Genomic DNA, 72,089 nt, shown 5'->3' with positions numbered 1-72,089 from the left:
AATGGCTAAGATCAAAATCATTGAAGACTGCTTATGCTGGAGAGGATGTGGAGCAAGGGGAACTCTCCTCCACTGTTGGTGGGAATGCAAGCTTGTATTTTTCCACTTTGGAAATCAATATGACGATTTCTTAGAAAATTGAGAATCAACCTCCACTAAGACACAGCTATACCACTCTTGGGCATACACCCAAGGAATGCTCAATCATACCCCGAGGGCACATGCTCAGCTATGTTCATAAGAGTATTGTTTGTAATAGCCAGAACCTGGAAACAACCTAGATGTCCTTCAACTGAAGAATGAATAAATAAAATGTGGTACACATACACAGTGGAGTACTATACAGCAGAGAAAAACAATGACATCATGATGTTTGCACACAAATGGATGGATTTAGAAAAAAATCATCCTGAGTGAGGTAACCCATACTCAGAAAGACAAACATGGTATGTACTCACTCATAGGAGGATAATAGATGTAAAACAAAGGATGACTAGACTGCTACTAACAACTCCAGGAAGGCTACCTAGAAAACAGGACCCTAAAAAAGACACAGGGATCAGCCAACAACAGAGAAATGGATGAGGTCTACATGAGCAAACTGATGGTGAGGAGGGGTAGTGAAGGGCAAGAGTCGGGGGGGGGGGAGAGCTTAGGGGTACAGGAGGTCCCAGTTGGATCAGGACCAGAGAGGGAGAACAAGGAAACAGAGACCATAATAAGTGATGACCTCATGGGAATAGGAAGAAGCAAAGTGGTAGAGAGGTCCCCAGAAATCCTCAAAGATACCTCAACAATAGTCTACTGGCAATGGTCCAGAGAAGCCCAAACTGACTTGCTCTGGTGATAAGATGGCTAAACACCCTAACTGTCATGCTAGAACTCTCCTCCAATCATTGATGGAAGCAGATGCAGAGATCCTTGGCCAGGCCCCAGTTGGAGCTCCAGGAGTCCAATCAGTGAGAGAGAAGAGAGATTGTATGAGTGAGAGATATTAAGACCATGATTGGAAAAAGCACAGGGACAAATAGACAAACTAATGGAAACACATGAGCTATGAACCAATTGCTGAGGAGCCCCGAACTGGATCAGACCCTCTGGATAAGTGAGACAGTTGATTAGCTTGAACTAATTAGGAGGCCCCCAGGCATTGGGACTGGAACCTGTCCTTAGTGCATGAGCTGGTTTTTTTTTAACCTGGGGCCTATGCTGGGACACTTTGCTCAGCCTAGGTGAAGGGAGGAGTGGACTAGACCTGCCTCGACTGAATCTACCAGGAAGAGCTGAATCCCCAGGGGAGTCCTTGCCTTGGAGGAGATGGGAATGGGGAGTTGAGAAGGGGGAGGGCAAAGGGGGACCTGGAGGAAGGAGGACAGGGGAATACACGGCTGATATATAAAATTAAATTAATTATAAAATTAAAAAAATGGAGTGCTTCTCCCATCAAAGTGCTAAAAGAAAAAAATTTATTTTTGCAAGATTTATGGACTCTGACGTCTGCCCCCAGCATGTAACAGGAACCTCTTAAATTCTGATTTTTTTTCAGTGGAAAAACTTTTACAACTCCTAAACATATTCTGTTTCAGAAGTTTATTTAAAAAAAAATTTCCCCCTTTTAAATTGGGGTGGTTCAGTTCCACTCAAACAAACAAATGTTCCAAATAAGAGTAGCAAGACAGAGAAGAACATATTAATAGCTGGACTCAATACATACTACATGAGTTATAGTAAGTCACCAAAATCGTTTATGTGCTTCTATTAAAATACACCAATAGGCACAAGTGGCATTTATTTTTGTTAGATTAGCCAGATAAGGATTAGAATTCTGAGATTGGAACAGGCAAACACAAGTCTATATTTCAGATCAAACATGTTGATTTCTACCTTCCCACTCCATCTTCTTTGATTTTAGCATCTGAAAGTGGTTAATCAATAAAGAATAGGTAGCTGGTGACTCATTCCAAATGGCAAAGGACAAGAGCCACGCACAATATTTGGTAACAGTCATGAAGCGAAGTGTTAATTTTTTTTCAACCAAGTGAAGTGATTCTCTGCTCTAAAGCATCATTTTCAGCACTTTTTATGTTTATGATCTGATTCTTCTGTTCCCAGAAGGAGATGTTCACCAGAAAGAGATGTGCAGCTTAGCTCATACAAATGCTAGCTCATCACCCCATCAAAAAAAATAACAAAAACAAAAAGCAAAAAAAACACATGCAAACAAACAAACAAAGTCCCACTTATGAAGGAAGTGATTTTATAAGTCATGCCTTGTAACAACATCCATCTCCAAGGTGCAACCCAACTTCTCTAGGTAGAAGAAACTGACATGCAGAGAGGCTAAACTGCCAAGACATAAACAATAATTTCCTGTGTGTGCCTGCTCTCCTGCCCTTGTTTTGCACTCTGTTCCACAGACCTGCATTCTAAACCTGTACCTGTGGTTATTTCAGACCTTATTCTCCTTGGGTAGCCTTTGATGTAGCTCAAAAGGGCCTGTTTCATGTCCTATGAGGAAAAGGACAAAAATCAAAGTGACTTTTCACATCTAATAAGGTCTATTTACCTTTGAAGGAGGAAATTCGTCAAAAATCTGTTTACATAAACCTTGATGAAGAAGCACAGAAGTTAGAGGGATACAGAGAAATTTTCACAGGGGTGTATGTACATCAGCCCTGGAGTTAATATCCAACCTAAGGTAACTAGTGGACACACTGCCAGTCATTATTTACACCCACACATACCTGGAATTTAAGGTGCTATTTGCTCTCAGGTTTAAGGAGCCTCTTCTGACCTTCAATGAAGGACATAGCTTAAGATTGAAATTCTAAGACAAGGCTGTGAATTCAGACCCAATTCCCCATATCTGAAAAGTTTAATGGTCAGGAAATTCAAAGAAAAACTCATTCATTAATGTGTAGCTTGTTGTATATAACACAATGGAAGAATTTAGCATTGTACTTGATAGTGCAAGACAATATCAGGGGACATTTGTTGACAGGGTGAAGTGGTTTGTGAGTCTATGGGTGTCTCTGTGTCTTTGTAAAACTTTGACAGGGAAACACAGGTTGGGTTCAGGAGGAAGTAGGATCTCTTCCTTTGAGACACATTAGGTACTGTTGAGCATTTCATGAAATACACATCTCAGTGACTTGTGAAAACCTCTCTGTCATAGAGTGCTTTCTTAACATCTTTATTACACTGAGTTATCAGGCACAGCAACTTAGAATGTTAAGAATTGATCATAACCCACAATTCCAGGTAATAGTTTCACTTTTGGGAAATTGAGGTAGGAACTCAGTTAATCATATCCCATCCACAGCCAAGAGCAGAGATAAACAAATGTACGCATGCTGCCAGTTTGCTTATGCTTATGCTCTAGCTTCTTCATATGTACACAGTACAGGTTGCAGACAATGAAATGATTCTGCCCATTTTAGGGACTATTATCTCAATTAACAATTAATAAAATCTGACAGAGACATGTGCAAAGTAAATCTTATCTATATAATTCCTCATTGAGGGTCCCTCTTCCCAGGTGACTAGTTTGATTCAGTCTGATAATAAAAAGTAAGAATCTCACTGCTCCAGAACCACTGCCAGGATTTGAAGAAATTTCTGCTTGCATTCAGAGCTGTGGTCCTCAACCCGATTGGGGGTTGAATATCAGATATCCAGCAATCAAATATTTGAATTATGATTCATAACAGTAGCAAAATTAAAGTTAAGAAATAATGAAACAATTGTGTTTAGGGATCACCACAACATGAGGAACTACTGTTAGTGCTACTTAAAGGGTCAGAGAGTTGGAAAAATTAAGAAACACTGATCTAAAGTGTCCAGTGGAACCCTGGTGTCTATGTTTCAAAATATGAATGGTCTTGCAAAGCATTTTCTTGAATATCCTTTTCTCTATAGGAAACTCATGTTCTGTGTGGAAGACTCCAGCTATCTGCCCATCTTTACTACCCAGTAATAGCAGACCATTTTGAGCTACTCAACAGAGAGTACAACACCCACTACACACATGCTGATGACACAGATTTTAGTCACACTGGGCTCCATGACCATATCAGGCTTCTATGAGTGCTTGTTCCTAGACTGTATCAGCCTCTTCCTCTAGCATAGCTCTGCCTAGCTGTTTCCTGTAGACTCTTTACCAGAAAGTTGTTCAACAAGTGTCCTCAGTCAGCATTAAGTCTATAATGTCTTGTGGCTAAGGAGATAAGGAGATGTAGGTACTTTTTTTATTTTACATTTTTTGTATTGTTTTGTTTTTTTTTTTTCATTTTTCACTATTAAGAAATTTTCCTCACCACACATACTGTCCACAGAGCCCCCTTCCTCCCTCTACCCACCTCCATCCCTCTCTCCCAAGCCACTGCACATCCCCACATCCCCAAAATCGAGGTCTCCCATGCGCAGTCAGCAGAATCCAGAACACTGAGCCTAGGCAGGTCCAACCCCCTCCACACTAAACCAAGGCTGTTCAAGGTGTCACACCACACACCTCTGGCACTGGGTTCCAGAAGCCTGCCCATTGACCATGGATAGATCCCTATCCCCTGTCTGGGTGCCTCCCAAACAGTTCAAGCCAAACAACCATCTTCTGTTTCCAGAGGACCTAGTCCAGTCTCATGGGGGCTCCACAGCCACCAGTCCACAGTTCATGGGCTTCCACTAGTGTGGCCAGTCACCTCAGTTGCAGGTACTTATGATGAACTTTAGCATATATAAATTTCTATGATATTATTACCTTGTGTACATAAAATTTCAGTAGAAAATAAAGATTCAGTTCTACACAGGGAAAGAACTGAAGGATGTTCAATCAATCAGGGAGAGATCTCTGGCTTTGGATGAAGGGGATGCTGAAGGGCTTCTCTTGTATCCCAGCAGAGGCTCCTGCAAAGGACAACTTGACTTCTAGTGTAAGGAAAGTTCTTAGCAATCTCAGTTCCCATGCCATCTGCAGCTCTTCCCTAGACATTCTAATGTATCCTGGAGAGCCCTGGCATCCTCTGTGATGTCACTATGTTGTGGCAACACCCACTGTCCTTGGGAAGTTTATTCAGTGCCTTCACCATTTACTGATGAACATGATGGCATACTGAAGAGTCTAATTCAGAAAGAGAATGGAGAGGTTAGAGAAACCAGAGAGTGACTGAAGAAAGCTGACCTTCAGCCTCAATGTAAAACGTCCAGAAAGAAATGGTCAAGAGAATCATGTAATGAGTTCTGTGAAAGAAAAGGGAATCTTCCTGGAGGAAGTGGGCTTGTGCTGAATCTTCCAGTAATGGGGAACAGAAAGTGGGAGTCTCTAGGAACCAACAGAACTTCCCTGCTTGTCATGCATCTTGAAATTTAAGGAATCCAAGATATTTATTGTTCTGGCTCAGAAATCGGGAACTGGTAAGGCCAATGCTTTATAATGGGAACTCTTGGCTTTCATTTCTTTTGGTAGATAGGCATTGATGTGTGAACATGAGACCAACATTAAAGCGCGATGGATTAATGATTAATTAATGATTAATGATTAATTAATTAATGGATTAATTAATTCAAGGCAGGACATCAGTCTAGTTCAACCACAGTGGCTAACTTTAGTTACTTCCCAGCTGCTCTGTGTTCCTCAGTTGTCAGTGAGGAGACTTATTGAGTCTGGTGACCATGTTCTGCCCTTATATGTCTTCTCCATCAATAGTTATATGGTTAGAGTGACCTGTCAAGATATTTGGGGTACCTCTAAATGACTGGGGTCATTATGAACTATGGCAATTTTTTCCTGACTTGTAAACCCACAGGCTTGTGGACTCTGCAGCCAAGTTGAATTCTGAGTCTGCAGCTGTGAATGAGCCTGAAGAGGCTATCTCCTTGGTTACTTGGAGCATGTGCTATGAGGGCAGAGAAAACCAGATAGCTAGGATAACCACTTCCCTTCAAATAGAGGAGACAGCTGAGTTCCCCACAGAGGGCATCTGAAACACAGGACAAAATAATTTGCGGTGTCACCAAGTCACTGGTAAACAAGCTTTCTCAAACATTTGATTAGGATTCAGGGTGGTCTGTCCCTTATCTTTGCCTTGTGATACTGCAAGTTTATTTATGTTCATCTACCCACAAGGAGCACCAGAGTGCCACCATCCCACCAAACCTTCCTCACCAAGATGCAGATGAAGCAGAAGGTGCAGACTGACCACTCAGCTACAGGAAATGAACATTGAAAGAAAGCAACAGTGAGATTGCCTGATCTTTATCACAGAAGAGAGCATGAAGAATAGGTATTCATTCTTTCAAACCCTGTGGTTTCAATCTCAGGTCCACTCTGTCATCATTAATTGATTTTATATAAGGTCTGTGTTTCTGGTAGGCTGCATCTTCAGGGTATGCCTTCAGGGTATGCCAAAATCATGTCTCTGAACTCCTCCCAAAGGCAGAACCTCAAATGTGGGCAGGAATGATATGAGGACAAAGACTATTCTGCTTCCTCTAAAAAGAAACAAAAACAGAGCCTGTGGCATGAGTCATAGTACTCATGGACTGAGGCAGTAGTATGTGAGTTCCCAGCATGCATTTGAAAAGATTCTATCAAGTGCTGGCTAGTGTGATAGGATGGTTGCTGTGAGTTTGAGTTGATTGTTGTTACTTGCTTGAAAAGGCCTTGTGTGTCTGATTCTCCAAGCAGCAATTGGAGAGGCCTAGTCATACAACCAAATGTGTGGATATAAGGACTGATACTGATCCCTGCTCCTTTGTTGCTCTCTAAGAGAACATACCTGCACGTATTTGTTCAGCATCCAATTGATAGAGTTCTCCCACTCTCATTCAGTCTCTCTTTCTCTGTCTCTCTAAGTCTCTCTTTCTCTGTCTCTCTGTCTCTCACACACATGTGTATGTGTTGTGTATTTTTGGATGTGTATGTGCATGTATCTCCCCCTAGTCCCTGCAATCAGGTATCTGTGGTTGGGTGTGAGCAGTTCCCTATCTCACAGTTCCCAGGTGATACCTTGGTGAAAATTGGGAGCATCAAATTGAGCATTATAGTTCTGCCAGTGTACTTATTTTAGTGACACATAGATATACCCTTGAGGAGTTTATAAATCTGTCATGATGTTGAGTCCCATCCTCAAAACTGCTCATGACGTTATTTTAGTCTCCATTGTGACAGGTACAGAAATGGAGACTTTCTTTTTGAAGACAGGAGAAACATCTTCACAGATTCTGGAGGGTACACACCTGTGGAGTAGACACTAGGTAAATTCTTAGATAGCTATTTCTGCAAACCTACTGAGAGAGCTGATGTACCTCCTCCTCCCATCATCTAAACAGCCTGCCTCTGCTAGCCTAGGGTCAGAATAGTTGTAAGTAAATTGTGTGCAACTCTGTGGGTTTGGTCCCAGGTTTCGGCACTAACAATGTAAGTAAATTTGTTGCAACAACTCTGGGGAAAGGTGTTCTGAATACCTGGGGAGTCAGGCAACACCTTGATCTGCTTAGGACAGCTCTGATGGCTGGAACTGCAAAGAGACTGTTTAGCCCTGGAGCGCAAGGTATTCCACACATCTTGAAATTCTCAGAACAGCAGCTCTGTCCTGAAGGTGTCCTGGACACCTGGAGCTGCTTAGCAACAGCTCTTTTGGCTGGAACTGCAAGGACACAGTTCAACCATGGAGGGTGAGGTATCCTGGACACCTCATGCTGCTCACAACAGATCTGCCCTGATGATGTAAGATAAACAACTGATTGCCGATTATATTAACAACTGATTGCCGATTATCCTACTTTATAACATTTCTACCAAATACATGAAAATATGGCTTTGAATATACACATAAAGTATTTAATGCTTCTTATAATCTTTTCTATTAAGCATTTTAAAATTAAAATTGTTATGTTATCAAAACAGCCCACACTGGGAGTAGATTATCTACTCTTGGACTTGTACTCTGCAGGTAGAAACATGAGGACCATGAGTTCAAATGCATCCTAGAATCATTACTGAAATCCATGCCAGGCTTAATATAAACAACAAAATCTCAAGATAATTTGTGAAAACATGAAATGAAAACCAAACCCCACAACCCAACACCCTTTCACAGACACACTTACTCAGAAAGTATGATCATACACTGCCTGATATTTAAATAAACCTTAGACTAGTAAGATTTTACAGGAGCAAACATAGTAAAAATGGACATCATAATGTATGAACAGATTTCTGACACTGTCAAATGCTTTTTTACAGAATGACCACCATTGTGTAACTGAATGTAAGTGTTTTGGATAAGGATATTGCCAAAAACATTATAATAATAAGCCCTCGGTGCTTTTTGCAGGTACTCAAAGACTATTGTAATGTGCAAAGGCTAAATGAGATTTACTGCCCACAAAAAGGTTTATTTGTGTGTAAAGAGCAAAACTGTATGACACTGACTATATTTTTAGGGTTTCTCTGCACTTTGTCTTTTTCTAATGATTTCAAAGACTACTGATGCATACAAAGGCTTTATCACACAGATTACATTCACACAATATGTCTTGTTTCATTTATTTGAAGAGTACTGTGTATGAAAAGACCTCCCCATATTGATTAAATTCATGGGGCTTCTCTCTAGTATGTGATCTTTCATGCATTTGAAGATGACTGTGATGACGAAAAGCTTTACCACATTAATTATGGTCATAGGTTTGTGCTCCAGCATGCCTTCTTGTTTGTATTTGAAGAGTAGTGTGATGAGCATAGACTTTACCACATTGATTACATTCATTGGGTTTCTCTCCAGGATGTCTTCTTTTATGTATTTGAAGAGAACTGTGATAAGATTAGGCCTTAACACACTCATTACGTTCATAGAGTTTATATCCAGTATGTTTTCTTTTATGCAATTGAAGAGTTCGGTGTTATGCAAAGGCTTTACCACATTGATTACATTCATAGGGTTTCTCTCCTGTATGTGTTCTTTTATGACATTGAAGATGACCATGTTGTGCAAAGGCTTTACCACACTGATCACATTCATAGGGTTTCTCTCCAGTATGGGTTCTTGTGTGCCTTTGAAGATTGCTGAATCGTGCAAAGGCTTTACCACATTCCCTACGTTCATAGGGTTTCTCTCTTGTATGTGTTCTTTTATGACTTTGAAGATGAGCATGTCATGCAAAGGTTTACCACACTGATTACATTCATAGGGGACATCTCCAGTATGTGTTCTTTTATGTACTTGAGGAGTATTGGGTTGTGCAAAGGCCTTATCACACTGATTACATTGATAGGGTTTCTCTCCAGTATGTGTTCTTTTATGATTTTGGAGGTTATCATGTCATGCAAAGGCTTTACCACATTGATTACATTCATAGTGTTTCTCTCCAGTATGTGTTCTTTTATGCTTTTGAAGATGACTGTTATGGGCAAAGGCTTTAACACACTGATTACATTGAAAGGGTTTTTCTCCCATAGGTGCACTATCATGCCTTTGAAGATTGACTCTCACATACAACAGTTTTACCATATTCAGTTTATATGAAAGGTTTCTTCTCTGCAGTTTGACTTCTTTCATGCCTGCAAGCACATATAAAATCTTCACTATACTCAATACACTGCTGACTCTTTATATCTGTATGAATTAAATTTCAATTTGGTCTAATTATAAAGAGGAATCAGATCCTAAGATTTCATCATTGTTTTTACACCCATGTTTTATTTATGCAGTCCTAGTACTTACAGGGCTTCTCTGTAGTGTGAGTTTGTTAATGTATTAAAAGTAAAACTAAAAAATCAATTATGTGTATACTAGAATTAAATTCAACAAGTATACTCAATGTGGGGACTTCTACACATCTACTCATTGTTATGAGATTGAGGTATGTTATGTCTTTCATATCACTATGCTCATATGGCTTGTATCCAGAGTGATATATGATATACCTAGTAAAGGTAGAATAGCAAATAAAAGATATCCACATTGAATTCCGTTTGACGTTCTGTCCTCATAGACTTGTGCTATATGGATTAAGGTTTCTCCTCAACAACATCCCTTGACTTTTGACTCTAACTGCCCCACTCACTAAACAGCTCAGTCACAAGTATATGAGTTACACTAGCTTTACTATGGACTATTTGCTCAATAGAAAGTTTTGACAATATACTTATCAGCCCTTCACTGTGTATAACTTTTGTAATATGAATGTTATGAAATAAAAAGACTGACAGTTCTACAGAAGAGTTGTAATGGTCCTATGATTTTAATGGTGATCTCTTTGGAGAGACTGTTTCTTTGACATTGTTTTTAAAAGAATGCTTTGCAAATGCCATTCACCAACCTGAAATTGAGGTTTATGGTGTTGCGAGCATTTAATAATCATCAATGCACTTTAAGTGGTACTTATTTACACTGCTGCTTTTGTTTAAAATTTCCAGGGCACAATATAATTTCTTCACAGGCATATTTTTATCAGCTTGTACAAGAAAATTACCTTACATGTCTTCTAGAATTTTGAAAATGTTCCTCAATATGATTTTCCCAACTTTATCCCAAAACAGAGTACTAGAAAATTTATATTATTCAAAGCATTGCAAAATTTGTTACTATCTTCAGTTGATCTTAGAAACATGCCTGATTTATTCACCTCACTCTTCTTTCTCAATCAAATTACACAGGAATATCCAAAACCAAGAAACACTTGCCCCCATTTTTTTTAAATGTGAAGGAAAATACACTGTCTTATGTAAAATAGTGAGGTTCCTGTAGGTCTCAGTCATCACCTCTTTGTAGAAATTCTTCTGGGAAGGATCCAGAAAAGTCCACTCTTCCCAAGTGAAGTTGACATGCACATCATCATAGGCCATTGCATTCTAAAAGATCCCATACATATGTACTGCAGAAACCATGATGCTGAGAACATTATAAATGTGTACTTTTTTGTCAGTATATTCATACAACTCTGGTGTTCCTCATACTTATTTCTTGGCATACATATTATAATGTAACTGCCAAGTCACTTTAGAAGGCTAACCTCTGTCATTTCTATTCCCTTTGAGTAGGATACCACCTTACAAGAGAAATGCCTGTTAACAAACATAGAGACAAGGAAGCTGATGAACAGTACAGAGTACACATGAAAGAAAATGTATGAACAATAACTAACTATGGAGGAGAAAATAAGATGGACAAGCTGGGTGTATCGTCTTATGGCTTTAAACGCAACAATCCAGAGTCAGGCACAGGACTATCTGCCTCTGAGTTGAATGCCAGAATAGTCAAAGCAATCAGGTCCAAGATAGCCAGAACATAGATGAGCAATTATTCTTGTGGTAAGATGGAGGAGTATCACTGGATATATGCACAAGAGAAGTATAGCTGGATCTTGAGGTAGATTGACTCCCAATTTTCTAAGAATTGCATAGTGATTTCCACAGTGCCTGTACAAATTTCAACTTGTGATAGCAATGAATCCCCTTGCTCCATGTCCTTGCTAGCACTAGCTGTCACTTGTGTTGTTGATCTTAATCATCCTTATAAGTGTAAGATGAAAGCTCAAAGTACTTTCCATATGCATTCCCCTGATGGCTAAGCATGTTGAACATTTCTTAAGTCTTTTTCAGCCACTTTAGATACCTCTACTGAGAATTCAGTTTAGAGGTGTACCTCATCTTAACTTCATTGGTTGGTTTGTTGTTGTCTAGTTTCTTGGGTTCTTTATTATCTTGTGTGAGAAGACCCAGAAGCACATAGACAAACAAGTTGTACTCACTTATATGTGGAAATTAGCTGTTAAGTAAAGTACAATCACAGTAAAAGTAGTTAATCACAGTACAACACATAGATGCATAGAGGCTAAGTAACAAGAGCAGCTCTAGGGTACATGCATTAATCTTATTGGGAGAAGGAAATAGAATAGATTTTGTGGGTGCATTGGAGAGAGTTGGGGATGGGAACAGAAATGATCAGGTGAGTAAGGAAGGTACAGATGGGGAAAAGACAGGGAGAAATAACTGTAATAGGGAAGATTTTAGCAGGGGAAATGGAAACAGTGCAATGCAAACTTTATGGAGTCTATAAGGGTGGTCCTAGTGAGTACCCCTAGTAATAAAAAATACAGAGGCTGGCTGGGTCGTGTTAGCATATACCATTAGTACCAGCACTCAAAAAGCAGAGGCAGGCAGATCATTGTGAATTTGAGTTTTCTCTTCAAAATGAGTTCTAGGACAGGCTCCCAAACCTATATGGAGCAACCCTGTATTGAAAAACCAAAAAAAAAAAAGAAAGAAAAAGAATACAGAAGCTGAACCAATGATCTTCTGTAACCACAAAAGGCTCCCAGTGGTGGAATTGGTACACCAAGCTAGACAAAAAACATTCAGCTGACACTTGACACATGGGCTGCCTGAAAGATATGCTGGGGCAATGGTGGCTCAGAGCTTCTGTACTGTCTAACCAATGACTAGTCAAAACTGATACCCAAGCTATGAGTGAATTCCATGCCTGGCACTGCCTAGATGGATAGGAACTGGAATTGAATAGCTCAGTTAACTAGGAAAGAACCAAATACAACTGACCAAGGAAAAAACAATGAGATGGTTTATAACTATATACTGTTACAATAAAATATTGGTGCCTAGTATTATAGTCATTAGAGAGGTTTCTTTCAGTAGATGATGAGAACACATGCGGAGATCCTTACTCAAACATGATGTGGAGCTTTATAAATCCTGTGGAAGGAGAGAATGAATATTGTAAGATCCACGGAGATTGATGTAACAAGGAGAACCTGGCCCAAAAATCAACAAAGCAGGGTACCTAGAGGTTCAGAGAAACTGAAGTGGCAATCATGAAGCCTGCATAGCTCTGTGCCAGGTCCTCTACATTCTTGCGATGGTTGTTTTCTTTGGGGTGTTTGTGGGACTATTAACTGTAAGAGTCTTGGTGTCTGGCTCTTTAATTTTCTCTTGGGGCCCCTTTCCTCCTATTGGGTTACATTGTCCAGCCTTGATATGAGGGTTTGTGCCTAGCCTTATTGCACCTTGTTATGATGTGTTTGGTTGATATCCCTAGGAATCTTACTATTTTCTGAAGGAAAACAGTGTAGCAGTGGATTTGGAGAAATGAGGATTTCAGGGGTTTGACTAGGAGTGGAGGAAGTGGAAGCTGCAGTTAGGATAAATTGTATGAGAGAAGAAGAAATACCAAGAGAAAAGTAAAAATGAAAATATATTTACTCTAAGTTCAATGATTCTCATAATCTGTAACAGCGTCAAACCGCTCAAATGTCAAAACTCTATTGTAACACTCAAGACAATCTCTTGACTGTCAAATCTTGTAAATCAAGAAACAAATAAAGGATTTCCAACATACAATGGCACAGGATATACTCCCATTTAGAAGACAATAAGCCTAAGCAGAAACCCTCATATCAAGGCTAGATGAGGCAAGCTAGTAGGCAGTAAAGGATTTCAAGAGCTGGCAAGAGAGTCAGAGACACCATCCACTTCCACTGTTGGGAGTTGCACAAAAAAAAAGATTTCCAACATACAATGGCACAGGATATACTCCCATTTAGAAGAAGTGACAATAAGCCTAAGCAGAAACCCTCATATCAAGGCCACCAACACAAACAGACAATCCCTGCTCATGTGCGTGTCACACCAGCCAGAAGATCAGGCCACCAGCCCATGAAACTTCCACCATCCCCACATCTCCCAAGACACAGTTGCCCATCAACCCAACAGCTGCCACTCTCAAAGCCATGTCCTCAACCCCAAATCGAATGGATATCTTCTACTCAAATGCAGGCACACAATCCAAAAAAAACTGATAGACAACTTGAGATAAAGACCCCCTGCTGGACCAGAGGCCATGCCAACCACCAGAAATCTTTGTAACCTGCTCACTTTCGGACCTCCTGCCTTCTTTCAATAACCCCCCAACACTATCATCAATCACAGTTCTCTCTTAATCTCTGTGTTGTAGCCTCCATTTTCTGTTGAATACTTTCTCTAACCAAAGGACATACAATCTGCCAGATGTCCATGTAGGCCACCTGCCCAATGACTTCCACTACTTTCTCTGTGCCCTCTCAACCCTATCTCCAAACTTTCGCCTCTCTTGCATTTTGTCATCCACAAACGAGCAGATACTCATTGCTGGAACAAAGGCCACACTGCAAGATTTCAAGGCCCCAACTTGGGATGAGAACCCATGATCAACCATAGAACACACAGAAGAGAAGAACAAAGAGCAAATAGAAACCAAGGAATAAAACACCCTTCCAAAAAAGGCAAACTGAGAAATCAGCACCTAGACACACAATCACCTCAAATCCAGATACCTGGACACCAGCATTAGAACATAATCAATAACAGCTGGAGCAACATGTCACCACCAGATTCCAGCTATTCTACTACAGCAAGCCTTGGACAATCCATTACAGGTGAAGGACAAACAAGTCAAACTTTATAAAGATGATAGGAGTTCTTATAGAGGAAGTGAAAGAATCCCTGTAAAGAAAGCAGAGAATGGATAAATGTAATATTAGAAAAAATTAACATATACCTTAAAGAAAGCCAAAGACAAACAAATGGTTGATAGAAGTAAACAAATCTCTTCAGGACCTGAAAATGGAAATAGAAGCAATTAAAGAAATGCAAACTGAAGGAATTCTAGAAATGAACATCTAGCTAATTGAACAGGAACTACAGAGGCAAGCTTCACCAAAAGAATATAACACATGGAACAGAGAATTCCAGGCTGTGAAGGTATGACAGAAGAGATGGCTATATCAATGAAAGAAAATGTTAAATCAAAGAATTTCCTGAGACATAACATTCAAGAAATCTGGAACACTATTAAAGGATCAAACCTAAAAACAATAGGAATAGAAGGAGAAATATTTCAGATCAATAGCCCAGAAAAGATTAAAAAAAATTTTCCTAACTAAAAGGACAGAAGAACACAGCCCAGAGAATCTACTAAGCAGGGCTCACAGACGTTCACAGAGACTGAAACAGCAATTACTACCTGCATGGGTCTACACCAGTTCCTCTGCATATGTGTTACCAATGTATAGCTAGGTGTTTTTGTGCAACTCCTAATAGTGGAAGTGGATGGTGTCTCTGACTTTGTTGCCAGCTCTTGAAATCCTTTACTGCCTACTAACTTGCCTCATCTGGCCTTGATATGAGGGTTCTTCCTTAGGCTTATTGTCACTTGTTATGCAGGTTTAATTGATAACCAACCCTGGGATACGTGCTCTATTCTGAAGGGAAATGGAGGAAGAGTGGATCTGGTAGAAAGGAGAGAAATGGAGAGGATTCAGAGGAGTGGAGGGAGGAAAATCTGCAGTTGGGATGTATTGTATGACAGAAGAATAAATAAACATAAAAAAGAAGGATTGAAATGTGGACACTGAGGGAAGACAACAAAACCTGTAGCTCTGTTTCAGACAGGTGAGGCTTCATTCTCAAAGAGCTTAAATAGCTCTATCTATGAAGTTTTTCTTGTCTCTCCCTTGTTAATTCTACTTCTTGGGGTAATCAAAAAAAGGAGTGAGAGAGAGAAAGAGAGAGACACAGAGAAGAGAGAGATACAAACAAAGATGAGCTCCCTATAAACTCACTGAAATGGGACTTACAAAATCACCAAAACTGTAACAAGGCTCTGTATTAATTCAGTGTGGCTCTCCTTCACAAGATGACACTTTCCAAAATTCCCTTCTTCCTATCAATATCTGTGCTAAATCCATAATAAAAATCTTTTTAATCCACGTCTGGGCACATGAAGCAGAAACAGGTGAATCTCTTTAAGTTCCAGGCCTAGCCTCTCTATTACTTAGTAAGTTAGAGGCCAGACAGGGTCAGAATGTGAGACTGTGTCTCAAAACATATGCACTCAAAAATCTCCACTTAATAAACTTCAGGACTGTGAAAAGGGTTTAACAAATAAATACTCACCTTGCAACTATCCCTTTACTTCTGTATTATAAAAACAGTTGCCACAATGCACACTTTTAATCCAGTAATTTTAAGACAAGATAAAAGGCAGACAGAAGAAATCTTGCAAGTTTATTTACATGTGAAAGTAAACAAGGGACTCTATCTCAAACATGCTGAAGGGAAAGAACCAACACCTAAAATGTTCTCTGACTATTATACCCACACATAAATGAGGACATAGATACGAACAGTCAAATAAATAATAGAGTTACAGTTGGATGATGTGGCACACAACTTTTATTCCAATACTTGGGCAGCAGAGGCAGGCAAAGGTATGGGAGTTTGGGGCCAACCTTATCTGTAGTCTGAGGTCAAGGACAGCTAGAGACATACAGAGAAACCCTGTCTCAAAATAAAATTTCAACTCTGATTTGTATTGTCTCATTCTGAAAACCTTTTCCAAAATGCATTGAAATGTCCCAGCTTAACCTCAGCAGAAGTCTCATGGTGCAGGACAATATCTCTTAAAGTCATTTCAGATGTCAGCCACTGGTACCTGTCAAATTATTCTCAGAAATAAATATAGCTTAGTATGGTAGCAGAGCCAAGCGGTTCTCCTTAAATTCAAGCCCATTTGCTCTATGAAGGCAATATTGTAGTAGGAAATTCCTCAGTAACACACAGAAACACACACACACACACACACACACACACACACACACACACACACACACGCGCACACACACACACAAATATAGTTGAATATACTTTGCTTTTTTGTTTGAGACAAGATCTCATTAGAAAGGTCCAACTAGCATAATCCTCACACTGTATAGGTTAATGGATAATATCTATTGAATATTTTGAAACAAATCCCAGAAAACATTTCATTCTTTACCATTGGTCCATTATACAAAGCATTTCATTTTTCTGAACAAGGTCCTTCCAAACAGTGATCTTTATATTCACTTAAATTCAGTAAATCTAGAAGTGGGAGACAATTTATCCTGTTTGCATTCCTAAGTTGTTTCCCCACCTTCCAATCATTCTATGAAATTAATATCCATCTTTTCTTGAACTTCTAATTTAGAATCATTTTACCTAATTTATTTATAAATTGAGGTATTTCCAGATTTTGTTTTAATGCTAAGACTCCAACTGTGGAACCTCAAATAATACCTATAAAAGTAAACATTTCAGCTACCAGTAACGCAATGAATTTTTAAGAATGTTTTTCTAAAATAGTTGGAAAATTTCCAAGTATTGTATTGAAATTTTTGGAATATAACTTTATTTTTAATTTTACTGGAATCAAAATAAAAGGAGATAGTTGATAAATAATTCTACTATTATTTATTGTGCTACCAACATTTTGAGTTATATACCTGTGGTTGTATGTTACATGAAATAAAGAATGACTGTAGTGGATTACTAGAATTTCTAATAATAACACATGAAGAACAACTATATAAGCCTCTAGAAAACACAATTCTATCAAAAATAAAATTAGCAGTGTTTCTTGTAGTATTTCCTCCCTAAAGAATAATGAATCATGTCCTGCCAAAGTTAGAGTTTCTATTGTTGGGAAGAGACACCATGAACATGGTAACTCTTACAAAGGAAAAACATTTAATTGGGGTGGCTTACATTTTCAGGGGTTTAGTCCATTATCATCATGATACAATATAGCAGCATATAGGCAGACATGGTGCTGGAGAAGGAGCTGGATATTTTCTCCATGATCTAGAGGTAATCTGGGACACTGAACAAGGTTTAAACATATATGAGACCAAAAAGCCCACCTCCACAGTGACACACTTCTTCCAACAAAGCCACACCTTCTAATAGTGCCAATCCCTATGAGCTTATTGGAGAAAAATCCATCCAGACTACCACAGGTACTAAGTAATAATGTTCACAAAGAAGTATGATATGTCCAATGTGAGAAAACAATGAACCCATTCTATTGAGAAAGAATAGAAGTATAAGTTTGTTTCCATACCATAATTTATTAGACCATGAAAATTTTAATAGGGTCCACTTAAGGCCCCATGATGGATTCAGTGAAATATTTAGCTTACATTTAATCTAAGGTAGAAATAATGACAAGGTTGTTCCTTGTCCTTGAAGTGAACATGGAGTCTAGTTGTGCACTTCTTCAATATCAACTATGTTTCTTGAGATGACTGTTTTAATAACTTTGCAGTCAATAACTTTTACAAGTTGAACTTTTATTTTTCCCAATTTTTGGTACATAATGAAAATCTATACCATTATTAATTCCAAGGAATCCTGGTGTATTATTTGTTATTCAGGGTCAAATGTATATGTGAATCAGAAGCCTAATTGGAATGAGCATCATAAGAAAGATCTTTTAGACAAATAAAAATAGCTTAGCCAGTAACTTCACTAAACCCAAAGCTGTACCTGATAAATAGAACCCAGTGACATCACTCACTAATGACAAGCAGACACAGTTCTAAAACCCCATGACACACACTGGACAGTATATAAGCAGAAATCAAGAGCAGTGCTCTGCTCTGTTCATCTGGAGAGACAGCACCCTGATCTATTCAGCATGTGGAAAGTCTCTCCCAAGATCTTGACCCTCAAAACAGATGTCTGTTAGAGACTGGACCTAACTTGCAGCAAACATACTTAGAACAGATGAGCAGCCTTGAGGAAGGAGTCTTAGGACCTTCATTAGGAATCGGGGGTGTGAACTTTGTGTAATGACCATCAACATCATAAAATATAACTTTTGTCACACTAACTACAAATATCTACCTTCTTGCTCATGACATTACTCTTTCCCCCACTTCCTCTCCTGCATTTGTTGTCAGCTGTTTGGCAGGTCTAGGCCATTCTTACTGGAATTACCACAACTCTTTCCAACAGACCAAAACCACAATCTCTAAAAACAGCAATAATTTATAATATCAACAAGCTCCATAATTCTGATAGTAGCCAATATAATAAGAGCTTTAAATAAAAATAACAAATGCCTCAAAACAACAGTTATGAGTTTATTTACCTTATAACATTTTCAGTTTTACCAAGGAGCTCACCTATGAGGATCACCCATGCTGTCTCAGGAACATTCCAAGAGTCTAGAAATTTATGTAGTCTCAGAAGGCAATGGAGGACCCCTTGGAAAGCTCTGCAAAGCAGCTGGGAACCAGGAATTCTTTGGAAGGCATTTGGACTCAAAGAAGGGTCTAAAGAGTGGCTTAGAGGGTCTAGCATCAGAAGGCAACCTGGTGGCAGGAAAGTCCTTAAAACGGGTATGTGGACACTTGCCTCACTTTTCCTGTATCAGGTTCTCACCTATATGATGATGGCAAGCTTTTCCTGGGTTATTCCCTGCATCCTATAAATACTAACAACTGTAGCAGCAGCACTATGACTTCCACCTCTCTGGGTTTCAGCAGCAGCATTGATTGACTCCTTGCCAGGCTCAATTCAGGTCCTGGAGATCTCCAGGGACTAGTTCCAGGGCTGCAAATGATCAAAGCTGCAAATGATGACACTCCATGAAGACCTCCTTCAGGTCCACAGATGTTTAACATAGGCAACACAAGAGCTGGGTTGGTACACAGGGCCTGTGAGCTTGTGCAGCCCTGCCTTCTGGCCTCCTTGAGCCAAGCCCACAAATCAACTACTAAACACACCCTCTCCCTGAGGCAAACTGAACAGAAATTCCTCCAGTCCTCTCCTCACAAGCACAGCAATCTCCAGATGCACTCTCAGGGAAGTCCCTCACAGACACACCCACACAACAGAAATTACCCCCTCCCTGGAAAGGTCCTTCAGACATTCTTTTAGTGGACCCTGAAATCCTATGGTCACCTCAGTTTTGAGGGAAGAGGAAGAATGAGGAGTGCTTGGCAGCTAAACTGGAAAGCTGCTCTAAGATCAAGGCCAGTGAAGACAGCAGATCTGCCCATCCACTGCAACCACAGGACCCTGGAGAGAGGAAACTTGGACTGCCAGAACAGGAATCATACAGGAGGTAGGAAGCCAAAAACACAGTCGGCAAGGTAGACAGACCCTGAGCCTCGCAAGAAGATCTCATGTGAAGAAGAAAACTTTGCTTGCAGGTATACTAACATAGAAGGTTTGGGAGGGGGTTCAAATAAGACTCTCCCTAGACAGAGTACTTATAGGAAACCAATGACTATTGAGAGAAGAAATTTTTTTCCCAGAAATGAGCCTCGTAGTTGGTTATCCAAGATAAAGTTGTCTGTCCTGAAATCAAATAAATATAACAAATACCAAATTCAGCATAAACAAATGTAATATACCATCATGTAGCTAAAGTAATTTTCCACAGCACAAACAAATGTAACAAATCCTTACACCATTAAAGCAATATTCTACAACAGGGGCATGAAGTAATTGGAGAGATGAAGGGGAATGGAGTTGGTCTGTGTTTATGTGTTCAAAAAAATCAGGAGGCATAGAGATAAATAGAGATTTCTCAGAAAATAAAATAGAAATGGCTGACAAATATTTAAAAGTGTTGAACATACTTAGCTAGTGGGAAAATGCAAATTACAACTTCTCTCTGAATTTATCTCACTGAAGCAAAAAACCCTAATATTAGAAAACAAAATGACAAGTGCTGGCATTGATGTGCAGAAAAGAGAACCCCATTTCAGTGCTGGTGGAAATGCAAACTGGTGCAAACATTTTAAAAATCCATATGAAGATTCCTCAAAAGGAGACACTAGATATACTCTATGACCCAGCATTATCATATATATATATACACATATACATATATATATCTGTCCATATCCTGTTCTAGAGACCTCTGCTAATCCATGTTCATTGTGATGTTATTTGTAATATCCAGGAAACAGAAACAGCCTAGAATTGCATTAAATGATGAATGAATAATGAAAGTGTTATAGTCATACAGAGTAATGTTATTCAGATATTGAGAAAAATGAAACAAATAAACAGAAGGAGCTAGAAACAGATATTTTGAGTAAGGCAACTCAGACCAAAGAAGATAAACATTACCTGTTTTCTGTCACTGTGGAGGTTGATGTTAAATCTTCAGATATATATCAATTCTAATAGCCATAGAGTTCATGAAATTCACCAAATCCAATGGGAATGGCTATGGAGAGAGGAGAGACAAAATGCACAGATACATAGGGAAAAATAGACCAAGGAGTGTTAAACTGGAATGGAGGTTAAGGTAGGGTATGGAAGGGAGATGGGAAAGTGTTAAAGGAAACAAAAGACCTTTTGAAAAGACATGGAAATTTACGACACTTTAATATCAGTAACATACACTCACACAGAGAGACACAAACACACACATAGAAAGGTTAATAGACAGAGAGGTGGGAGAGATATAGAATTGAAATGAGATATTTTGAAACAGAAAAATAAGCTCTTAATGGACAACAGAGGGAAACAAAAATTCTATGCCATGTGTAAGTTACTTCTCTTGGAGTTTTTTCCAGTTGTGTTCCAAAAATTCCTTAAACATTGCACCACATTGTTATTTTTTTTTGGTTATCCTCAAGAACTTGATGATATGACCCTACTGATAAAGACACCATATGCTTGCATCATAGAGCATGGCAAAATCAAAGTGGTAAAGAAGCAGAAGCTTTATCCCTACTGACTTGCTTTCACAGTGCTGGAAAGTGCTATGTAATCTACTGGGGGAGACAAGTAATCATCAGTCATAACCAACTACAAACACTTGAAGCTACAATAATGACTGGCCTGTCAAGACCTGCCCACTGGTGTAATAATAACACAAGTATCATGAGAGTAACAACTATTTCCTGACTGTATCAATGTGCATTTCCAAAGGATAAAAGAAAATACATGGCACCATAATCAGACTAAGAACTTAAGGATAGACATGTCATGGGCAGGCCGTGCATGAGAAGAATGCATTATTATCATGCTGCCAAGCTGAAATAAAATTAAACTGACTTAAAATACCTTATCATTATATCCAAAGAGCAATGGACCACCCACCCCTCAACTTAGATGCTTCTAGTTGAAGTAAATTGTGATTGACATGGTGATGTATATCTTTCCAAGGTGTAAAGAATAATTGACAGGGAATGCCGAGGCTCAAATCAACATACATAGCTCAATCCCTTTCTATGTCTGGGGAATTATTGTGGAAGAAATTGCAGGAAGAACTTAAAAGGCAGAGGTGTGATCTATTCAACCAGATCAAATCCCCTACGACTTGTCCTTAGTGCTGCAACAGATCCCCAGCTGAAGCCTCCCTCCTCCTGTCCACACCTTCTGTGGATCTCATAGACAATCTTCTCTATTCCTCCTTCCTCCATCTCATTGCTGCTCCTTCCCCCATACACCCAGCCACCGACATCAGGAAGCATTTCCTGTGAACACATCAGCAGAGCAGACCAATAAATCAGGCAACACAAAGTTATCCCACTATGAAAAAATCCAGAGGGGAAACAAAAATCCAAGAACTTAACACCCATGCAACTTAGACAAACCCAAAAATCAAGACCTAGAACTATAATCATCACAAATCCAGATGTCTAGATGATAACATAAGAATGTAGTCAATAACAGCCAGGGCAATAAGTCTTCACCATAACCCAGCAGGCCCTGAATATTTCAACATGGCTGAAGAACAAGAAAAAGAACTTAACACCAACTATATGAAGATGGTAGACGTCCCTAAAGAGGAAATGAATAAGTACCTAAAGAAATCAAAGAAAACACAAACAACTGGAGGAAATGAATAAATCCTTTAAATAAACCAAGAAAAAGGAAACAAGCAATTGAGTTGGGTGGTGGTGGTGCACACCTTTAATCCCAGCACTCAGGAGGCAGAGGCAGGTGGATGGATCTCTGTGAGTTCGAGGCCAGTCTGGTCTCCAAAGCGAGTTCCAGGAAAAGGCGCAAAGCTACACAGAGAAACCCTATCTCAAAAAAAAAAAAAAAAAAAAAAAAAAAAAAAAAAAAAACAGAAAAAAAAGGAAACAAGCAGTTGAAGAAAATAAATGAAACTTTTCAAAACATGAAAATGGAAATAGAAGCAATGAAGAAAATACACACTAAGGGAATTTTGGAAAGGAAAAGGTTAGGGATGCAAACAGGAAATAATGAGGCAAGCTCTACCAGCAGAATAGAAGGAATGGAAGAAAGAATCTCAGGCATTAAAGATAAGATAGAAGTAACGGCTAAATTGGTCAACCCCCCCCAAGAAAAAAATTTCTGAAACAAACATCCAGGGAATCTAAGACAGTACAAAAGAACAAATACAAGAATAATAAAGAATAGATGAAAAAGGAGAAACTCAGGTCAAATGAACAGAGAATATATTCAAGAAAACAATAGAAGAAAATGTCTCAACCTAAAAGAGGAGTTCAAAGTAAAAGAAGCATAGAGAACGCCAAATAGGTTGGACCAAAAACAGTCCCCTCACACATAATAATCTAAACACTAAACATCCAGAATATACAAAGAATATTAAAAGCTGCAAGAGAAAAACACCAAGTAATGCATAAAGGGAGACCTATTATAATTACACTTGATTTCTCAATGGAGACTCTAAAGCTAGAAGGTCTTAGACATATGCACTGCTGACTCTAAGAGATGACAGATGCCAACCCAGACTACTATACCCAGCAAAACTTTCAATTACAACAGAGGGAGAAAATAAGATATTCCATGATTATTCAAATTTAATCAATATCATTTACAAGTCCAGCCCCACAGAAGAAAATCTCCAACCCATGGAGCTTAACTACACTCATGGAAACACAGGAAATAAATAATGACACACCAGCAAAGTCAAAAGAAGGGAATGTGGGAAATGAACATTCTCTCTCAGCCTGCCTCTCTCTCTCTCTCTCTCTCTCTCTCTCTCTCTCTCTCTCTCTCACACACACACACACACACACACACACACACACACACACAAACACACACACACACACACACACACACACATGCAAAGGAACAATAAGAACAAAAGCAATATAACAGGAATCAACAACCTTTGGTTTAATATCTCTCAATATAAATGGTCTCAATTACCCAATGAGAAGATACAGACTAAAAGAATGGATATGAAACCAGGAGCCATTCTTCTGCTGCAGACAAGAGATATATCTCAACAACAAAAATAAAAATTACCTCCTGGTAAACGGTATGAATAAGATGTTCCAAACAAATGGACATACAAAGCATGCTTGTGTGGCCATTTTAATATCTATCAAAATATGCTACCATCCTTTCAAGTGCCCTATACATGCTCAAAGGCAGTATAAGATCCAGAATTGCATTTCATTCTTAGTTCTGGGAGTGTGTTTACACAATGATGGCCTAGGTATATCCTCTGCTATAAGTATATAAATAAGTGGAAAGGTATATACTTTGATATAAATATCACTGCATTACCACTTTCTATATTTTGCTTTTATTTTATCATAAATATAGAGTAGTAACAAAATGTAACTCTGAAAAGAGCCATATAAGTTAAAAACTAGAAAATGCTATTGATATATTATATGTACTTATACTGTGATTGTTCTAAGTATGTAATGACCAAATATTAAAATGCACATTATCAAAGAGGAAAGCTTAGATTTTAGGAGCAAAGTGAGGAACAAATGTGGTACACTTAATATTACTGCATACCAGAAACAAATATTGCTGCTTTTAATTAACACATAGAAATTGATCTCATTCTCTTGAAAAAATATTCAAGTATCTACACAATTACCAATAGAAGAATGTGATTAGAGAGAACAATAATAGCAAAATTATGCTGTAAGTAATAATTTTAAAACAGCTTGATTCTCATAACATTAAGGATATTTCAATGTACATATAATCCACACCTGTACATGAACACCCAAATTATAAATTCCAGAAACAATCTACATGGTTGTATATTGTCAAACTGAATGAAATTTATGCTGAACCACATTAAGTCCTAGGATGGCAGGTAAACGTATTTATGCATAATATTTAAGTATTGACAGGTAAGACCATCTCATTCAGATCCTTAGACACACATGAAAATTAGCCCTGACAAATGAAAGTAATAAGAAATATGAGAGCTAAGGAGTTGCCTCAGACAATAAAAGCCATTGCAACCAAGGCTAATGACTAGGTTGATCTACAAGACCCATGTGTTAGAAGGAAATAAATGCCCTGTAGCTGTCCTCTGGCCTCCACAAAAGCACTGTGGAATCTGTGTGTGTGAAAACAGTACAATAATGAACAAGTGTTTACATTAACAAGACAAGTAGTGTGCTTTAGATCTTTTATTCTCCTAATGATAGGACACTTTTGGGACCCTATAGACATTACTCTTAGCAAGTCCAGCATGGTCTATATGCCAGTTCCAGGATGGCCAGGGCTACATAGAAAGAATGTGTCAAAATACAAACCAAATCCAAACAAGGTCTATTTTCATTATCAAAATATAAATGTCCTTTATTACTTAAGCTTTAAGAGTCTTTAAATTTCAGCATCTCCAACAGTCACAGCCTATTTTTAGGACTTTTTTATATTTAAAAGGTTTTTTTTCCATCTTACATACCAACCAAAGTTCCTCTCCCTCCCCTCAACCTGCTCATCCCACCTTCCCACACTGCCCCCATCCACTCTTCAGAGAAGGCAAGGCTCCCATTCAGAGTCAACAAAGTCTGGCATATCAAGTTGAGGCATAACCAAGCCTCCCACCCTTTCCTGCATCAGGGCTGAGCAAGATATCCCTCCATAGGCAATGGGCTCCAAAAAGCCTGTTCATGCACTGGGGATAAATCCTATCCTACGGTCAGGGGCCTCTCATACTACACAAGCCACACAACTTTCAGCCACATTCAGTGGACCTAATTTGTTCCCATTCAGGTTCCCCAGCCATCAGTCCAGAGTCCTTGAGTCCCCACTAGCTCAGGTCAGATGTATCTGTTGGTTGCCTCATCATGATCTTGACCTCCCTTCTCATGTAATCTCTCTTCCCTCACTAAGACGGAATCCAGGAACTCAGCCCATTGCTTAGCTATGAATCTCTGCATCTGCTTCCATCATTTACAGTTATTGCCTTATATGGTACTGATAAAGATTCAAAATTATTCTTTTAAACCACTAATATTAAATGCAAAAATATTTTATGCATCCTCTCCTCATAGTAACCAAAGTCTTCCATGTATCATACTTGACAAATATTTATTTTATGGCTACCAGAAAAGACAAGTTTTATGAAGTAAGATCTTCTCAGAACATGAAGTTATGTCATACAAATAAAAAAAAACCAAAGAAAAAATCCAGTCCTGTGTAAGTTTATTCAACACATATCCTAAGTGTTCTTTAAATACTAAAACTGTTTTTGAATGTTTCTTTGTGGGTACGTGTGTGTGTGTGTGTGTGTGTGTGTGTGTGTGTGTGTGTGTATTTGTTTGTGTCTCTTTGTGTGATGTGTATGTATTTGTGTGTGTGTGTGTATGTATATGTTTGTGTGTTGTATGTTATTTATGTGATCTGTGTCTCTGTGTGTGTGCATATTTGTATGTGTCTTCATGTTTATGCATGTGTTTGTGTGTGTAGTTTGTGTTTGTCTGTCTGTGTTAGAGTACTATGTGTATGTTTTTGTGTGGTATGTGTGTTTGTGTGTATATTGTGTGTATATTTGCATATGTGTGTGACAGAGAGTTGTGTGTAATGTGTGTGTCTCTTTGTTGGGTAAGTGCACACACATGCTAGACCTTATATACAGTGGCCAATGAACAACTTTCAGGACTTGGTTCTCTCTATCATGAGTTCCCAGGAACAATTTTATTGCACTTGTTCAGCAACATGCTTTGACTCAATGAGTCATTTCAATATCTCAATAGTACATGTAAATAAACTTTATAAAATAATTGCTGGCACCTAACGTCAGTGCAAATATACTGTCTTGTGTGATTCCTTTTCAAACATACAAGAACTAACTCAAGTTTACTATTGAACCATCTTAGGTCAACTACATGAGTGGAGAGATTTTAATGTTTAAAATTATTTTACCTGAAGCAACAGTGGCTACAATTATCCACATTCACTGTATCCACTGGTCTATGAAGCTGCTAACACCAGTTTGAAACTTCTCTAGTCTTAAACATTAGCTGGATGTCTTTGCCACAGCACAAAGTTGGCAACTTAAGATGCATACAAATTATGATACCATCCATTACTATAGGCAGGGGATTGGGAAGTCCTTGTACTTTAAAATATACAGAGTACATGTACTAGCAAATGATCCCTCTAGTGGACAGATTTCACATGATGCCATGTTGAGAGTTCCTCCTTCTGTGACTCACTAGAGCTGCAAATTGCAAAATACTTACATTAAATAATTCTTATTGAAAATTCAATTTTCTGGGATCCATCTCCTAACTGCCATGATTCAGAGTAACTCAGATGATGTTGAGTAAGCTGGAGTAAGCTCTTTTTGCAATCCTGACAAGCAGCCAAATTTGGTTACCATTACTTTACACATGTTGAGTATTTGTTTGTAATCCCCCATATTGTTCCCTCATTGTGTGAAAAGCACAATGGATGTGAACAGATGCCCTCAGTCTCTGTAGACTCTGTTATATAGCTCTCATTGACTGAACCACTTTCTTTTCTAACTCTGCAAGAAAGAGTAAACCAAGATCTTTTCATCTAACAATAGTTTTTTTGTACGACTGATAGGAATACATCATATATAATCCCAGCACTCAGAAGCTGGGGGGAAAGATGCCATGAACCAATGGCCTCCCTGGGCTAGATAACAAAACAATGACAAACCAATTCCATTCAGGATAGTAAGGGCAGGCCTAAGAATTTCAAGTTCTTTGCATTAGAACATCACGTTTATGAAACCATTATTTTATTCCAACTATCTTTTCTATTTCTGTGATTAAATTCTCTAACCAAAAGCAACTCAGGTAATAGGTATTTTTTGGTTGATACCCCTAGGCCACAGTCCGTCCTTGTGGGAGCTTAGGATAGAAGCTCAAACTAATAAATGAAGGGAAAATAAAAGGAAGCATTGCCTCATGGCTTTCCCTCTTGCTTTGTCACTGTCTCATCCTAAGAAAGCTCTCTTATCCAGCCAGGGACCACTTTCTTAGAGATATTTCCAACTCAGTGGAAGAGCCTTCCCAATCAATCAATATCAACACGATCTTTCTCAGACACAGTGATCAGATATTTTGACCTATGCAAACCCTCAATTGATGTTGACTCAGATGAATCAAGGCTATGACAGCTGAGGCTAATAAGAAAAAAGATACAATAATATATGAATAGGTTTTAAACTTCCAAAGCCAATAGGTTAATTAGATCAATCACTTAAGCAGCAAAAACACATCATGAATATAGCAACAACTGGAAAACACAGATATGCCTGGAAATGGGAAGAGGCAAGATTCTAAGGTCAAGAAGAGAAAACTAAAACTGTATCTCCACAGAAAAGTTGCCAACCAACAAATGGTCAAGGAACTCATAATAAGAAATTTTCTGAATACAAAATGAAGGTCCAACATTTTCCAGAGAAACAATATAATTAGATGACAATAAAACTAAAAACAAGCAAGGCGTTGGTGGTGCACTCCTTTAATCCCAGCACTTGGGAGGCAGAGCCAGGTGGATCTCTGTGAGTTCGAGGCCAGCCTGGGCTACCAAGTGAGTTCCAGGAAAAGGCGAAAGCTACACAGAGAAACCCTGTCTCGAAAAAAAACAAAACAAAAAAAAAAAACACAAAAAAAAACTTAAAACAAAAATAGCATCACAGAAAAAAAGAGACATAAAGTGATACCTACAAATACATATCATGGTCCCTTACACAAGAAAAAAACGTTTCTAATCAAAATTAAACTACAAGAAATCACTGACTAGCTCGTATCCTGTACACTCCATTCTCTCCTTTGCCCATAACAGAAAATGGGTTGTGTGAGGAGGGTGTGACACCAAAATTGGAGAGATTCACTTCAAGTCTTCTGATGTTTTAACTTTGTAGAAAATAGTTTTGACTACTAAAAGGATCTCCTTTTATGATAAAGAAAAGGATGTCTTTTATGAACATTTAGACATGTTTTTTTTCCCTATGACTTATGATGCTTGTAAGTCTGAATAAGAGTGAGGAAATGAAAACTTTTTAAAACAAAATACAAAAAACTAGATTTTTAATGTATCAACGTACACCTAAAGCAACATCTGTTGCTCTAATTATAAGTCACAAGCATTTTGAAAACAAGTTTATTGCAATGTTTGCATATTTTCATGCATGAGAATGGTTTTCATATGTATACAGGATCTGGAATGGAAGATAATTATAAGCCTTTCAACTTGAGTATTGCTATCAGAACTCAGATCATTCCCAAAAGGAATATGTGCTGAACCACTTACCAATAGCAATTATATGTGCATCCAATAAACGAAAAGTTTTTCACAGATTAACAAGAACAAGAAAAACAAAACCTAAATAAATAAAGAAGCAAATAAATTATTCTTGGGAACATGATGCATCAAAATGAAGTTGTTGCTTATGGTAAATTTGCAGCATATAATGAACACAATCCAACAATGCTCAACAATTTACAACAGGATAGTTGATTACAAAGCTACTTTAACAGTGAAAACACTCAGAATAATCACTGGGAATATAAAAAATTGTACACAGGTTGATGTAATATCATTTCTGTACTTACCACAAAGCTACAACAATCAAGAATGAGTATAATATTTGTGAAACAATAAAGAGAATAGAGGAAAAAACCAAGAACAAAGGCAGAAAAATAGTCAACTATTAATCAGAGACCAAATAAAACTTAGCTAGGAAAAGTGTGATCTTGAACATTACCCAGCTACCTATGATTCTATGTGTATAGAAATTATATAAGACTTCACAGCCAGGCGGTGGTGGCACACGTCTTTAATCCCAGCACTCGGGAGGCAGAGCCAGGCGGATCTCTGTGAGTTTGAGGCCAGCCTGGGCTACCAAGTGAGTTCCAGGAAAGGTGCAAAGCTACACAGAGAAACCTTGTCTTGAAAAACCAAAAAAAAAAAAAGACTTCACAACTACCACAAAAATTAACTCAAAGTGATCCTTGAACAATTGTTTCTGACCCTCAAGCTATTGATATTTCTTACAAAAACAGTAGCCCCAATATCTAGAACTCTCTCTGCAAAAGAAGTTGATCTCTTGCTATGGCTCTGAAAAACCTTATGCCTCCTTGTGTTTTCAGGTAAACTCAGACCCACTGATGCCCAATCCCAAAATAACATAGTAGAATAATTTAAAATCTGTGTCCTGCCACATGGATTATGACACAAGATATTGACTTTGCCCTATCTATGTGTCCAACTCTATGCACACCTGAGAAACCTCTGTGTCTCAGAAACTCCTTTTATCCCTTGGAACTGAACTTTACTAAATCACACCATTGCAGCTGGTAGTAGCAGAAAGTTAGTAGCATTTAATCACTTATTGATGAAAGACAATCCACATCACTATCTTTCTAAACTACTGGAAAGATTTATGAGACAAACCTGAAAGTGGAATGCAATATTCAGAACTTCTAGAAATCAGACCTTCAGTGTTTCAATCTGTCTTCCAACTGCACACCAAAAGCAGTGCCCCTGTGTGCACACTGGACAGTGATATTACAAGCAACCTATCCTCCCATGTGAGGACTGCAGTTTCCCCCTACCCAAGAAATCCATTCACAGTGAAGCTCAAAATACAAGGACCACTACCCAGGTCACCACCTGAACCAATAGAACCACAGTCTAGCTCCTCATCCACCCCAATACTAACAGAAATAATAGTTCAACACACCTCCTTTGAATAACATATACTCACTTTGTCATAGCTTGTGGTCTTCCTTACAAATAATTACAGGAGAAGCAGAGGATAATCCAGGGAAGAATCTGCAGGCTACCTGCCACTCCTACTCCTGATTGCAAAGAATTCCTAGCAATGATTTCCTCATTGGCTAAGGACACTCAGCTGGATCTTAGCAGCTCACCTACTGTGTAATTAGAGATCCAATGACTCAGAAAGCACAGTATTTACAACTTTGACCTTCCAGCTTAGCAGAGAGGGAACTGATCAAGAAAGTTCTATTTTTTTGTAGACATTCTTCTAATCTCATAGAGTATATCCTGTTCCTCATCTAAAGCAGAGGTCCCTTTGTGTACACATTTCATTGTACACTCAATGTGCAGTGTAGCAAAACCATTGCCTCATAGATGGGAAATTGTGTAGCCAAAGAAAGGTCACATTCACACAGTAACTGTTATTACTGTATAACTGTTATCAAACAAAAGCAGGAAAAAAAACATGCCATGAATTAGAAAACAATGAGTGGTCATGGCGTGGCTAGGAGGCAGTAAAGAGAATGTGGATATGATGCAATTATGATCTCAAAAATTATTTTTGAAAAGTTGAAACAGACTTTACGGTCATGTGCTCCACAGTCTAGAGATTTGTATTAGACCACATGAAAGATTTCTCAAACCTTTTATCTCTGGGTGTATATCTAAAACCTGAAAAATAACAGTCCCATTAGGCATGGCCACAACACTTTACCCACATCTCTTTTGATTGAACTACTGTAATTATAGCAATTTGGTTTCATGATAAGGTCAGTACTTTATCCAGATTCTTGATTGCCCTTGTCTGTGGACCCCAAGAAAAGACCAATCAGGACATTTATGAAACATCTAAAATTGATTACCAATTCCTCATTGTTAATCTAAAGTACTGTTGAAGTCAGAAATCTCTCAACCCCCACCCTACCTCTCCCTTCTTGTTCTGTGACTCCACTAGCTTCAAAGTTGGTCAATGAAGTCAATTCTTGCAGAGGTTCCTCTTCATTTATAAGTCTCCCATAAAAGACAGAGAGGTTGGGGCTCACACATTAACTGGTTTACTTTTCCTTTTGACTGACCAGTCAAGGCCCAGAATGGAAGGATTTGCACGACTATTTTCCCAGCACTGGACAGCAGAGGAAGGATTAGGTTTTCAATGCAATTCTCAATTACATAGAATGAGGCAAGCCTGAACTAAAGGAGACACTGATCTACACAGAAATTAATAATCAATATCACTTGAGAGAAAAGGAATAAAGTACTTGATTACCTAGAGACACTGGAAAAAAGAAACATACAGAGATAAGGGCAGGAATGCAATAAAAGAAAGTATTAAAAATGATACCAATAAGTCATCTTTAAATGTTATAAATAATGTATTTTTAAAATTAAAAAAAATTAGTAATATTCATATTGAAAAAGAATAGGTCCTTCCCTAATAGAGGGAATTTCATTAATATAAGATAGATTGATCTTGCCCATATGCATAAGTGGACTGCTGAGATCTATTACTTGACACATCGAGTTACAGTCAATTATCTGTTTCTCAAACCTTTGAGCTGACATAACAGAGTCAAGCAGGATTGGACATACCTGCACAGCAGAATTGCCTTATTGCAAATTCAATACTCATTGGCTCAAGATAACTTTTCCAAACTCCACACTCACACAGTATGGTCTGTGATCATTCATGTGACATGAATTAAAACATGATGGGAAATTACAAAACAACTCCTGCAACCATAATCAAGTCCTTTTTTATAACAGTGACTCCAGCATCTGATTGTCTACCCTGCTTCCCACTGCAATATCCACAATAAACTATTTCTGCTATTTGGTCTGGAGCCAGAAGCAATGCTCCACATGTGAAACCTTTTCTGTTGACTGCATTAGATAGTCAACTACATGACTCAAATGGATAATTTTAAAACTCTGAGGTGCCACAGTCATTTAATTTAAGAATTTTGAAGGTATAGTAGAAAGAACATTGAGATCGTTGGCCTGAAGAGAAAGAGAACGAAATCAAGGACACTGGAGTCAACATAAAAGAGCTTGTCTCAGAAACATTTTTCCAACAGGATGAAAATACGGCTGTCCTGGAATTAATATGACTTCCCATAGAGAAATTTTATGTATTATATTAATAAACAAAAATACCTTTAATAATAGTATCCATCCATGTCTGAGAAATGCTCAAAGAGGACACAGCCTAGACACATTTTGTATTCAATATATGCTGTCATCCTTGTGTCTTTTAGCTACATGCTCCAGGTTTCACTTTGAACAATATAAACAGAGATGTATAAATGTAGTTCTAGCCATTTGGGCAGATGGGTGAGTTAGACAGCAAAAGATTTCCCAGAATTATTTCTTAAATATACCAAACATCCTGAGGCAGTAAGTCATTCATTAGTGATATTGTGCTGGGTTGAAGCTGACAGTTGATGAGAATGATGGGAAGAGTGGAACGTAGAAAAAAAGTAAAAGCTGGGGTGGGATGGTCTTTTACAAGCTATGTTGCATGATACGGAAGCTTCTTAAAAAGAATAGCACCCTGGACACTACTTACAATGGGGAAATGGAAGGATATGGAGAACTTCTAAGAAGTAAGCAGAAACTATCGCACAATGAGACAGACTCGGGAGGAGACTAATCAAACAATGCTGCAAAAGAGAACACAGAATATTTCAAGATTATTACTGAGTAAGCCCACCAGTGGTCTTGGGACTGATAACCATAGTTCCATGTGGCATCTGAAGCAACCCCACCATAAAAGCTCTTGTTCCAGACCATTAAAAGTTCACCCAAACATATTCCTGATTCTATGGAAGGAGCTCTGTTTTATTGTCAATCAATCAGGCACTTAGGGAAAGCTCCCAATGCCTAGGCCTGAGGCTGTTAATAGCTCTCCCAAGAATGATCCTCTTCCTGGCCTGAGGGCCTAAATGAAAGCCTTGCTTGATCAGTCCAGTCCTTAATACAACATTGTTTCACTTTTCAAATACTTGTCACCTGGTGTCATATTGACCTTCTGGCAGAACTATGCTTTTCTCAATAAGAAAAATGGAACTTCATGGCACAGTAGGCCTTAAGGTTGGCTGTGACCTATAATGTCTCAATAAGCAGCTTGTTAGAATCTCATTCTTTGGTATAATTTGGTCCTAGTTGCTGCTTGTAAATTAGCTGTGGTTCCTTTGTAATGTTATAAAGACAAATGTCTGGACAATCCTGGTAAACAAAAGTGTATCCTACTGTCCGAATCTCTAACAGGCCTGGCAAGAATATTCTTATCTTTTCAGATTTTTAGAGGTAGTCCTTCCTCCACTATATTCTATTTTATGAGACTTACTATCTCCGAAGCATTAGTAAATCCTTTAAATCACCAATTCTACTCATCTACATCACACCTTAGTAGTAGAGTGCTATCCAATACATGAGATGCCTTTTACAACCACCCACAAAATTAACTATAAACAGATATTACACATAAAAAAATAATGCAAAATACTGATCCTTTATACAGTACTAGAAGGTACTCTCCAAGTTTGGCAACCTGCTTTCCATGGGTACACCAAAAGCATGTTGAAGTTCAAAGATGGTATGAAGCACAGTTCCCTACTTCCAATTCTGTGAATTAAGATTAAGCCCACAGAGCAATTATTCAGAGACCTGCCCCTGGGTTCAGAGAGTTTCAAGTACTACATGGAATCTCAGAGCATGGGTATTCTGCAGACAGGTTCCCATCCATATCCAGGGAGGACCCACCACACTGTATCCTCCACCTCACCATCTGCTCCACTCCATCTGGGGACAGCAGCCTCTCTCACTCACCATGTCATGGTTTCCCAGCTCAGCCATGCTGTCTGCTCAGCTCCCTGCAGGAGCACTCACAGCACACCACACCACACAAAACTGCTGGTGCCAGCTCCTCTTCAAAGAAAAGTCTGAAGCCAGGGGCGGCAGGAAGTACCCTGCACAATTTCTGACTGGCAGGCCACCTCAAGAATGTGATTGGCTAATGACAAGTGACAAGACCACATCCCATAGGGTTACAATGTGCTTAAAAACACAGCACAATAGTTCCTGTCCCTCCCTTCCACCCCAGACAAAGACTTTTTCTAGATAAGTAGAGATATGCACATCAATAGCACTTGGCCCTGGCTACAAAAGTAAACCTGCTCTCTTCCTGCTCTCCTTAGGCACTTCCCCTTCTTCCTCCAGGACACAATGTGGCTAGCTAGCTTGTACATATTAAAAAAAAAAAAAACCAACACCATTTCAAGCAAGCTCCTCACCCCATCTTGAAACAGTCCTGAGTTTCAAAGTTCTCAGAGCTGCTTACACAGGTCCCAGGACAAATTCAGGATGTTTGAAGAGCCATCTGATAACAACTGATTAACCATAGAACGCCCCAATGCCAGAGATGGTCCAAAGTTCAAAGTCAGGATGTTTGAAGGACTATCTGGGAGCAACTGATAAACCAGAGAATGTCCCAATGCTGGAGGTAATTTGTAAAGTTTGACAAACAACCATTGAAAACTACAAAGTAAGTTAACACAGATATTCTGAAAAGCCCCTCAAACTTGAGCCAATCAAAATTGTACCCCTACTAGCACCCATAAATGAGTAACCTTATGGTTTTTTCCTTTAAAACATGAGCTTCCAGAGTGATGCGTACCCCCTTCAGCCTCTACTGTGTTGGATGGCAAGACAAGGTGCCCAGATGAGAAATAAAATATTAGGCCATTCTCCCATTAGAAAGCTGGATGATGGCTCCATTGCTTAAGGAGTTTCATTTCTGAAATTTAGAGCGAAATCTTGGAAAATTAAATAAAATAAAGAGTAGTCTTCATGGGAAGTTGAATTCTTAAAGAATAATGGAGCTGGGAGGAATGTATTTCTGAGCACCATTGTTAGCCAGCACATCTTCATCCATGGGCAGGTGAGAAAAAAAAGACAACTGTATTATTCAAGCTTTTCTACATAATCAGGACTGGTAGAATGAATCTCTCCATGTATGTAGAAAATTGATTTCATAGAATGTCTTTCAAGTATGTAAGATGGGAAGGAGATCATTTTAACTAGCCCTGCCTGCTGTCTGTCTCAGGTCTGTAACATCATTGCAGAGAATTCCATTTTTAAGCTTTATTATATTTTATGTATGAGGTTGTTTGCCTCCAGAAGTCTGTGCAGAGTTCTTGCGGAGACCAGAAGAGAGTTACAGGAGATGGTTAGGTATAATGGAACCTCTGTCCTATGTAGTAAAAATTAACTGTTAAGCTATCTCCCTAGGCCACTTCTTTATTTAAAATGTATTTTCATACATTTTGATTAATATGTATTAAATCAATTTCTCCCTTCCTTGTCCTCTCCCCATCTGTTCCCAAATTCTTCCCTTCCAATTTCTTCCTTATTATGCATTTGAGACTATGTATGCACAAATATATGAATTAAACCTGCTGAGTCCATTTCTGTTAGTTGTCTTTATAGGGATTCAAGGATGAACACAATGTATTGGATTTGCAGTTGGGGATCTCATCCTTGCCTGAGGCTAGTTCTCCCAACTGCAGGAGAATTCCACTATTTAAGGAGCAACAAGAGTCTTATCCCAAGTGATCTAGGTGCCTTGCGCAGGAAACATTATAAGAAATAAAAAATATTATCCAGAATAGTAAACTTGAAGTGGTAAATACCTCAGCTAACAATTGCTGATGCCATGACACTGATGTTTTCAAGCTGCAGGGAAGACTATGGACACCATCCTAAGCCAATTATAGTCTCCTTTAGTTCTGTGGTCCTCCCACCAGACCCCATTGACCATTCTCATTTTGGATGACTTTGAAAACTTGAAATTCCTACCTCCACATTCTAAGTACCATGATTACAGGCCTGAAACACCATGTCTGGCTTAGTTTCCTTCAAATGCATTTAATGAGGCATTAGTATGATGGGATGAGTTACTTGAACATTTATACTAAACTTTATTCAAAAAATACTTATCTCTGTGAGCCTGGGTTTCACCATCTGTAGAATAAGGACAGAACCCTTCCCAGGTCATTGTTCAGTTATAACAGACTCAATAATAAAGACATTAAGGCAGAAAAACTACATTTGATGGGAACTGTCTTCTGTTACTGGAGATAGGATCAGAACCTGTGTTCTGGCTACTCTAACTAGGAAGGCTCAGCCATTCATCCTCAGTAAGCCAATTAAAGGAACCAAGTTATCCAGTGAGGGACATGCCCACCTTTAATGCAAGCACTCTGGTGGCAAGGTGAACAGATCTCTATGATGTTCTAGGACAGCATAGTCTATAGTGTGAGTTCCAGGCCAGCCAAAGAGTCATAGCAATACTATTCTCTACAAAAAAGAAAACAGAAACAGAAAAGGAAATAAAGCAAATTATTAATGAAAATTTAAAACACAACATTTATTCAAATTGACTGATTTGAAACAATACAGAAAATATAAGATAACTAACTTATCCTTGAGTTCTTAGATGGCAAAAGATATGCAAAATAAAGTAATCTAAAAGACATATAATGAATTTTTCCCATCCATAAAACCATCCCATGTTCTTATGTGGAGGATTCAAGTCTTTTCCCACAATGACATGCTCAGTGAAATTAAAATTTCATGTGGTTCACTGTTTAATTAGTAGTTAGACAAAGGGAGAGATATAAGTGTCTCTTTAGAACATCCTTATTCCATCCAGGAATGTAGGTTACAGGGATTGAGAGGGTAGGGACTGAGAAGCTTTAAGGCCCACCCAAGTGTGAATCACAAAATGTGGGCATGCAGGAACTTGTCACTGACAGCTACACATATTTGTCAAAAACAGGAAAGAGTGGAAGAACTGGAATGCACTGGTTCACTGAAAACTTAGGGTAGAAAATACCTTACCTGTTAAGAAAACTGACGATTCTTTCAGAGCATCCAGCTTCCATTCCTAGTACATACAGAAGCTCAGTACTATGTGTAACTCCAGGATCAGGAGTCTGTAGCTCCAGATCTAGGGGATCTGACACCTTCACACAAACATCTGTAAATCTTGATCTTATCTATCTTTATGTAATAGTTGGAATGTTTGGATTGTCAGACACTTTCCCTTAGATGCTGGCCCATCCTTGGGTAGATCCCTGGGTGGTGTCAGCTTAAGGATCCAGATGTTGCCTACCAGTAAGCCTGTTATGACAGATGTACCTTGGTCCCTAAGCCTGTCATGGCAGCTGTGTGGTCAATCTGTTTTGTGCTCTTACACATTTCACCAATATCTTTCAGGCTTGTGCCCAAATGGGATTGAAATGCTGCAGCTGTCTACTTCTGGGGTGTTCCTGCATGATGTACAGGACCATCAATTGACCCTAGTATTCTCTTACTTCAGCCAATCATAGGGAATACCCCATGAGACTCTAGGTGCATGCTTGGCAGCAGAAGGCCTTGTAACAGGAGTAAAAACCTGTAACTGGTTTTTTCTCCAGGCCCACAGCTGCTCAGAACCAAATAAACAGAGACTTACAATAATTAAAACTGTATGGCCTAATGGCTCAGGCTTCTTGCTACCCAGATCTTACATCTTAAATTAACCCATTTCTTTAAATCTGTACCTTGTCACATGGCTCGTGGCTTAACAGTATCTTTACATTTTGCTTTTCATGGTGGCAGCTGGTGACATCTCCTGACTCAGCCTTCCTATTCCCAGAATTCTTGTCTCTTTTTGTCCTGTGTATACTTCCTGCCTGGCTACTGGCCAATCAGCACTTTATTTATTAACCAATTAGAGCAACACACTCACAACATACAGAGCAATATCCACAGGAGAAACCGTAGGCATTTTGGCAACTTCTTCACGGAGCTTGCTTGTGCCTTCAGGACCTGCTTTGGCCCAATCACTTATATACCACTTCCATTTGATAAGAGATTGCTGCAGTGTGTCTTACTTCATGACTTGCTTGGTCTGATAACACCCAGCTCATCATGGGCAGTTCAGGTAACATGGTATGGTGGTGGCCTACCCACAAGTATTCAGTTTCTCTCAGTGGCTGTGGTTGATGGGCTGTGATTGTATGCATGGTCATAATTATTTTTGAAAATGGTTCTATGGACACCAGTGGCAGACACTTGAATTGATTTTAATAGGTATTGCATTTTTCCAATTTCCCAATTCTCCTATTCTAGTATTTTTTTAGGTTTTGTTCTTTTACTGTGTATATGTGTGTTAGTGTCTGTGTGCTATGTGTGCATTTGTAGACTATGTAGCACAGGCTGTACAACTCAGAGTGGTCTTCTTGCCTCTGTGTCCAGATGGCTAGTACTAAAATAATGCAGTACCACACACCTCTTGAAAAGTAGTTTTAATGGTCTAAGTCTCCTCTTCTTATGGTGTCCAGCAAGACCATGAGATGGTGTCAGAGCCCTTGATGCTGGAGTTACAGATAGTAACAAGCTTCTATATGTACTGGGAATGGATGCTGGGTGCTATGAAGGAAACTTTGTTGCTCTTAAATGATAAGACATTTTCTACCATAAGTTATGTAATCTTCTTTATATTTCAAATACAAGGCAGCCTAGTCAGGGTTAAATACTTGATGTGGATTACAAAGTAGAATTCTCCTATATTTGTGAGAATAGAGCAGGGATGAGATCCCTAATTACTTGGCCAATACAACATGGTCACTCAAACGTCCATACATGTACAACTAACAAAAATGGATGCAGCAGATTGTATTCATGTATTTCATCATACTTGTTCACTCACACTTAAAAAGGAAGAATTCAGAAGGGATTTTGGAAGGGAGTGAATGAAAAGATAAAAGGGAAAAGGAATGTAATGTCATTTAATTAACAATTTTCTTCTTTTTTATTACTAAGAAAGTTTCTATTCATTTTACATACCAGCTACAGACCCTCCCTCTTCCTGCCCCCAGCATTCCTCCCCAACATACCCTGCATTCCCACCTCCTCCAAGACAACATCTCCCATGGGGAGTCAGTAGATCCTGGCCCACTCAGCTTAGGCAGGTCCAAGGCCCTCCCCACTGCACCAAGACTGCACAAGATATTACACCCTAGGCACTGGGCTTCAAAAAGCCCACCCATGTACCAGGGATGGATTGCAATTCCCCTGCCTGTGGGCCCCTTAAATGGTTTAAGCTAAACAACTGTCTCACATATCCAGAGAGTATAGTCCAGTCCTATAGGGGCTTGACAGTTATTGGTACTAAGTTTGTGGGTTTCCAATAGTGTCGTTGGTCATCTCTATGTCTTTTCTCATCATGATCTTAATGTACCCTGCCCACAGGATCCTTCCTCTCTCTCATTGTTTGGATTCCCAGAGATCATCCTGGCACCCTGCCATGGATCTCTATATTTGCTTCCATCAGTCACTTGATGAGGGCTCTGTGAATATAGTTTGGGTACTGAGTCATCTGATCACTGGAATAGGCCAGTTCAGGCACTCTCTTCATTATTGCTAGTAGTCTAAGGTAGGGTCATCCTTGTGGGTACCTGAGAACTTTCCTAGCACCCTGTTTATTTTTCTATTCCCATGATGTCTTTATTTATCATGGTATCTCTTTCCCTGATCTCAAACTCTGTCCCTTTCCAGCTCAAACCTCCTCTTCCCCTACATGCTCATCTCCCATTCTTTCCCCTCCACCCATGCCCCTTACTCCCAGTTTGCTCATGTAGAGCTCATCTATTTCTCCTTTGTTGGGCTATCTATGTGTCCCTCTTAGGGTCCTCATTGTTAGCTAGCCTCCCTGGAACTATGGGTTGCACTCTGGTTATCCTTTGCTTTACATCTAGTATCCACTTATGAGTAAGTGCATACCATGTTTATCCTTCTGAGTCTGGGTTACCTCACTCAGGATGATAGTTGCTAGTTCCATCCATTTGCCTGATAATTTCACAATATCCTTGTTTTTTACTACTGAATAATTCTCCATTGTTTATATGTGCCCTATTTTCTTCAGTTGAGGGTCATCTAGGTTGTTTCTAGGTTCTGGCTATTATAAATAATACTGTTATGAGCATAGTTAACCATTTGTCCTTGTGGCAAGATTGAGCATTCCTTGGGTGTATTCCCAAGAGTGGTATAGCTGGGTCCTGAGGTTTTTGACTGCCAATTTTCTTAGAAACAATTTATGGAAATAAATTCTAAATAAAAAGAGGGGCTAGAGACATGGCTCAGTAATTAAGAGCACTAGCTGTCATTACAGAGGACTGAGGTTCCATTTCTAGAACCCACATGCAGCTAACAATTTGCTGTAACTCCAGTCCCAGGTATCTGCAGCCTTCTTCTGACCTTTCTAAGTACTGTGCACTGACACACGCATGGACAACACTCATAATATTTCATTTTGTTAAAAGTTACAAAAAGTGAACAATGGAATTTTCTACAGGGATGCCACAGCCCTGAGACAGGCAGCAGCCAGGGCTAGTTAAATGTCTTCCCTAAGGTCTTTCAAAGAAGGAGCTGTGGCCTTCCATTGATCCAGCCTGCTCAGAGGCACAAGTAGCTTCATTCTGAGGATAATATAGTTCATCACAACCATTCATTTGAGAGCAGAGTATACAGTGCTTTTAAGTGTCTTTCTCTTGAAGTTTCCTTTATTTGTGTTCTCTATCTTTTCTATTGGTGAGAATAGCATTGGTACAGTTATCTTCGACATTGAACATCAGATTGACAGGTTGAATAAGCTTCAAAGCAATACGTATTTTACTGTGTGATTCATTGATTTTCAGCATTCCAGAGACAATTTTTTCCAAAGATTTTATAATTTATATACATTTCTGCATGACATTGGATTAAGAATACCCCTAAATGTCTCTGTTTTACATTGTTATCATGTTCAGAAGTGGATTTGTTTACTTGCCTGCTTAGGAATAGGGAGAATTCTACGTGAATATGTCCAGTTTTCCTAAGTAAAATCCACATACTTCCTTTGTTTAGGAAAAGCATGCTTTCCCTGCCTCCTGCAGGTAAGAACTTTTCTCATTTCTTCTTTCTTGGCTGTTGTGAGTGCTATTCTTGGTAGTCACACCTACTCCTTGTGGAATTAACTAAAACCCTAAGAGTTGAGTACACCTGTGATGGATTTTTTTGAATGTTTTAAAAAAGGCCCATCTTTAATCTGGATCATTTGAGGTGAAATCCGCCTTTGGTTGCTTGGTGTCTATGTACACTTTAACCAAAGCACTCAGGAAGTAGAAACAGATGGATTTACCTGAGTTTGAGGCTGGCCTGGCCTACAGAAGGAGTTCCCAGGCTACACAGATAAACCCTGTCTCAAAAACACCAAAAAAGTAAAAATCAAATGAAGTTTAAGATCCACCTTTAATCTGGATTGCATCTCTGCGGCAGCCTGCATATATGAAGCATGTTGAAGGAGGAAGCTCTCTCTCTTTGCCTCTTTGCCCTAGCACTGGCTACCAAGTAAATTACTTTCCCAGCATTAAATCCTTCTTCCTTGGTATTTTGGTGTATACTGAAGACCAGCTGAGACATGCAGCCTCATGGAATGAACAACTACTGGTTTCTTCAAATTTCCATTGGTAGGCAGCCATAGTTGGACTACCTGGACCACAGCTTGTAAGACATTCTTAGAAATCAACTTTCTGCATACATGGAGAGATCCAATAATACAGTTTTTTTCATCTCCCCACTGAGGAAGTTGTGCTGGCTAACAATGGTGGACATAAAGGCATTCTTCCTCTCCCCATTATCCTCTAAGTATTCAAATTTGCATGAAACTACTCTTTATTGTTATATAGTTTGCCAACACTTTGCCTTGAATTTCAGGAAAAATCTTCTTAAGCAATAGAGCCATGATCCGGCATTCTGATGGTGAAAGACCTATTTATCCTGTTAGTGATCTAGTTCTTGCTTTTTTTCCTGGTTGTCTGAAGTCCCTGTGACAAGCAGGTAAAAACTACATTGAATTCACCTGACCTCCCTGTGAAACCACCTAAAAAACATTTCCCTTTGTCTCTTAAATTTCTTTTAGTTGTTAATATTCTGGGTATTCTTCCACCTGTGTGACAGGGAATCTCCACCCCACATAGTATACTGTGTTGTACAAGCTAGTTAGCCACATTGTGTCCAGGAGGAAGAAGGGGAGTGCCTATGGAGAGCAGGAAGATCACATTGTCTGCTACTAGAGCCAGGGGCAAGTGCTATTGAATTGCAAATCTTTGCTGGTTCAGAAAAGGTCTGGGTCTAGGGTGGAAGGCAGGATCTGGAATCATTGTGCTGTGTCTTTAAGCCCAGTGTAACCCTATGGGAGCTGCTCCTGTCACTCAGGCCTCACTAACCAATCAGGCACTCTAGGCGACCTGCCAGTCAGAAGTTCTACAGGGTTATTCTGGCCTCATGCTTCAGAACTGGCTAAGAGGAAAATCTGTCCCTGTCCTTTTGTGTGCTATGCTGCTAGTGTTGCTGCTGTTGTTGCTGCGAGCTGAGCAAAGAGCATGGTGGAGCTGGAAAACTACAATATGGTGAGCACGGGGCTGCTGTCCCCAGACTGGGAGGAGTGCTCAGTTGAATCATGGGAGTCAGAGTGTCTGGTTCTCCCCTTGCTGGGTGGGAGGAAGTGGTCAGGTGCAGAGTTCTGCTTGTTCTTTCCTTGTCCTGCACTGTCCAGCATGGTCCTGCTCATCCTGCATGCTCCAGTATGTGGTCCTGCATAATCTCTGCAATTGTTGGGGCCTGCTGGCAGCCTCCAAATAACTTCATTCTTTTGGCTGCAGCTGTACAGACATTGGAAGCAGGACTGTGCTTTGAAATGTCCTTATTGACATCACTGTGAAATTCCATCACCATGTGTGTTTTGTTTCTATGGAACAGAGATTTCCAAACTTAAAGAGGCCTGGTCCCTCCCTTATCTTCCAGAAGTTCTACACTTTGAACATTTAACATTAAGATTTAAAATCTAACTGGAATTAATTTTAGGAGCTTGTAAACAGTATTTCCTCGGTAAAGTTGTACTACAATGCTAAACAGCGATGTAGAAGATTAGAATTGATGGATAGCTTGAACTCCTCAGTATTCAGTTTCCTAATAGTGAATTCTCCTATAGAGATATTTGCAATACTTATTGATACAGTGAAGTCAGATGAGAAGTTTGAGATACAGGCCACTGGTTGTAACTCCATGTGTTAGCTTACAATACTCAGTGGCTATCATTTTATGTGGGACAAAGTCATACAGTCTCTTATTAATGGTATTCATTCTACCATGGAGGTGCCTAATCTGATTCAAAGTCAGTACAGCTACATATGCTTTCAATTTTTTTGTCACTTTAAAACATCAATTATTGGTTTCCTTTTTAATATTCATTTTCTTTTAATGCACTACTGATAACTTTTTCTATGTTTCGCAATTTAAGAATTTTACTCCATTTTTTTTTCTTAACTGGTGTTTGCTTGTGTATTTATTTATGTCATTGTATAGCAGCGCTTCTCAACCTTAGAAATCATGGCTCCCTTTGGGGAATCAAATGACCCTATCACAGGACTGGCCTAAGACTTTCAGAAAGTGCAGATTTTATATTTTAATTCATAACAGGAACAAAATTACAGTTATGAAGTAGCAGTAATAATAATTTTAAAGTTGGGGTATGACTACATCATGAGAAACTGTTTTAAAGAGTCACAGCATTAGGAAGGTTGTGAACCATTGGTTCAGGTCAATGTCTCTTGTAACCCAGGCTTGCCTCACACGATATAATTGAGAATTGCTTTGAAGCTTATAGTGCTGGAAAGAGAATCCTGCAACTCCTTCCCGGCTGGGCCTTGACTGAACTGTGGGAAGGAAAAATAGACCAGTGAAGGAGTATCCTCCAACTTCTCTAGATTTTATCATGAATTTTCAAATGATGTAGAACTTGTGTAGGAATTCAGTTCACTGACCAACTATAAAGCAGATGTAGTCACAGCAGAGTGAGGGATGAGCAAGAAAGAGAGTGAAAACTTTCCTGCTGTGATAGTAGTTGACCTTAGCAATGATTAGTGAGATAATCAATGTTGCAAGATCAATAAATGTTCTGACTGGCCATTTCTTGGGTCCTCAGACCAGGCGATCAAGAATCTGGATAAAAAACTGAAATTTCATGAAACCAAATTAGATTAGTTACATCATTTGAACCTAAGAAATAGAACTAGATAGAATGGTGTTTATCTGCTAACATGACTGTGTTTTCCAGGTTTAAGATGTATACCCCAGGAGAAATGGTGTACTTGGTGTTCTCTAATACAAATCCCTGGTCTCTGGAGCACATGGCCATAAAGCCTGTTTCAACTTTTTAACAAAATTATTTGGGATTATATTTACATTATTATCACAATGTCTTCCCTACTTTCATACCCTCCCATAGACCCTTCATTGTGTTCTAATTCATGACTTCCTTTTGTTTAAGAACGGTTACTGTTTGAATGTGTCCTGTGTTTGGTTGCAGGATTTCCCAGCTATGAAGCAACAGGTTGGTTGCAATGGACAATGAGTGTGTAATGAACTGTGCACCTATAGGACCATGTGCCTTGGAAGAAAAACAGGAAGTGCTCTAGGATATTAGAGAATTGTAGTAAACTACCAAATCCCCTGGTTAGTGTCCTACCCAATCATAGTGTGGAAGGTCCCACCTGGGAGGGTTTTTTCTCTGAGTCCTTTGAACTCTGCTCACCCAGTAGGGAAACTGCTAATGTCCTGAAGCCCAGCTTGGTGGTCCTAGCTGATGAGGGACTCTGGAAGTGTTAGCAATCATGAGCATCAGCAGGAAGTAGCTTCTAGTTTCTTTCCAGGATTATCCTCTTGTTCTGCTGTAAGGAAGTCCACAAGCCATGCCATGGTGAGTGGAGCATGTTCAGAGCAGGTCTGTTGAGCTGTCTTTTCTGCTGGGACTTGGATGAACCATGATCCAGACTGTGGTTTTGTTTGTCCATGTGGTGACATGGACACTAGTCTTTGTCCTCTGAGCCTTCCTGTGTATGGATTTTCTGGATATGTGGAGACTCTGAGGATCTGGCATGGGAAGATATGATACTGGTCCAGTGTGCACACACGGCCGAGTTTTTGTGTGTAGTGGAAAGACAGATTGGAAAACTGAAAGTCTAGTGTCTAGAAGTTCTGAACAATGCACTCTACTTTCAGGTTGGTCTTATAAATACTACAAATATTTTAGAAACTGATAGAAAGATGGTGATATGGATTGTCTTTCAGCAATACATGATTTGAATGCTTCTAACTTTACTACAACCAGCTACAATTGGTATGATTTTGTGAAGTTTAGTTCTGGGGACAAAGGCCATTTCTGATCTGCAGAAAATTCTCAGGTGTGCATGGTGTTGTTTGGATGTATAAGGCAGAATGCACATATTGTACCATAATCCATGGGACCAGGAAGCATTCTTAACTAATAAGAATTCTTTGTGTCATGATTTGGGAGCTGGTTGGTGTCCTAAATGAAAGCATGCTCCATGCCCTCACTCACTCTGTATCAAACTGGTTTTCTCTTTAGATATTACTATTGCATATGTATTTATATATCTATGAACATAAATAAATATGAGCTACTGAGTCCATTTTTCATTTTTTCTATTTATATGATTTCAGTACAACCACTTTGTTTTGGATAACCAACTAGGAGGCTCATCCATGGGAAACACAATTCTGCCTCTCAATAGTCATTCATTTCCTCTAGTACTTGGTCTAGGGAGAGGGTTCATTAGATCCCTTTAAACCTTCTATGTTACTATGTCTACTGGCTGTATTTTCTCTTCCACTTGAGATCTTCTTGCAGGGCTCAGCATCTGTGTACTTTGTCAGCTGTGTCTTTGGGTTCCCAGCTCCTGTATGAATGCAGGTCTAGAGTAGGTCTCCTCTTCCAGAGCCCTGTGGTTGTAGTGGATGGGCTGCTCTGCTGTCTCCTCTGGCATTGATCTTAGGGAAGCTCTCCACTTCAGCTACCAAGTACTCCCCATTCTGCTATTTTCCCAAAAACTGAGGTCACTACAAGATTCCCATATCCTCTGAGTCTGGCTAAAAATAGTAAGTGTCTAGAAGGTTATTTCCAGGGAGGAGAAATGTCTGTGAGCATGTTCTGTGGGTGTGTCTGTGAGGGACTTGCCTGGGGGATGCATCTGGAGATTGCAGTGCTTGTGAGGAGAGAACTGGAGGAATTTCTGTTAGAGTTTGCCTCAGGGAGAGGGTGTGTTTAGTAGGTGATTTGTGGGCTTGGCCCAGGGAAGTAGGAATGCAGGGCTGCAAAAGCTCACAGGCCTTGTGCACCAACACTGCTCTTGCCTTTCTCAAATATCTGTGGAACTGAAGGAGGTGTTCATGGAGTGTCACCTGGCCTGATCATTTGCAGCCCTGGAACTAGTCCCTGGAAACAGCAGACCTGGATCTAGCTGGGCAAGGACTCAACCAAGGTTGATGATGAAACCCAGAGATGTGGAGCTCAAGGTGCTGCTGCTGTAGTATTTAGGAGTAGCAGGATGCTGAGAACAGTGCAGGAACAGCTTACCATGATCATAGAGATGAGAACCTGATGGAGGAAAAGTGAGACAAAAATCCACCCACTGTTTTTAAGGATTTTCCTGACACCAGGTAGCCTTCTGATTCTTTAGTATCTAAGCCAAACTCCAGGCCCTTGTTTGAGTCCATATGCCTTCCAAATATGTCCTAGTGCTCAGCTGCCATACTTAGCTTTCCAGGGGACCCCACCATCTCTGAGAATTCAGATATTGCTAGAGTCTTGGATTTTCCTGAGACAGCATGTTCAATCATCATAGGTGAGCTCCTTGGGAAAACTGCAAACGTTATAGGGCAAATAATCTCATTTCAGTTGTTTTGAGGCATTTGCTATTTTGTATTTAAAACTCTTGTTATAGTGGCTCTTATGAGAATTATGGAGCTTGTTGATATTATAAATTATTGCTGTTTCTATAGATTATGGTTTTGGTCTTTTGGAAAGAGTTGTCGTAATTGAAAGGACCAAGCAGATGCCATAACAGGCTGTTCAGTTTTCTCTCAGAGATCAGGCCTCAATTTCAGTTTCCTGAGACTGAGCAGGCAGTCTCTGGGAGGGCTGTGAACAAAAGACATAGTCCTTGCAGTAGCTCCCTTTCTGCACATACTCTGACTGCTCAAAGTTCAGCCAGATGTTTACTGTCTGGGACCCCTCACCAACTTAAAGTTATGTGCACGAGTCAAGGACAGAGCCTAGACCACTGAGCCAGACCTCAAAGTCAGTACGTGCTAGGCCAGCCAGCCACATGGCACCTCATGGACAGAGCCTGGACCACTGAGACAGACCCCATAGTCAGTACGTGTTTGGCCTGCCAGCCCACATGGCAGCTCAAGGACAAAGCCTGGGACTTGTGCTGGACTGCCCCCAAAATGATAATTTTATCCCCAACTTGTAAATTCAAAGCTTTCATACCCTCACCCAATTAAAAGAACAGAGACCTTCAAAAAGAAAAATAAACCAATCTGAGTTGCACCAGTGCCAAACCCCCAACCGCCCTGAATGGCTTGTGACTTTTGCCTTTAAATAGATAGCCTCAAAAAGAAAGAGCAACTCCTCCCTGCCTCACTTTATTGGGTGTAGGAATGAGTTCCCTGTCTAGACTTGTATCTATAGAATAAACCTTGCTGTTGCATTCTGGACATCCATGGTCTTCAGCGGTCTCTTTGTGGTTACAATCTGAGCATAACAGTAATTACATTCAGAATGGGAAAGACCTGCCAAACAACTGACAACAAGTGCTGGAGAAGAACTGGGGAAAAAGAGTAATGTCATGAGCAAGAATAATATGTGTAGTTAGTGTGACAAAAATTATATTTTATGATGCTGATGGTCATCACACAAAGTTCACACTCCTAATTCCTAACTAAGGTCCTAAGACTCCTTCCTCAAGGCTGCTCACCTGTTCTAAGTATGTTTACTGAAGGTCAGGTCTAGTTTCTAATAGACATCTGTTTTGAAGTTTGGGATCCTGGGGGAGACTTTTCATAAGTAGATCAATGTGGTGTCTCTCCAGATGTATAGACCAGAGCATTGCTCTTGATTTCTGCTTATATACTGTCCAGTGTGTGTCATGGGGTTCTGGGACTGTGTCTGTTTGTCATTAGTGAGTGATGTCACTGAGTTCTACTTATCAGGTACAGCTTTGGGTGTAGTGAAGTACTGACTAAGCTATTTTTAGTTGTCTAAAAGATCTTTCTTATAATGCTCATTCCAATTAGGGTTCTGATTCACATATACATATGACCATGAATAACAAATAATACACCAGGATTCCTTGGAATGAATAATGGTATAGCTTTTCATTATGTACCTAAAAATGGGAAAAATAAAAGTTTAACCTGTAAAAGTTATTGGCAGCAAAGTTATTAATACAGTCATTTCAAAAAACATAATTGATATTGAAGAAGTGCACAACTTGACTCCCTAATCACTTCTAGGACAAGGAGCAACCTTGTTATTATTCCCACATTGGGTTAAATATGAGGTGAATACTTCATGTAATCTATCATGGGGACTTAGGTGGGCCCTACCAAAATTTTCATGGTCTAATAAATTATGGTATGGAAACAAATTTATACTTTCAGTCTTTCTCAATAGAATGGGTTCATTGTTTACTCACACTGAGCATATCATACTTCTTTTTGAACATTATTACTTAGTACCTGTGGTAGTCTGGATGGAATTTTCCCCCATAAGTTCATAGGGATTGGCACTATTAGAATTTGTGGCTTTGTTGGAGGAAGTATGTCACTGTGGAGGTGGACTTTGAGATCTGATATATGTTTAAACCATGTCCAGTCTCCCAGATTACCTGTAGGTCATGGTGTAAATGTCCAGCTCCTTTTCCAGCACATTGTCTGTCTACATGCTGCTATGTTCACCATGATGATAATGGACTAAACCTCTGAAAATGTAATCCACGCCAAATAAATATTTTTCCTTTGTAAGAGTTGCAATGTTCATGGTGTCTCTTCACAACAATAGAAACCCTAACTTAGTCAGTACATGATTCATTAGTCTTTAGGGAGGAAATACTTTTGAGAAACACTGCTAATTTTACTTTTTTGATAGAATCATATTATCTATAGGCTTATGTGATTTCTCTTCATGTTTTATTAAAAGAAATCCTAGTAATCCACTATAGTCATTCTTTATTTCATGTAACATACAACAACAGATATTTAATCAAAGTGTTGACAGCATAATAAATAATAGTAAAATTGTTTATCAACAACCTCCTTCTATTTTGATTCCAGTAATATTAAAAATAGAGGGATATTCCAAAAATTTCTATAAAGTACTTGGAAAATTTCCAACTATTTTAGAAAAATATTCTTAAAAATTCATTGGGTTACCGGTAGCTGGACCATTTACTTTTATAGGTATTGTTTCAGCTTCTACAGTTGGGTTCTTAGCATTAAAACAAAATCTGTAAATACCTCCATTTACAAATAAATTAGTTAAAATGTTTCTAAATTAGAAGAAGTTAAAGAAAAGATGGATATTAATTTCGTAGAAGGATTTGATGGAGGGGAAACAACCTAGGGATGTAAACAGTGTAAATTTTCCCACTTCCAGATCTACTGAAATTTAAGGAAATATAAAGACTATTGTTTGAAAGGTCCCTCTTATTCAGAAAACTGTCATGCTTTGAATAATGGGCCAATGGTATAGAATAAAATGTTTTCTCGGATTTGTTTTAAAATATTCAATATATATTATCCATTAAACTATACAGTGTGAGGATTATTCTAGTTGGAGCTTTATAATGAGATCTTGTCTCAAACAACAAAGCAAAATATATTAAACTATATTTGTGTGTGTGTGTGTGTGTGTGTGTGTGTGTGTGTGTGTCTGTGTCTGTGTCTGTGTGTCTGTGTCCGTGTCTGTGTTTATTGAGGAATGTGTTACTATCATATTCCCTTCATAGACCAAAATGTCTTGAATTCAAGGAGAACTGCTTGGCTCTGCTACCATACTAAGCTATATTTATTTGTGAGAATGATTTGACAGGGACCAGGGGCTGACACCTGAAAGGATTTTAAGAGATATTGTCCTGAACCATGAGACCTCTGCAGAGGTTAAGCTGGGACACTTCAATTCATTTTGGAAAATTATTTCAGGATGAGACAATACAAATTAGAATTGAAATTTTATTTTGAGACCAGGTTTCTCCGTGTATCTCTTGCTGTCCTTGAACTCAGAATATAGATGAGGTTGGCCCTTAACTCCCAAAACTCTACCTACCTCTGCTGCCCAAGTATTGGAATAAAAGTCATGTGCCACATCATCCAGTTGTAATTTTATTATTTATTTGCTTATGACTGTTTTTATCTGTGTCCTAATTTATATGTGGATAGGTATGCATGTGTTTTGTGGTTTAGTTATAATAGTCAGAGAACATTTTGCTTATTGGTCTTTTTCCTTCAGCATGTTTGAGACAGGGTCCCTAGTTTACTATCACATGTAAATAAACTTGCAAGATTTCTTCTGTCTGCCTTTTATCTTGCCTTAAAACTACTGGGTTAGAAGCATGCATGTGGCAACTGTATTTATAAGACAGAAGTAAAGTGATAGTTGCAAGGTGAGTACTTTATTTGTCAAACCTTTTTAACAGCCCTGAAGTTTATTGAGTAGAGAATTTTGAGCACATGTGTTTTGAGACATGGTCTGACATTCTAACCCTGTCTTGCCCTGAACTCACTAAGTAGTAGATAGGCTAGGCCTGGAACTTGAAGAGATTCACCAGTTTCTGCTTCATGTGACTAGACTTGGAAAAAAAGAGACATTTTTTAGTGGATTTAACACAGATATTGGTAGGAAGTAGGGACTTTGGGAAAGTGTCATTTTGTGAGGGAAAGCTACACTTAATTAATACAGAGCCTTGTTACAATTTTGGGGACATTGTAAGTTCCAGTTCAGTGAGTTTTTTGGAAGCTCCTCTCTTTTTCTGTGTTTCTCTCTCTTCTCTGTGTCTCTCTGCCTCTCTGTCTCTGTCTCTCCTTTTTTTTATACCAAAAGGAGTAGAAGTTGCAAGCCAGAGACATGTAAGAAACATTTCATGGACAGAGCTATCTAAGCCCTTTGAGAATGAAGCCCCACCTGTCTGAAAGAGAGCTACAGGATTTGTTGTCTTTCCACTCTGTGTCCACATTTCAATCTTTCTTTTTTATTTTTTTTATTCTTTTGTCATTCAATACACCCCAACTGCAGTTTTCCCTCCCTCTACTCCTCTGCATCCTCTCCATTTCTTCCTTTTTCATCAGATCCACTCCTCCTCCTTTTCCCTTCAGAATAGAGCAAATATCTCAGGGTTATCAATCAATCCCTGCATAACAAGTGACAAAAAGACTAGGCAGGAACCCTCATATCAAAGCTGGATGAAACAAGCTAGTAGGAGTTAAAGGATTTCAAGAGCAGACAAAGATGTCAGAGACACACCACCCACTTCTACTGTGAGAAGATGCATAAAAACACCAAGCTATACAAGGGTAACACATATGTAGAGGAACTGGTGTGGACCCATGTAGGTAGTAAATGCGGTTTCAGTCTCTGTGAGGCCCTGTGAGCTTTGCTTAGTAGATTATCTGGGCTATGTTCTCTTCTGTTCTTTTATTTAAGAAAATTTTTTTGAAAATCCTTTCTGGCATTTGAGCTGAGATTTTCCTCCTTCTATTCCTATTATTCTTAGGTTTGGTCTTTTAATAGTGTTGCAGATTTCCTGGATCTTATGTTTCAGGAAATCTTTCAATTTAACATTTTGTTTTATCAATATAGTCATATTTTCTATCATATGTTTAAAGCCTGTAATTCTCTATTCTATGTCTTATATTCCTTTGGTGAAGCTTGCCTCTGTAATTCCTGTTTGAATACCTAGATTTTCATTTCTAGAATTTCTTCAGTTTGCATTTTTAAATTCCTTCTATTTCCATTATCAGTTCTTGAAGAGATCACTCATTACCATCAGCTGTTTGTTTGTCTTTGGTTTTCTTTAAGGGATTTGTTAATTTTTTCTCCAATATTAAATTTATCCTTTCTCTGCTTTCATAAAACACATTCATCACTTCCTCTTTAAGAACTCCTTATAAAGTTTGTCTTAATTGTCCTTCACCTGTGATGGAATATCCAGGGCTTGCTGTAGTAGGATAGCAGGAATCTGGTAGTGAAATATTGCTCCAGCTGATGTTGATTATGTTCTTATGGTGGTGTCCAGGTATCTGGATTTGAGGTGATTGTGGCTCTGGGTGCTGATTTCTCAGTTTGTCTTTTTTGGATGGGTTTTTATTCCTTGGTTTCTATTTGTTCTTTGTTCTTCTCTTCTTTGTGGTCTATGATTGAACAGGGGTTCTCATTCCAAGTGGTGGCCTTGAAATCTTGCAGTGTTACCTTTGTTCCAGTAGAGAGTATCTGCCCAAGTTTGGGGATGACCAAAGGGAGGAGAAGAGGAAGTTTGGGGATAGGGTTGAGGTGGCATTGAGAAAGTAGGGGAGGTCTATGGGCAGGTGGCCTGCATAGACATCTGGCAGATTGTGTGTCCTTTGTTAGAGAAAAGATTCAACCCAATTTTGAGGCAACAACACAGAGATGAAGAGAGAAGTGGGATTGAGGATATTGTTAGGGGATTTTTTTTATTTATTTATATTTATTTATTTATTTATTTATTTATTTATTTATTTATTTATTTTTGGTTTTTCAAGACAGGGTTTCTCTGTGTAGCTTTGTGCCTTTCCTGGAACTCACTTGGCAGCCCAGGCTGGCCTCGAACTCACAGAGATTCACCTGGCTCTGCCTCCCGAGTGCTGGGATTAAAGGCATGCACCACCACTGCCGGGCCCTGTTAGGGGATTATTGAAAGACTACAGGATGTCCAAAAGTGAGCAGGTTACATGGATTTCTGGTGGCTGGCATTGCCTCTGGTCCAGCTGGGCATCTCTACCTCAGGTTGTCTACCTGTTCTTCTGGCTGGTGGGGCTTGCCTTTGAGAAGAGGATATCCATCTAATTTGGGATGGGGACATGGATTTGGGAGTTGTAGCTGTATGTTTGGTGGAGGATTGTGTCTGTGGATATGTGGGGATGGTGGAAGTTTCATGGGCTTGTGGCCTGGCTACCTTATCTTCTGGCTGGTGTGACATGCACATGAGCCGGGGATGTCTGCATGTGTTGGGTCCAGGAACACAGTAACATTCTCTTTTTTTCTGAATGGGAATATATACCGTGCCATTATTTGTTGAAAATCCTTGTCTCTTGATTTCTAAAAGATGTGACAGGCAAGAGATTATCTTGAGTGTCAAAAGAACCTGAACATTTGAGCTGTTTGTGGCTGTTACAGAATATGAGGATCATTGTACTAAGATTAAATGCATTTCCCTTTTTCTTTTTCTCTTGGTATTTATTCTTCTCTTATACAATACATCCTAACTTGCAGCTTCCTTCTTCTTCTTCTTCTTCTTCTTCTTCTTCTTCTTCTTCTTCTTCTTCTTCTTTTTCTTCTTCTTCTTCTTTTTTTTTCTCTTCAGGCTGGCCTCGAACTCGTGATCCTCCTGCCTCCACCTCCTTCAGCAAATCCTACCAGCGTGCACCACCACAACCGGCACTTCCTTCTTCTTTCTCCACTCATTCTGGTCATGACCCTGAAATCCTCATTCCTCTCAATCCACTGCTACTCTGTTTTCCTTCAGAAAATAGTAGACCTTTCAAGGATATCATCCAAACATATCATAACAAGGTGCAATAAGGCTAGGAATAAACCCTCACATCAAGGCTGGACATGGTAACCCAATAGGAGGAAAGGAGTCCCAAGAGCAAGAAAAGAGCCAGACACCAGGACTCCTACAGTTAGAAGTCCCACAAACACATTAGACTAAACAACTATAGAATGTATGCATGCAGATGACCTGGCACAGAACCATACAGGTTTAATGATTGCCACTTAAATTTCTCTGAACCCCTATGCACCCTGATTTGTTGATTCTATGGTTGTTGATTCCATAACCCTTCTGTATCCTACAATATTCATTCCCTCCTTCCACAGAATTCTTAGAGCTCATCCTCATGTTTGGGTAGGGATCTCTGCATGTGCTCCCATCATCTACTGAAAGTAGCCTCTCTGATGACAATTAGGCCAGGCACAAATCTTTGATTATAACAGAATAAAATTATACCTCATCTCATTGTATTTTCCTTGGTCAATTGTATTTGGTTCTTTCCTAGTTTTCTGGACCATCCTATTGCAGGTCCTATCCATCTAGGCTTTGTAAGGCATGAGCCTCCTTTCATAGCTTGGGCATCAATTTAGACTAGTCAGTCATTCATTGGTTAGATACTCTGATCCACGATTGCTCCAGCATATCTTTCAGGCAGGACAAGTGTTAGCTGAGTGTTTTGTGTCTAGCTTGGTGTCCCAATCCTACCACTGGGAGTGTTGTGTGGGTAGAGAAGATGGTTGGTTCAGCCTCTGTATTCTTTTTGTTTGTTGATTTTTCTCTGTGTAGCTTTTGGAGCCTGTCCTAGAACTCACTTTTTAGAGAAAGCTGGCCTCAAACTCATAGAGATTTGCCTGCCTCTCCCTTCTGAGTACTGGGATTAAAGGTATGTGCTATCACTACCCAGCCAGCCTCTGAATTCTTGATAACTAAGACTCCTCACTAGGGTCACCCTATTAGGTTCCATGAAGTTTGCACTGCACTATGTCCATGTCTCCCACTAAAATCTCCCCTAATCCAGTTATTTCTCCCTGTCTTCTCCTCTGCCCCTTCCTTACTCACCTGACCAATCCTGTTCCCATCTCCAACTGCCTCCAGTGCACCCACAAAATCTATTCTATATACTTCTCCCAGTGAGATTCATGCATATACCCTAGAGCTGCTCTTCTTACTTAGCCTCTATGCATCTGTGGATTGTATTGTGATTAACTATGTTTATTGTGAGTGTACTTTACTTAACAGCTAATTTTCATGTATCAGTGAGTACAATATGTTTGTCTATGTGCTTCTGGGTTTTCTCACAAAAGATAATAAAGAACTCTAGAAACTAAACAACAAACCAAATAATGCAAGTATAATGGAGTATACCTCTAAATAGAATTCTCAGTAGAAGAATCTAAAGTGGCTGAGAAACACTTGAAAAAATGTTCAACATCTTAGCCATCAGGCAAATGTATATTGAAACGACTCTGAGCTTTTGTCTTACACTTGTAAGAATGGCTAAGATCAATAACACAAGTGACAGCAAATGTTAGAAAGGATATGGAGCAAGGGAATTCATTGCTGTCACAGGTTCAAATTTATACAGGCACTGTGGAAATCAATATGATATCCTCAGATAATTGGGAATCAATCTACCTCAAGATCCAGTTATACCACTTTGTGCATATACCCAATGTTACTCTTCCATCTTACCACAAGGACAATTGCTCATCTAGGTTCTATCTGTCTTGGACCTGATTACATAGACTATTCTGGCATTCTACTCAGAGGCAGATATACCTGCACCTGGCTTTGGAGTGTTGGGATTAAAGTCGTTAGCCAATAGCTTGTCTATCTTATTTCTTCTTTGTAGTTAGTTCATACAATTTCTCTCATTGCCCTGCCTGCAGGGCTTCAACGGGTTCTCAACCACCCTAAGGATGGAATGATAGGGACAGGAGATACAAAGGAAATACACCAAGTCTAGATTCTGTTCAAGGTGCAACTTTATTTTCTCCAAGAGGGTTTATATAGTTCCTGCAGGGTGGGGGTAGCAAGAACCTGTTATTTGCATAAGGTGGGGCAAGCTAACACGATGTTTGTATAGGATGTTTTCAGGGTGAAAGGGTCAAGGGCTCTGCCTCAATGTCCTGTTGCTAGGCAACCTGACTATAAGATGATCTAGTTGCCTGTCCTTAGAGATTCTGTCCTTGTCCTTGACATCTCCCCCTTCTTAGTAATAAATCTAAGGGCCAACATAAACCAGGTTTGAATGGTCTAAAAGGAGGGCTCTGAAAGAGGCTTTGCATGGAGGATTACAGAGGCCCTATCCCTCTAAAGGTTGAGAAAAAAGGGTCCAAGAAGGAATGTCTATCCAGACTCAAGCACCGCAGGCATCCCCATAGTGTGGGAATCAATGGACCATGCAGTTTTTTGAGGGAGCAGAAATGGGTAAGCGCAAGGTTGCTACTGCACAACCGCTATGCAACAGGTCATATAATCCAGGCTCTTGGGATTTTGGTGTACCATGGTCCCCAGCCTGTTCAGTCCCAGCTGCACTCCAATCATGCCTTGAGTGAGTCTTTTTCTCACACACAGTTGCAGTCTTCCCCGAGTGAAGGGGTCTGTGTGGGGCATCTCTCATCAGACAAAATTTCAACCCTGGAGTCCTGCATATCAAAGCAGTGGTCATAAACCTGGATCTGCCTGGCCAGCAGGTCTGTTATTTGGCTTTGGATGAACTGAGTGAGCCAGGAAATTGCCCATGGCCCAAAGGCAAGGACCAGGAGCAGGCCTACAACAGGTCCTAGGAGGGAGGAAAAAAGTGTTGTTAGCTAAGGGGAGTTGGAAAACCAATTCTGGAACCACCCAAGCTCTTGTTCTCCTTTTCTTTTTCTCTTTTTCTAGTTCTTTTCTGACCTTTACTATACTGTCCCTGACTACTCAGGTGTGGTCTGTAAAGAAGCAACATTTATCTTTGTGCGCAGTACAAAGGCCACCCTGTTGTAGAAAGAGGAGATCCAGGCCTCTCCTGTTCTGTAAAACTACCTCAGCTAGGGAGGAAAGGGATTACTTGAGGGCAGAAATTCCCTTTTCAAATTGGGCAATATCCTCGTCTATGGACAGCCGAAGTTCAGAGTAATGTTGGTTGGACAGGACCAGAGAGGCAATTCCTGTGCCTGTTTCCGTTGCTCCAACCCCTAAAAGGACTGCTAAGGTGACGGCTCCCGTCAAGGCAGTCGTCTCAGCGTGGCTTCTCTTCCTAGAGATCTAGGAATTGATCTGAGGAATAATAGGTTAGTCAAGGTGGAAGAGATCTAAGTGCCCTGAGGGGCATCTCTGGTGCTACCCTGTTTGCTGTGCTACCTGCCAGCCACAGGCTGTGTCAAGCTGGCCCAACATGGCTATGACTACCTGTGACACCAAGGCCAGCAAGTACGACAAGTCTTTCTGACACCTTGGATGAAAATTCAGCACTGCCCTTGGAAAATATGACCCCTGCTGTCAGACTGGATTTGTGACAAGCAGTGTCACAGCCCAGAACATAATTGACTATGGGACTTGTATACTGTGTGAAAGGTCTCAAACACAGTTTGCTGTAAAGTTCGCAATGTCCCCCCACAGGAACTCTGAGCAGAGTGATAAAAGAGCTAAAGGCCTGGTGGGTGTTGCTGTGGATGAGGACAATAGCCTGGAGGGCTTGCCTGAGGGACAGCATTTGAAACAGAATTAGTTTCCTCAGGAGTGGGGCTATCTCTCCTGGGCAGATCAGGTATATTTACAGCTCTAACCAGGCATTCTGGTAACCATCTGGGAGCAGAGTATATCTAGTCAAGAATGCAGGCCGAATCTCTTCCCCATATAAGGACTGGGTCGGGGCCCTTCCAATGCCCAATGAGGGGATCTCGCCACATGGCTAGTGGCCCGGTGGCATCTGGAGAAGTGTGCCAGTGCCTGTCAGCGGCAGAGTACCCTGCAGCATCTAAGGTGAGGAAGCTGAGAACAAACAGAGCATGGCTCAATTGATCTCTGGGGGAGGTAAAATGTAGTTTAGAAGACTTGAAGCGAGCCAACCAGGTCTTTAAGGGCTGGTGGGCTCATTTTATTATGCCCTGTCCCTGGGAATTGTAAGGTATCCCTGTGGTATGAATAATTTGTAGACTATCACAAAATGTTTTGAAGTCTGTGTTGGTATAAGCAGGGCCATTGTCTGTCTTTATCTTTGCTGGTTTTCCCAAGGCAGAAAAGGCAAGAATCAGGTGAGAAAAAACATCCTTTGTGGCTTCCCCAGCATGAGGAGAGGTGAAGATAAAGCCACTAAAGGTATCTATAGAGACATGGGGCAATGAGTAACATCTGTCTGCCAGATTTGGTTGGGAAGGATGCCTCAAGGGTTGACTCCCAAGTGTGGGGCAGGATGAGAAACAACACAAGAGGGATGTTGTTTGACAAGTTCTCCGGCCTGTTGTTTAGAATCTTAAAAAAGTCAGAGGGCCTGGGAATTTAAATAGTGGATCTTATGGGCAGTTTGTGCCTGTAGGACTGAGCCGACCATGACAGGGAAAGTCAGCCTGGTGGTGGCATCGGCCTGTGCATTGCCATCAGTTAACGGTCCAGGAAGATCACTATGGGCTCTAATATGGCCTATAAAATTGGGTGTTGGCATGTCAGGATAAGCTGTTGAATCTGGGAGAAAAGTGGGGTGGTGTTGGAGGTAGGCCTTATGGCTGGAGAAGTTTCTGACAAGGGGATGGAAAAGGCAATATAGGCACTATCTGTATAGATATTAATAGGTTGATCAGAATAATTCTGAAAAACCTTTAAAATTGCTGAAAGTTCAACGAACTGCGCTGACGGAAAAGGCGTTAGGAAGGAGGTAGGGCGGCCTTGGACCACAAAGGCTGCAACACCATTAGCGGAACCATTGGTAAAGACTGAAAGTGCACGAGAAATGGGACCAGTTTTTGTAATTTTTGGAAAGATGAAGGGATGTAGCTGGGCAAAATGGAGCAAGAGGTCATCTGGGAGGTGATTATCCAAGGTCCCCATAAACCTTGCCAAGGCAACCCCCCACTTATTTAAGGTTTGGAACAAAAACTGAGTTTGATCCTTGGAATAGGGTGTATGATATCAGAGTCCTTACTAAAATATTGGCGAGAGGTCTGTCATACTTTCATAATGAGTGAGGCTACCTGTTCAGGGTAGATGGAAATGACTCTCGAAAGGGCAGCGGGCATGTGGACCCAGAGGAGTATCTTGCCTTTATGTTTTGGTTCTTGAGCATGTTGCCAAAAGACTCCTGTGGGTGTGTGTGGTGTAGGCAGAACTATAAAATATAGAGGTATGGCATAGGAAATCTGAAAGCAAGACTGTTGGTTAATGGCAATGGCTAACTGAATCAAAGCCTTGTTGGCTGCAGGGGAAAGCACACGGGGTGATGTCGGGTCAGGGTCACTCTGGAGGATCTCGTAGAGGGGAAGGAGAGAATCCACAGGAAGTTTAAGGTAAGACCTAAGCCATTGGATATGGCCGAGCAATTGTTGGAAATCATTTAGGGTATGGAGATGGTCAGTGCGTAACTGGACGTGAGGAACGAGGACCTGGTTTGAATGGAGTTCCAACCCCAGGTAATTGAAAGGATCCTGGGTTTGGACCTTATCTGGAGCAATCTGTAGTTCCAGTCCATTAAGGGCTCTACTGATTCTGGAAAACATCGTTCAAGGGAGATGGGGTCAGGTGCAGCGAGGAGAAGGTCATCCATATAATGTAAGATATATATCTGGGGCCAATTAAGTCTGACAGGGTCCACAGCCTGAGCCATGAATTTCTGGCAGAGAGTAAGACTGTTGGCTATGCCCTGGGGTAATACCTTCCATTGGTAGCGAAGCATGGGTCCCTGAAAATTGGGGCGGGGAAGGCTGAATGAAAAGTAGGCTCTGTCCTCAGGGTGCAAGGGAATAGTAAAGAAACAATCTTTAAGGTCAATGACCATCTTGTAAAATTTAGCAGGAATAGCCACAGGCGAAGGCAATCCAGCCTGAAGTGCCTCCATAGGCCTCATTACCTTATTTACTGCCCTTAAGTCTTGAAGGAGCCTCCATTTTCCTGACTTCTTTTTGGTAACAAATATAGGTGTATTCCAAGGGGAGTTGGAAGGCTCAATGTGGCCAGCCATAAGCTGCTCCTGTACAAGCATAGTGGCGGCCTGTAGCTTTTCTTGAGTAAGGGGCCACTGATCCACCCAGACAGGGGTCTGTGTCATCCAGGTAATTTTGTCTGCATGGGGTACAGGAGGGTCAGTGGCCGCTACTAAAAACCCTAATGTCCCAGCTCATGTCTATCTTCCTTGGGAATGGGCTGAATTGCTTGGACTCTCCCCTGAGCTGCCTTGCCCAAGCCTGTGCCAGGGGTGTAATTCATCCGTAGCATTTGTTGTGTGACTGTAGTGTTTGGGCTATACAAGATTACTTGCATTTTTGAAAGTATGTCCCTTCCCCAAAGATTAACAGGCAGGCCCGGAACCACAAAAGGAGTGACAGTCCTCTGCTTTCCTTCCTTGTCATTCCAGAAAAGTGTCCTTAAACTAAATAAAGGATTATTAGACTGACTAATTCCTTTTAAACCGGTGAGGGATGGAACCAGTGGCCAAGCGGATGGCCAGTGAGACTGTGAAATGACTGTGGGGGTGAGGGGGTGAGGGGTGGGGGTGGGGGGGAGTGGTTGGTCCTCTGGTGATGGCTCCTCCTCCTCTGCCTCCCCTTCCTCCCCCCTCCTCATTTTGATTTTCCAAACCCCCTGAGGGGCTGCTCTGGGTGGACACCTCCGATGAGTCCCCAGAGGTCTGGCTTCTGGTAACAGGAAATGCCAGGACAGGCTGAGGCTTACTCTTTGATTTACTAGATTTTTGAGATGGTTTTAGTGGACCAGGAGCCACTACTTCAAGGGCAAGATCTTTAAATTCTTTGTCAAGAGTTTTCAATTCCCTTGAAAGCTCAACATGTTCCCTACGGGCCTGAAGGGCCTGATGCAGTGAGCCCAGATCTGGGACAGGGGGAGCCAACTCATCAAGAATAGGCCCGCAAAAATGGGAAGACGGAGAAACATAGGGAGGGGGCATTGCGGAAGGGGGAACTGCTGGAGATTTTTGAGGTGGTATAAAAGGGCCCAAGGACTCCTGCGTTAAGGGGAGATTTTTGCAGGAGGGCCAGTCTGGATTATGGTAATAGGCCTCCGCTTTCTCTAGGGAAGCGTCCTAGGTGGTTTTTAGAGGGGAGATAGAGGTCAAATTAACAGAGGGATGATAATGTGCAGGAGCGGACTCCTGGGGATTGTTAGGTTTAAAAGTCGCGAGCATCCCCTCTTCCATAGAGCGCAGGTTGTGAACCGAGGAACAGACTGAAGGTGGACCAGAAAGTGCTCGGGAGGGTCTTAGGGCAGGTAGAGAGGGAGCGAAAGGCTTCTTTGAAGATTTTTTCTCCTATATTAATAAGCTTTTGTATGTCAGGGGAATATTTATAGACCCTGAGAATGTCATTAATAATCAACAAAAGCTTTAAGGTCTTTTTTCTTTACCCTAGTTCCTTGTATCTTGAGGGGCACATTTAGGCCAGAAATAAATAAACCTTTGATGAATTTGCCTGTCCCATGGCTTGTCACTTTCTTACCTGCGTCGTCTCCACTCTCCTCCGGGATCCCGTCCTGAACCAGGCGATTTCAGGGGGATCCAGCAACTTCACCAGGGCCTTGGTCTTCCTCTGGGAGACGGCGTTCTGAATCCTCAAGAGGTGGTTTCATCCACGTTGGGCACCAGTTGCCCCACCTACAGGGCTTTAATGGATTCTCGATCACCCTAAGGTTGGAATGATAGAGATAGGAGATACAAAGGAAATACACCAAGTCTAGATTCTGATCAAGGTACCACTTTATTTTTCTCCAAGAGGGTTTATATCGTTCTTGCAGGTTGGGGGGAGCAAGAAGCTGTTATTTGCATAAGGTGGGGCAAGCTAACAGGATGTTTGTATAGGATGTTTACAGGGTGAAAGGGTCAAGGGCTCTGCCTCAATGTCCTGTTGCTAGGCAACCTGACTGTAAGATGATCTAGTTGTCTGTCTTTAGAGATTCTGTCCTTGTCCCTGACATTGTCAGGGCCTTGGAAGGCTAGAATGTTAGTCAAAGGGAAGGAGGCAATTTAGAAACCACTGGTTCATTGACCAGCTGAAGAAACAGCATTTGCATCAGTTGGATTAGTTTATATCAGCTTTCATGAAGTTCAGGGCTCATAGTCACATGGAGCAGGTTGTCATTAACAATTGATGCTTGGATGTGTCTGTCAGCAAAGTGCAAACCTGTGGAGACAGATATAAACTAGGAACAAAAATAAAAATTTATGACCTTATTTGGAACTTTTAGACCCATATAATGCAAGCCTTTATGTCATCAGACATTTACATTTCTCAGACCCTTGTCAGGACCATCCAACCTGTCAAACAATACCTGAATAGGGGAGTGTAGATTAAGAAAAGACAGAAAAAACAGAGACATACAAGAAACACAGAGACATAGGATAGATTTGGTAGGACTATCACTGAATACTGTTGTATCCAGTTTATTGTACCCAGTGCTTATATATAGCTGAGCAATAGACAAGAGAGCATCTGCAAACCATACTACATTGTTACAGACTTCTTTATATGAAGATTCTTTGGGTTCAAGGAGCAGTTAAGCCACTTCCCTGCAACACAGATCTTGAAAGGTCTTATTAATAAAAAATGAAGAGCCAGATATTGGAGTAAAAGCTGAAAGACTGGAGAGGTAGAGAGAAAGCTACTACATCTTAGCCCTATGAAATCCTGTGCCAATAGAGAGAGTTAGCTCCTCTATGCACCCTGCCTTATTACTTCCTCTCTTCAGAACCTCTCGACATAGTTACTAAATCTCAGTATGCAGAAAAAGTGGTCCAACATATTGAAACTGCAGAATTTATCCCTGATGAGTCAGAATTAAATTGGTTATTTATTCATTTACAAGAAATAATCAGAAACAGGAAGTATCCCTTATATATAACTCACATCCAATACCATATGAGTCTGTCAGGCCCTTTAGCACAAGAAAATGAGGAGATTGATCAACTATTGATGAGAAATGTACAGGAGGCCTCAGAGTTTCATAAAAAAAATCATGTCAATAGTGAGGTTTTAAAAAAGGATTTTTCCATAACCTGGAAACAAGCTAAGGAAATTATATGGAAATATCCTGCTTGTTCATTTTTCAATCAGACTCCACTATCCAAAGGATGTAAACCAAAGGGCACTCAGAGGAATGAAATCTGGCAGATGGATGCATTTCATTTTGTAGAATTTGGAAAATTGAAACATGTGCACCACACCACTGATACCTACTCAGTATTTCCATGAGCAACTGCTCTGAGTTTCAAAAAGGTTGATTCTGTAATCCAGAAATTGCTAGAAGTTATGGCCATCATGGGTATACCTACATATGTTAAACCTAACAATATCTAGCCTATGTCTCTGGTAAAATGAAACAGTTTTTTGCTTATTACGATATCAAACATATTACAGGTATACCACACAATGCTACAGGAGAAACAGTCAGAGAAACAGCAAATTGAACTTTAAAGGGTATGCTAAATAAACATAAAGGAGCAATAAAATCCCCCAGAAATAGATTGCATAATACTTTATTGACTTTGTATTTTCTCAATGCTAATGAGAAAGGAACAATAGCTGTGGAGAGACATTGCACATTAGAAAAAAACTACAGAGTTAAATCAGCCTGTATATTTTAAGGATGTGCTGACCTCAGAATGGAAACCAGGACATGTGTTACGTTGGGGATGAGGTTTTGCTTTTTTTTCTATCAGAGAAGGTAAGCTATAAATACCATCAAAATTGATAAAGGACCGGGCGATGGTGGTGGCAGCGGCGCATGCCTTTAATCCCTGCACTTGGGAGGCAGAGCCAGGCGGAGAGTTCAAGGCCAGCCAGGTCTACAGAGAGAGATCCAGGAAAGGCACAAAGCTACACAGAGAAATCCTGTCTCGAAAAAAAAAAAAATAATTATGGGCTTGCGGATTTAGCTCAGTGGTAGAGCCCTTGCCTAGCATACGCAAGGCCCTGGGTTTGATCCTCAGCTCAAGAAAAAAAAATTGATAAAAGTTTGATTTGAACAAGACAGACCTCTTAATTAGAAGAGGTGATAGTTCCTCAACCAGAATGACCATCCAATTTAAAGTAACTTGGCCAATTGGTATTACATCACACATAAAATTCATGTCTTCCTAAATGTTTGTTTTTGCTCTTCTCTACAAACACTTATCACAAATGGTGTTTATGTAGTCCCAGATCAATTAAAAATTAAAGCTGGCTTTGGAGTTGGATAATGACTCTCTCCTTCTTTAAAGCCAAGCATGTTGTTAAAAAGAAAATGCATAATCTCTGTATTATGTCAGAAGAGTCAACTGATATGGGGCAGAAGAAAGCCAAAATTAAGGGACGATTCTATTGCCACTGTTCTCATAATACTTTGATGCTATTTTGATTCTTTAAACTTTCCTTAAAGTATGAATTTTATATCAAAATTTATATATATATTTGTAACTCAACACAAATCCAGTTACCTTGATCCTGATAGAAGAGAAAGTAGGAAGTAGTCTTGAACACATTTGCATAGGAGATCACTTCCTAAATATAACACCAATATCACAGTCACTGAGAGAAACAATCAATCAATGGGACCTCTTATACCAGAGAAGCTTTTGTAGAGAAAAGGACACGGTCAACAAGACAAAGTGACAGCCTACACAATGGGAAAAGATCTTCACCAACCCCACATCTGACAGAGGGCTGATATCCAGAATATATAAAGAAATCAAGAAATTAAACATCAAAATATCCAACAGTCCAATTAAGAAATGGGCTATAGAGCTAAACAGAGAATTCTCAGCAGAGGAAGCTCAAATGGCTGACAGACATTTAAGGAATTGCTCAACCTCCCTAATCAGCAAGGAAATGCAAATCAAAAGGACTGTGAGATACCACCTTACACCCATCAGAATGGCTAAGATCAAAAACACTGGAGAGGATGTGGAGCAAGGGAAACACTCCTACATTGTTGGTGGAAATGCAAGCTTGTACTTTTCCACTTTGGAAATGAATATGGCGATTTCTTAGAAAATTGGGAATCAATCTCCCTCTAACACAGCTATACCACTCTTGGGCATATACCCAAGGAATGCTCAATCATACCACAAGGGCACATGCTCAGCTATGTTCACAGTAGCCAGAACCTGGAAACAACATAGATGCCCTTCAACTGAAGAATGAATAAATAAAATGTGGTACATATACACAATGGAGTACTACTCAACAGAGAAAAACAATGACATCATGAGGTTTGCAGGCAAATGGATGGATTTATCAAAAAAATCATCCTGAGTGAGGTAACCCATATTCAGAAAGACAAACATGGTATGTACTCACTCATATTAGGATAACAGATGTGAAACAAAGGATGACTAGAGTGCTACTCACAACTCCAGGGAGGCTACCTAGAAAACAGGACCCTAAGAAAAACACAGGGATCACCCAACAACAGAGAAATGAATGAGGTCTACATGAGCAAAGTAGACATGAGGGGAGTTAATGAAGTGCAAGTGTCAGAAGAAAGAAAGCTTAGGGGAGCAGGAGGTCCCAGCTGGATAAGGAACAGAGAGGGAGAACAAGGAAAAAGAGACCAAGATAAATGAAGACCCCATGGGAATAGGAAGAAGAAAAGTGCTAGAGAAGTCCCCAGAAACCAACAAAGATACCTCCACAATAGACTGCTGGCAATGGTCAAGAGAAAGCCCAAACTGACCTTCTCTGGTGATCAGATGGCTAAACACCCTAACTGTCGTGCTAGAACTCTTCTCCAATGACTGATGGAAGTGGATGCAGAGATCCATGGCCAGACCCCAGGTGGAGCTCCAGGAGTCCAATCAGCGAGAGAGAAGAGGAATTGTATGAGCAAGAGATAGTGAGACGATCATTGGAAAAAGCACAGGGACAAATAGCCAAACTAGTGGAAACACATGAACTATGAAGCAATAGCTGAGGAGCCCCCAACTGAAAGAGGCCCTCTGGATAACTGAGACAGTTGATTAGCTTGAACTATTTAGGAGGCCCCAGGTAGTGGGACCAGAACCTGTCCTTAGTGCATGAGCTGGTTTTCTTGGAGCCCAGAGCCTATGCTTGGACTCTTCGCTCAGCCTGGGTGAAGGGAGGAGGGCACTGGACCTGCCTCCACTGAATCTACCAGGCTGAGCTGAATCCCCAGGGGAGTCCTTGCACTGGAACAGATGGGAATGGGGGATGGATTGGGGGGAGAGGGGGAGGACCCATAGTAGGGAGGACAGGGGAATACATGGCTGATATGTAAAATTAAATTAATTATAAAATTAAAGAAAATGAAGTGCTTCTTCCATCAAAGTGCTAAAAGAAAAAAATCAGTTTTTGAAAGCTTTGCTGACTCTGATGTCTGCCCCCAGCATGTAACAGGATCCTCTTAAATTCTGATATTTTTTTCAGTGGAAAAACTTTTACAACTCCCAAACATATTCTGTTACAGCAGTTTATTTAAAATTTTTTCTCCCATTTAAATTGGGGCAGTTCACTTCCACTCAAACAAAAAAAATGTTCCAAATAAGAATAGCAAGACAGAGAAGAAAATATTAATAGCTTGACTCAATACATACTACATGAGTTATAGTAAGTCACCAAAATCGTTTATGTGCTTTTATTAAAATACAACAATGGGCACAGGTGGCATTTATTTGTTATTAGATTAGCCAGATAAGGATTAGAATTCTGAGATTGGAACAGGCAAACACAACTCTATGTTTAGGATCAAACATGTTGATTTCTGCCTTCCCTCTCCATCTTCTTTACTTTTAGCATCTGAAAGTGGCTAATCAATAAAGAATAGCTAGCTGGTGAGTCTTTCCAAATGGCAAAGGACAGGAGCCATGCACAATATTTGGTAATGGTCATGAAGAGAAGTGTCAATTTTTTTCAACCAAGTGAAGTGATTCTCTGCTCTAAAGTATCATTTTCAGCATTCTTGCAAGTTTAATATCTGATTCCTTTGTTCCCAGAAAGAGATGTTCTCCAGAAATAGATGTGCAGCTTAGGTCATATAAATGCTAGTTTGTAACTCCACACACAAAAAGAAACATGAAAAAAAAAACAAAGTCCCACTGATGAAGGAAGGGATTTTGTAAGTCATGCCTTGTGACAGCACCCATCTCCATGGTGTATTCCAATCCATCTTTCTCTAGGTAGAAGAAACTGGCATGCAGAGAGGCTAAACTGCCAAAGACATAACCAAGAATTTCCTGGGTGTGCCTGCTGTCCTGCCCTTGTTTTGCACTCTGTTCCTCAGACCTGCATTCTAAAGCTTTACCTGTGGCTATTTCAGACCTTATTCTCCTTGGATAACCTTTTATGTAGCTCAAAAGGGCCTGTTTCATGTCCTAGGAGGAGAAGGGCAAAAATCAAAGTGACTTTCCACATCTGATAAGGTCTATTTACTTTCAAAGGAAGAAATTTGTCAAAGATCCGTTTACAGAAACCTTGTTGAAGAGGCACAGAAGTTAGAGTGATACCAACAAGTTTTTACAGGGATTTACATACATCAGCCCTGGAGTTAATCTCCAACATAAGGTAACTAGTGGACACATTGTCAGTCATTACTTACACCCCCACTTACCTGGAATTTATGGTGCTATATTGCTCTCAGCTTTAAGGAGCCTCTTCTGACCTTCAAGGAAGGACATAGCATAAGATTGAAATTCATTGTCAAGGCAGTGAATTCAGACCCAGTTCCCCATATCTGAAAATTCTAATGGTCAGGAAATTCAAGGAAAAATACATTCATTGAAGTGAAGCTTGTATATAAACCATTAGAAGAATTTAGCATGGTACTTGTTATGGCAAGACAATATCAGGGGACACTTATTGACAGGGTGAAGTGGTTTGTGAGTCTTTGGGTGTCTCTGGGTCTTTGTAAAACTGTGACAGGGAAACACAGGTTGGGTTCAGGAGGAAGTAGAATCTCTTCTTCTGAGACAGATAAGGTGCTGTTGAGCATTTCATGAAACACACATCTCACTGACTTGTGAAAACCCCTCTGTCATATAGTGCTTTCTTAATATCTTTATTGCACTGAATTATCAGGCACAGCAACTTAGAATGGAAGAAATTGATCATAGCCCACAATTCCAGGTAATAGTTCCATTTTTGGAAAATCAGGATAGGAACTCAGCTAATCATATCACATCCACAGCCAAGAGCAGAGATAATGTACTCATGCTACCTGTTTGCTTATGCTTATGCTCTAGCTTCTTCATACTTACACAGCACAGGTTGCAGACAATGAAATGATTCTGCCCATTTTAGGGAGTCTTATCTCAATTAACAATTAATAAAATCCCACCGAGACAAGTTCAAAGAAAAATCTGATCTATATAATTACTCATTGAGGGTCCCTCTTCCCAGGTGACTAGTTTGATTCAGTCTGATAATAAAAACTAAAAATCACACTGTCCCAGCATCACTGCCAGGATTTGAGATTTCTGCCTGCATTCAGAGCTGTGGTCCTCAACCTGTGTGGTTCACCACCCCATTGGGGGTCGCATATCCGATATACTGCACATCAAATATTTGAATTACAATTCATAACAGTAGCAAAATTAGGCCTGGAGAGATGGCTCAGAGGTTAAAAGCACTGCTTGCTCTTTCAAAGTTCTTGAGTTCAATTCCCAGCAATCACATGGTGGCTCACAACCATCTGTAATGAGATCTGGTGCCCTCTTCTGGCCTGCAGGGATATGTGTATACAGAATACTATGTACATAATAAATAAATAAAACTTTAAAAAAAACAGTAGCAAAATTAAAGTTAAGAAACAACGAAAGAGTTATGTTTAGGGCTCACCACAACACGAGGAACTACTGTTCATGCTATTTAAAAATTTAAAGGGTCAGAGAATTGGAAAAAAAAATAACCATTGATTTAGAGTGTCCAGTGGAACCCAAGTGTCTCTGTTGCTAACTATGAAGGTGCTTGTAAAGGATTTTCCTGAATATCCTTTGCTCTAAGGGAAACTCACGTTCTGTGTGGAAGACTCCAGCTATCTGGCCATCTTTACTACCCAGTAACAGCATACCACTTTGAGCTACTGAACAGAGAGTACAACACCCATTACACACATGCTGATGACACAGATTTTAGTCACACTGGGCTCCATGACCATATCACGCTCCTATGAGTGCTTGTTCCTAGACTGTATCAGCCTTTTCCTCTAGCATAACTCTACCTAGCTGTTTCCTGTAGACTCTTTACCAGAAAGTTGTTCAACAAGTGTCCTTCTCAGTCAGCATTAAGTCTATAATGTCTTGTGACTAAGGAGATAAGGAGATGTAGGTACTTTTTTTTGATTTTACATCTTTTTTCGTATTGTTTTGTTTTGTTTTTCATTTCCCATTATTAAGAAATTTTCTCCTCACCCCACATACTGTCCACAGAACCCCCTTCCTCCCTCTACCCACCCCTATTCCTCTCTCCTAAACCACTGCACATCCCCACATCCCCCAAATCGAGGTCTCCCATGAGCAGTCAGCAGAGTCCAGAACACTGAGTCTAGGCAGGTCCAACCCCCTCCACATTAAACCAAGGCTGTTCAAGGTGTCACACCACAGGCACTGGGTTCCAGAAGCCTGCCCATTTACCATGGATAGATCCCTATCCCCTGTCTGGGTGCCTCTCAAACAGTTTGAGACAAACAACCATCTTCTGTTTCCAGAGGACCTAGTCAAGTCTCATGGGGGCTCCACAGCCACCAGTCCACAGTTCATGGGTTTCCACTAGTGTGGCCAGTCACCTCAGCTGCAGGTACTTATGATGAACTTCTGCATATATAAATTTCTATGATATTATTACCTTGTGTACATAAAATTTCAGTAGGAAATAAAGATTCAGTTCTACACAGGGAAAGAACTGAAGGATGTTCAATCAATCAGGGAGAGATCTCTGGCTTTGAATGAAGGGGATGCTGAAGGGCTTCCCTTGTATCCCAGCAGAGGCTCCTGCAAAGGACAACTTGACATCTAGTGTAAGGAAAGCTCTTAGCAATCTCAGTTCCCATGACATCTGCAGCTCATCTCTAGATATTCTAATGTATCCTGGAGAGCCCTGGCATCCTCTGTGATGTCACTATGTTGTGGCAACACCCACTGTCCTTGGGAAGTTTATTCAGTGCCTTTACCATTTACTGATGAACATGATGGTATACTGAAGAGTCTAATTCAGAAAGAGAATGGAGAGGTTAGAGAAACCAGAGAGTGACTGAAGAAAGCTGACCTTCAGCCTCAATGTAAAACGTCAAGAAAGAAATGGTCAAGAGAATCATGTAATGAGTTCTGTGCAAGAAAAGGGAATCTTCCTGGAGGAAGTGGGCTTGTGCTGAATCTTCCAGTAATGGGGAACAGAAAGCTGGAGTCTCTGGGAACCAACAGAACTTCCCTGCTTGTCATGCCTCTTGAAATTCAAGGATTCCAGGATATTAATTGTTCTGGCTCAGAAGTCAGGAACTGGTAAGGCCAATGCTTTATGCTGGGAACTTTTGGCTTTCATTCCTTTGGTAGATAGGCATTGATGTGTGAACATGACTCCGACATTAAAGCGGGAGGGATTAATGAGATGTGCCCATTTCAAGGCAGGACATCACTCTACTTCAACCACAGTGGCTAACTTTAGTTAAATCCCAGCTGCTCTGTGTTCTTCAGTTGTCAGTGAGGAGACTTCTTGAGTCTGGTGACCATGTTCTTCCCTGATATGTCTTCTCCATCAATAGTTATATGGTTAGAGTGACCTGTCAAGATATTTGGGGAACCTCTAAATGACTGGGGTGATTTTGAACTATGGCAATTTTTTCCTGACTTGTTAATCCACATGCTTGTGGACTCTGCAGCCAAGTTGAATTCTGAGTCTGCAGCTGTGAATGGGCCTGAAGAGGCTATCTCCTTGGTTACTTGGAGCATGTGCTATGAGGGCAGAGAAAACCAGATAGCTGGGATAACCACTTCCCTTCAAATAGAGGAGACAGCCGAGTTCCCCAGAGGGGGCATCTGAAGCACAGGACAAAATAATTTGTGGTGTCACTGAGTCACTGGTAAACAAGCTTTCTCAAACATTTGATTAGGACTCAGGGTGGTCTGTCCATTTTCTTTGCCTAGTGATACTGCAAGTTTATTTATGTTCATCAACCCACAAGGAACACCAGAGAGCCACCATCCCACCAAACCTTCCTCACCAAGATGCAGGTGAAGCAGAAGGTGCAGACTGACCACTCAGCTACAGGAAATGACCATTGAAAGAAAGTAACAGTGAGATTGCCTGATCTTTATCACAGAAGAGAGCATGAAGAATAGGTATTCATTCTTTCAAATGCTGTGGTTTCAATCTCAGGTCCACTCTGTCATCATTACTTCATTTTATATAAGGTCTCTGTTTCTCGTAGGCTGCATC

This window comes from Peromyscus eremicus, unplaced genomic scaffold (assembly GCF_949786415.1).
Source record: "Peromyscus eremicus unplaced genomic scaffold, PerEre_H2_v1 PerEre#2#chrX_unloc_3, whole genome shotgun sequence".
Taxonomy (NCBI): Eukaryota; Metazoa; Chordata; class Mammalia; order Rodentia; family Cricetidae; genus Peromyscus; species Peromyscus eremicus.
Note: the sequence above shows the minus strand (reverse complement) of the source record.